Below are 72,089 nucleotides of genomic sequence, written 5' to 3'. Positions count from 1 at the left end.
TTTGGAGATGGCTTATGGTAGAAAAATGAACATTCAATTCACGGGCAACAGCTCTGGTGAACATTCCTGCAGTCAGCATGCCAATTGTACGCTCCCTCAAAACTTGCGACATCTGTGGCATTGTGCTGTGAGATAAAACAGTGGCCTTTATTGTGGCCAGTCTAAGGCACACCTATGCAATAATCATGCTGTCTAATCAGCATCTTGATATGCCACACCTGTGAGGTGGATGAATTATCTCGGCATAGGAGAAGTGCTCACTAACACCGATTTAGACAGATTTATGAACAATATTTAAGAGAAATAGCCCTTTTGTGTACATAGAAAAAGTCGTAGATCTTTGATCTCAGCTCATAAAAAATGGGGGCAAAAACAAAAGTGTTGCATTTATAGTTTTGTTCAGTGTATTTTGTTTTACAGAATACAAGCTGGGACTCAGTCATATGGTTATGATATTTTAGCTATACATGCACAGCTATATAAAGCCACGAGAGATTAGTAGAGAAAGGATCAGTTATAAATGGTTGGAATGTGACTCTAAACATAATTCATTCACTGGGATAGGTAATTCCAGAAAGACATCAGAGGTCACATATAAAGGGCAAAGAAACTGAATTCCACATAATTGCTTCATTGCCCTTAGTTTATCAGTCTTCTTTGTACCAATGTGAATATATAGTTTATAATAAAACTTTCAAAATGGAAAGTATAATTATGTTAATCTGAGCCCCTCCCAACTGTAAAAATCACTTGTTAAAAGCATGTGCAAAAAGAACCTCTAAAGAAAAAAGTTGGATTATATACTTACCCTTCCCCAATGCTAAATCCCATAGAACCAGTTGATAAATTTGTATCTTGAATTTAATTCAGGCCAGAATAGAAATAACCCAATCAGAAAAAAATATGTTAAACATGTGTGAACACACATGAGTGCACAAAATCCCTTACATATTAACAAAGTTCTCATCAAATGGGAAGTGTGGAGAGCAAAGGTACCTCTGCTTGTCGATGGGGCTTAAGCAAAATGTGGGGACAAGTAGAATTGCAGTCACTAATGCCTGAACCTCAGGCTGGGAGCTGTGGTTGTGTAACAGTCAACATCCCAGATAGCAGGGATAACTTGCCACAAATTTGTGGAAGTGTTGAATTGTAAGTCTGTTAAATTGCTGTACACTTGCAGAGCACTTGAAGCACAAGTTCTAGCTGACACTTTTCCAGTTGGTAGCACATTTGTGTGGCAAGTCTCTAGCAAGAGAAAAGTTGCATTGGTGAGTCTACAGCAAGAGCTCTGCAAGTCTACAGCATGAAAATGTAGCCACAGTGACCCCTGTGCCCTGTGGTGGGATGACTATTGTACAACATAACTGAACCAGAACTTACAGCAGACTTTCAGAATGTTTGCCACGAAAGTTGATCTGGAGTCATGCAATGCAGACTTGCTGCAATTGTGCAACAAACTTGTGAAGCCTGGTAAGTCTAGCAATAGCTTAGCAAATCATTTTCAAACTTGAAGCTCAATTGCTTGCTATCTGGGATTAAGGCAGATCTCCTAGGCTTTAAAGTGAGCTGCAATGATTCTGTTAATTCCTTGCTTTCTGTGCTGACTCTTTTACACCAATGACACTTGTACCTTCAAACACTCTCATGCATAGAGGACACCACCCTAAGGTGTGCTGCATTTTGAAGCCAGTATGGCTGAGCCCTCTACCGGGCTCCACCAATCCAGCAGTTCATGTCACCTCCCTCCCAGTGACACATCCCATAGTTGCTATGGGATACAGGTCTCTGCGCTGTGCATCTGGTGCCAAAAGCTCCTCACGTGAATGTGATTCTTCTGCAATTAAGAGAAAGAGCTTTGACTGCCTCTAAAATCTGCTTCTAGTAAACTCCTCTAAAAGCCTATGTGTGCATGGACATATAGGCTTTTATTGGGGTGCGTTCAAGTGTGCATGAGGCCTAACAATCCATAGAGTGTGTATACCTTATACAGAAGACAAGTCCATACAGTAAACCTTTTAAGGCAATAGTCCATTACCCACCTAAAGTGTTACTAAACCCACAACAGTAAAATAAGTGTGTATATGGAGTAAAGCATGCTTGTTATACTCACTGTGAAACCTAAGGAGTTAATCCTCTGTATTGTGTAAAAAGACTGTTGGATCCTGTCTTCTCTGATCCTCCCCTTCTTCCCCTGTCCATAATGCATGCTAGAGAGTTTTTTTTTTTCTGGGAGGGTGCATGTGATCAGAACAGGGCCAATCAGCACTGTGCAGACAAAGGGGTCAGGTGTCCTGCAGCCTCAAATGGTAGCCAGGGAAGACTGAAAACACCCCCTACAAGCTTTAACCAGACACTGATAGAAGTCACAAGACTGCTATATACTGCTGATGAGAAAAGGTGTTTAGCAGTTTATACTGTATTTACTAAAATAATTGCATTTCCATGTTTGTACTGTGGGAGACCAGACATAGTGAATGCAGACTCCTGGGTTTAGTAACACTTTAAGCTCCAAAAGATTTTACCCCCTTCATGACCAGGCCTTTTTTGCTTTTCGGCACTGCAGTACCGGCAATTGCTCAGTCATGCAACACTGTACCCAAATTAAATATATATCATTTTTTTACACAAATAGAGCTTTCTTTTGGTGGTATATGATCACCACTGTTTTTTTTTTTTTGTGCTATAAACAGAAAAATACCAAAAATTTTGGTAAAAAAACCCAATATTTTTTACTCTCTGCGCACTCTACATGTACATGGTCTACATGTACAGTGGGGCCACTCTTCTGTAGCATATCTGCGATAGGTGGTCCCCAAGTGGTTAAGGCAATAATCCACAGGAGGTAGTGCAAGTCCTTAGAGTCCATGATTGGCAGTAATTCACAAAGGCAACAAGTCCATAATTAACAGCTACAAGCCCGTTATTCCTCAGACATGAGACATAAGTTGTCTGCTGATCACTGAATGGCCAAACAAAATGGATTTGGCCAGTAGTGATGGACCAAACACCCCCCTGTTCAGTTTGCACCAGAACATCTTGAGTATGGAAAACATTCTGGTGAACTCTATTAACCACTTCTGGATCTGAAGATTTTCCCCCTTAATGACCAAGCAGGCCATTTTTTGCTCTTCGGCACTGCGTTACTTTAACAGACTATTGCGCTGTCGTGGAACGCTGTACCCAAATAAAACTAATGTCCTTTTTTTCCCCCAAAAAATAGAGCTTTCTTCTGTGTGATTTTTATTTTTTGCGCTATAAACAAAAAAAGACCGACAATTCTAAAAAAAAAAAAAAAAAAAAAAAACAATATTTTTCACTTTCTGCTTGTGACAGAACCCACTGTCACTGTGTGTTTTGGAGGGGACTGTGTGCAAGCCTCCTACCGACAGACTATGGGCCAGAAGCTACTGGAGTTTGGCGCTGCAGCCTTTTGACTTTACCATCCACTACTGCCCTGGGAAGCAAAACGGCAACGCCGACGAATTATCCAGGCAAACAGACATTGACTCTTTGGGATTTGTTACCCGACTAATTCAGGCACAGACCAGTTGGAGGTCTAGTACCTGGATTAGTCTACCTTTGGGGGGAAGAGATGTGACGGTACTAGCCGTCCCTATGGGTGACGGATCACCCTGTCCCTGGATTGTAAACCCCTTTGTGTCATTTTCTTATGACTTTGGGACATTGCATTTTATTTTCCCTTTATTCATCCTCTGAACAACTGACTCATGGCATTGAGTTAATGTAATGTAATGTTACAACCCATACCCCCCCCCCCTCCTGTTTCTGTGTCTAAGTGTGTGGATTCATGATACAGACAATAGCCTGAGCTGGGCTGGAGACATCTCTCCGCAGGGGGTGTGTATTAAGACTTGCAGTTTCAAATGTACAAATGTTCAGTTCTCATTGGTTGTTGGTTGGTCCTTGTCTTATCCCCCCCCCCCCCTTGCAGGGCTAAGGGGAGTGCCCCTTAGCTGTGTGTAACTGTTGTCTTGGAATGTAATAAACAGTTTTAAGCTCTGCATGGTTAACCCTCAACACCTGTGTGGATTGTCTCGTGATTGAGGGGTTAAGGGCTGGGTATGGCTTCTCCGCAGGCTGTGGGTGCGTTTGGAGGACAGGAGACACAGTTTCGGCAGATGTGCCCAGCTGGGGTACAAAGATCCGTTACATTGGTTGGCAGCGGTGGGATGTCTCCTGCAGTCCAGGACATCCAAACCACCACCAGGATTCAAGATCTGGGCAGCTGCCGAGGAGTGATACGGGGACCAGCCAGCATGAGAGCGGAGTTCGAGAGGAGGCTGCAAGGCATGCGGAAGCACCATCGGGGACCAGCGACAGAGCACACCAGGCTCGGCTGGGAGGATGTGATCCGCCGGCAACTCTGGCATGAGGCGCTAAGCCACGAGCGGCACCATCAGGGGAAGATCCTTCCCTCCTCCACAGAGATGTACCGGAAGCAGTACCGTGCGCGAGAGGTGTTACTGAGGGAACGACCGCGAGAGGAGGGGAAGACGGAGCTCGGAAGATTGGTCCAGGAGGAAATTAGGCTGGACGCCAGCTACAGAGCCCTCCGGTGGTTCGCGGCTCAACTGTGGCCAGGTACAGCAGATGGCAGCCCGACAGAAGGCGTTGGCTATGGCGGCGTGGGGCTGCTCCATCAAAAAATGTACGGAGACCCAGACTTTGGGAGCGATGAGGAGTGGCGGCTGGAACACATTCTAGATTTCCGAGATGAGGTGCTGGACCTCCCCGACGAGGCATGTGACCTGGAGGAATTGGAGTTCCTGGTTGAGCAGGAATGGGAGCTCGAGATTGCCTACAAGCGGCTGTTTGACGGTGATCAGCAGCCTGGCATGGCTCCCGTTGCCTGGGACTGTCCGAGAGAAATAGCAGACAGTCACGAAGATGAGAAGCAAATGGGGCCAGGGGTGACCCTGCGTTTTCCCGTACTAACTGCAATGGAAGAAGCAGCGATGATACAGAGGGCCCTGCGAGCGATAGAATGCCGGAACGCACCGGAGGTCCCCCAGGCAGCGAGACAAGCTAATAGCATGAAGGTCTTAGAAGGGGGAGTTGAGACAGGCGCTGGAAGGCTGGGAAATGGTGATCAGCAGCATGTCCAGAGTATCTCATCTGGTGCCCCAGCAGAAGCGCTGGCTACAGGGCAGAGTGCCCCTGGCATCTGCCCAGCATCAGAAAAAGAGTTGGATCCGGAGAGTCTGAGAGAGGATCTGCGTGAGCTGTTTTCCCAACAGCAGATATCCCCACCAGGAGTAGAGGAAGCAATTCTCCCTCCCCAACAATTGGACACTACCCCAATGTTCATCCCCCCAGCAGAAGCGCTGGCTACGGGGCAGAGTGCCGCTGGCCTCTGCCCACCCTCAGAGTCAGATCCAGGGAGTCCGAGGGATGACCTTAGTGAGCCGTTTCCCCAGCACTTGGACACTACCCCAGTGGTTATCCCCCCAGCAGAAGCGCTGGCTACGGGGCAGAGTGCCGCTGGCCTCTGCCCACCCACAGAGTCAGATCCAGGGAGTCCGAGGGATGACCTCAGTGAGCCGTTTCCCCAGCACTTGGACACTACCCAAATGTTTATCCCCCCAGCAGAAGCGCTGGCTACGGGGCAGAGTGCCGCTGGCCTCTGCCCACCCTCAGAGGTAGATCCAGGGAATCCGAGGGATGACCTCAGTGAGCCGTTTCCCCAGCACTTGGACACTACCCCAGTGTTTATCCCCCCGGCAGAAGTGCTGGCTACAGGAGAGAGCACTGATGGTCTCTGCCCAGCATCAGAACCAGAGATGAAGAATCCGGGAGACAGTCTCTGCAAGATACCTTCTCAACGGCTGGTAACTACACCAGGAGAAAAGCAAGTATCTTTTTCTCCCCAAATTCATAGCCCTGCCAGCCTACATTCCCTACCAGCGGAAGCGCTGGCATCAGGGCAGAGGATTATTCAGCTCCCCCCAATATCTGCAACCCAGCCCCGGATCAGAGGAGTGCAGACAGTTGTTCCCACTCTGCAGCGGCTGTTTTTATTCATGGGACACCCTATGTGCAATTTTGCTCCCCAGCGCCAGAGTCGTTCTTTTAGTTTTCCTGGTTGCCTGGGGTGGAAGTTTGTGACTAACGCAGGTTCAGACCAGTTGAGGGTCAGGAACCTCATTAGTCTGTTTTTAAAAGGGGAGAAATGTGACAGAACCCACTGTCACTGTGTGTTTTGGAGGGGACTGTGCGCAAGCCTCCTACCGACAGACTATGGGCCAGAAGCTACTGGAGTTTGGCGCTGCAGCCTTTTGACTTTACCATCCACTACTGCCCTGGGAAGCAAAACGGCAACGCCGACGAATTATCCAGGCAAACAGACATTGACTCTTTGGGATTTGTTACCCGACTAATTCAGGCACAGACCAGTTGGAGGTCTAGTACCTGGATTAGTCTACCTTTGGGGGGAAGAGATGTGACGGTACTAGCCGTCCCTATGGGTGACGGATCACCCTGTCCCTGGATTGTAAACCCCTTTGTGTCATTTTCTTATGACTTTGGGACATTGCATTTTATTTTCCCTTTATTCATCCTCTGAACAACTGACTCATGGCATTGAGTTAATGTAATGTAATGTTACAACCCATCCCCCCCCCCCCCTCCTGTTTCTGTGTCTAAGTGTGTGGATTCATGATACAGACAATAGCCTGAGCTGGGCTGGAGACATCTCTCCGCAGGGGGTGTGTATTAAGACTTGCAGTTTCAAATGTACAAATGTTCAGTTCTCATTGGTTGTTGGTTGGTCCTTGTCTTATCCCCCCCCCTTGCAGGGCTAAGGGGAGTGCCCCTTAGCTGTGTGTAACTGTTGTCTTGGAATGTAATAAACAGTTTTAAGCTCTGCATGGTTAACCCTCAACACCTGTGTGGATTGTCTCGTGATTGAGGGGTTAAGGGCTGGGTATGGCTTCTCCGCAGGCTGTGGGTGCGTTTGGAGGACAGGAGACACAGTTTCGGCGGATATGCCCAGTTGGGGTACAAAGATCCGTTACACTGCTATACTGTATAACATCCCCCCCCCCCCAAAAAAAAAAATCTAATTTATTCATAATTTTAGGCCAATTTGTATCCTGCTACATATTTTTGGTAAATAAAAAAATCATAATAAGTGTATTTCGATTGGTTTGCGCAAAAAGTTATCGCATCTACAAACTAGGGGAAATATTTATCTAATTTTTATTTATTTTTTTATTATTATTTATATTATTTTATTCTATTTTATTTTCACAGACTTTTCTGGCCTCCTCAGAAGATCTTGTAAGCCCAGGTAGCTGTTCAATGAAAGCTGCATCACCAAATTCAGGAGATGTGCCAAGCATTGAACATATGTCAAGTGTCCCTGTCAGAGGGCGGAGAGAAGGTTGGTGCCATTGTCGCATACAACCATTCCTGGCTCAAGCTACCGTGGCGTCAACCACCTCTGAGCCTGCCCCTGCACAGCTGACAAAATCTCTGCCCCTAGACAGACCAACTGAAGCACTGCATGGCATCTTTTAGACTGACTGCTTACGTAGTCCCCTTGAATGCTTAGGGAGCACTGCTGGTTCAGAGGAAAATTCAGCAGAAGAGACTATAGAGGAGGAAAAAGAGGAGGGGGGGAAGCAGACAGATGTAGCAGAATCACCACCAGCTTTTTGGAGGCATGGTGGCGGAACAAGCTCCAGCACTGAACCCTATCCTGCATCTTGCCTGTCAGCAGAGTTGCCCAGTGCGCCGTGTTTGACCACAAGTCAGTAGTAATGTGAACCTTCCTGCTGACAGCTCTGTCCAAGAAGCCAAAACATTGCCTTCCACATGATGGTACAGAGATGGAATGGCCTTACATGAAAATAAATTTCTTTTTGGAATTTGCCACTGTGGTACAGCACGTTCCACAAATCTACCAGATGAAAATGCTACAAGATCAAAAGGCAGCAGTTATAGTGCTAGCAATTTGGCCAAGCTAGCATTTAGAAGCTGAGTATGTGGATGGCTGGGACAATATATTTATTACGGTTTAGTTACTTGGGAAGCGAAATTTTCTTGATGGTGAAATCAATAGGTGGTATATTGCCAGATTGGGTGCAAGTACCCATGACACCCATTGCTATACCATCATCCCTCTCAGTGCAGTTTTTTTAGAAGACTTGAGGTATAGTAGGGGTGGAAATCCCAGATGAAGAGCAAGGCGAAGTCTACATTTTTTTATGATGTGGGTCTTTCAGGCGCTGTTGCCAATGGACTGCATGGCAGATTGTCATCTGTCTTGTCAAGCATGCGGCTGATGTTCTGGCTATGCTTGATCCGCTTCAGACAGACATTGTAAACAGCAATGCTATGGTTTTTTGCACAAGTTGAAAAGCCCACACCAATGAACTTTTGGAAGTCAGCGGGGAGTTAGCAGTGCCCTGCACCTGTGGAGCAAATGTATACAGTATCTCACAAAAATGAGTACACCCCTCACATTTTTGTAAATATTTTATTATACCTTTTTATGTGACAACACTGAAGAAATTACATATTGCTACAATGTAAAGTAGTGAGTGTACAGCTTGTCTAACAGTGTAAATTTGCTGTCCCCTCAAAATAACTCAACACGCAGCCATTAATGTCTAAACCACTGGCAACAAAAGTAAGTACATCCCTAAGTAATGTCCAAAATGGGCCCAGCTAGCCATTTTCCCTCCCCAGTGTCATGTGACTTGTTAGTGTTACAAGGTCTCAGGTGTAAATGGGGAGCAGGTGTGTTAATTTTGGTGTTATTGCTCTCCCTCACTCATACTGGTCACTGGAAGTTCAACATGGTACTTCATGGCAAAGAACTCTCTGAGGATCTGTAAAAAAGAATTGTTGCTCTACATCAAGATGGCCTAGGCTATAAGAAGATTGCCAAGAAACTGAGCTGTTGCATGGTGGCCAAGACCATACAGCAGTTTAACAGGACAGGTTCCACTCAGAACAGGCCTCGCCATGGTCGACCAAAGAGGTTGAGTGCAGGTGCTCCGCCTCATATCCAGAGGTTGTCTTTGGGAAATAGACATGTGAGTGCTGCCAGCATTGCTGCAGAGGTTGAATGGTGGGGGATCAGCCTGTCAGTGCTCAGACCACATGCTGCACACTGCATCAAATTGGTCTGCATGGCTGTCATCCCAGGAGGAAGCCTTTTCTAAAGATGATGCACGAAAAAGCCTGCAACCATTTTCATGAAGACAAGCAGACTAAGGACATGGATTACTGGAACCATGTCCTGTGGTCTGATGAGATCAAGATAAACCTATTTAGTTCTGATGGTGTTAAGCGTGTGTCACAGCCACCAGGTGAGGAGTACAAAGACAAGTGTGTCTTGCCTACAGTCAAGCATGGTGGTGGGAGTGTTATGGTCTGGGGTTGCATGAGTGCTGCCAGCACTGGGGAGCAACAGTTTATTGAGGGAACCATGAATGCCAACATGTACTGTGACATACTGAAGCAGAGCATGATCCCCCCCAAAACACACCTCCAAGACGCCCAATGATTTGCTAATGATTTTAAATTAGGGGTGTACTCACTTTTGTTGCCAGTGGTTTAGACATTAATGGCTGTGTGTTGAGTTATTTAAGTGGACAGCAAATTTACACTGTTATATAAGCTGTACGCTCACTACTTTATATTGTAGCAACATGTCATTCCTTCAGAGTTGTCACATGAAAAGATATAAAAAATATTTGCAAAAATGTGAGGGGTGTACTCACTGTACTCACTTTAGTGAAAACCTGCAGATATGTTGTAGTCCTGGGTTCCCTCTTGGTGCTCCCCAAGTTTTGTGTCCCTGTCACTTATAGTTTGTGAACAGTGCCATGCCAAGCTGACCAAGATTTCCCTAAGACGCCAATGTTAAAGACAGGGAGCAGTGCCATGTCAAGCCATCCAATATTTCCCATAGATGCTAATGTTAAAGAAGGGGAGCAGTGCCATGCCAAGCTGACCAATATTTACCATAGACACCAATCTTAAAGACAGGGAGCAGTAACATGCCAAGCTGACCAATAATTACCATAAATGCCAATGAAAGTTTAAAATTGGCCTAGGCAGGAAGGGGGTGAAAGTGCCCTGTATTTAGGTGGTTAAGGGGAACCCTATGACAGAATAAAAAAAACGGCATGGGGCCCTTTAGGTCTGGTACAGATTTTAAGAGGAACTCCATGTCAAATTAAAAAAAAAAAAAAATAAACAACGTGGGGTCCCCCCAAAATCCTTACCAGACCCTTATCCGAGCATGCAGCCTGGCAGGCCAGGAAAGGCCCTCCTGAACCATACCAGGCCGCTTGCCTTCAACATGGGGAGGGTGCTTTGGGGTGCATAAGGAATAGGACCTGCTGTGCAGAAGGGGGGACAGCAATTATGCCCTAAATATTATTAGTGCTGCTGTGTCACAAAAAAAAAAAAAACCACTGCTGACGAAGAAGGAATAGCACCTGCTTTGCAAAAGGGGGACAGCAATTATGCCCTAAAAAGTATTAGTGCTGCTGCACCACAAAAAAAAAAAATCACAGCTGACGCAGAAGGAATAGCACCTGCGACACAGAAGGAGTACTAATAATGCAGCAACAGAACCTAATGCTGCAAAAAGAAAAAAAAAATGAAAAGAAAAAATATATCAATGAAAAAAAAAAATGGGATCAGTGGGGTGACACAGATGTGTTGTATACACCAACACTTAAGTGGCACAACTACACTTCTGTTACACAAGAATCAGCACAGCACTAAATTGACTGAACACACAATCCACTGACTACCCTGCCTAATCTCCACTAACACACTACACAGGGCTGCCGTGTAAGCAGCCTTATATAGTGTGGATTGTGAACTTAGCCCCTGAGCCATGATTGGCTGAAGACACCCTGCCTTTGGCCAATCATGGCTGTGACAGGACATTGTGCTGTGATTGGCCAAAGCATACAGGTCAGGTGCATGCTTTGGCCAATCACAGGCACTTAATGCACTGCCATTGCGCAGTGCATTATGGGGCGTTTGTCAGCGGGTAAACTTCCGGCCGAGAGCCCCGGATGTTCGTCTGTTCAGTGAACACACAAACACACGATGTTCGAGTTGAACGTACTTTCAATTCGAACATTAAGCCCAAAACTAATCAGCAAACATAAAAATGCAGTGGAGTAACGCAATGACACACCATTATCAAACAACAACATTTAAAGGAATACGAGCGTGCTAAACCCAACTGTAGGCGTTATGATCCTGTGCAGAATGGATGTGATTTCCCTGGATAATCCACTGTGGAATCAGGATTCTCAGACACAGCAGAGCCAGACACATTTCATCCACATGCCTGGCCTTCAATGCACAGATATTTCTGCAGTACATCATTTAGTAACTATATACCTTCTTGTCAGATGAAATAATTTGTACGTCTTGCCAGATTGTCTCTGCTGGGGTCTGACGAAAGGGTCCACAGGCATAAATTTTACATGCATTCAGCTTATATTTCTTAATTTATGGGGACATCAATTAGTAAAGAAGTTACAGCCCAAGTAAAAACTATTTTTCCAATAAAGTGGAAGGGGTTATAACTTGAGAGTGCTGTCCTTGATCCTGCTGCAAGATTTGAAATGCTGTTGGTGTTCCTATGCAGGAGAATTTCCATGCTGTTCTTTCTGACACCTTTCACCTAGGCAGTGTAAGATTCTGGTACCTCTGGTACCCTTATTTTCCATTTTCTTTCAATATGCGTCCCACCTTTCTAATTAGGTGGTACGCATACACCTTTAAGACGGATGACGTCATCGCCGAGCGCCGCAGAGCGGCTATTTCAACCGCCGGCGTTCTCTCTCACGTTGTTCGTTCAACCTGCCTGTGTGTCCACATGCTTACAAGCTTGTCTTGCTGCCGGAACCTCCAGCTATTCTCTTTTACTTGGAACAGACCGGAACCTCGCTACTGATCCCTGTATCTCGCTACTGGATCACTCCCTCACTACTGGACCCTTCTACTACTAATCTTACTAGTGATAAGTACCCCACAGGGGAATCCTCCATAACCTTACTTACACTATCTACCTCTGCACATTAAGGACTGTTACTATCTATGCATACTAATTCTATCATCTGCACTGTTACATAGATTGCTAGCTCTTGAGTCTACTACCATCTATCCTTGCACTGGGTTAGTCTATCCTGTATTTGTCATCTGCTGTCCTTACCACCTGTTACCATACTCGATTACTAACCTATCTGCATTCTACCAAATACCATCTAATACTCTCCTGAACATTTCTATCAAGTGCTTACCATCTTTGTCACTGTTCACACCTGTCCCTTCAGCACATCATCTTCATACTATCATATACATCCTATCACTCTAGGAACATCTTATTGAGTGTGTATATCTGTATGCTGAAGCTGACAGGCCCACAGTGATGAGTCTGGAGAGTTGGATCTGGCTATTCAACACATCTCTACATGACTACTGAGTGGAGATTCTGCAGCTGCAAATCCAGCCTACTACAAAAACGCAGGAGCGTTACAGATTGAACGAACCTAAAAAATGGATTCAGCAGAATTACCCACTCAAGTGACACAATTAACACAACAAGTAAATGCATTAATACTTGCTCTTACTGAAGTAAAAGAAGAAAATCAGACTCTGACACAGCAGGTAACCCGTCTTTCACGGCTTACTGCTGCTCAACCCCCTGAACCTAAAATAAACCCTCCTCTAGTGTTTACAGGTGATCGGAAAAAATTTTGTGAATTCAAAAACGCATGTCAATTGCTTTTTTTGTTAAAACCTCTTACATACCCTACTGATCAAATTAAAGTCTGTACCATTATCTCATACTTAACGGGTGATCCACGGGCCTGGGCAGACTCTCTCTTTGAGAAAAATGATCAGCTTCTCAACTCCTATTCTTTATTCCTAGCGGAACTCGCTAGTTTATATGATGACCCCAACAGGCAGAGTACTGCTGATATTCAATTGAGGGCTTTAAAACAAGGAAGGAGACCTGTAGAAGACTTTGTAGCTGAGTTCAAAAGATGGACCCTTGATTCAGGGTGGAATGATACATCTCTGCGAACTCAATTCAGACTCGGGTTGTCAGAAGCTGTTAAAGACGAGCACGCCCGAGCGGATTTACCTGGCACCTTGGATGCCTTAATACAACTCAGTAGTGATGTCGTGAACATAAAATTCGCCATTCGCGAATGGCGAATGCGAACATCGGCGAATGTTCGCGAACCGGCGAACATTGCGAACTGCGATAGACTTTAATAGGCAGGCGAATTTTAAAACCCACAGGGACTCTTTCTGGCCACAATAGTAATGGAAAAGTTGTTTCAAGGGGACAAACACCTGGACTGTGGCATGCCGGAGGGGGATCCATGGCAAAACTCCCATGGAAAATTACATAGTTGACGCAGAGTCGGGTTTTATTCCATAAAGGGCATAAATCACCTAAAATTCCTAAATTGTTTGGAATAACGTGCTTTAAAACATCCAGTGTGTGTATACGATCACACTGATCACACTGTATACGATACACATGATGTTGTATCGATCAGGTAGTGTAAGGGTTATGCCCGCTTCACAGTGACAGACCAAACTCCCCGTTTAACGCACCGCAAACAACCGCAAACAGACCAGAACCGACCAAAATGGGACAGGAACTGGGCTTTAAGGGTTAGGGTTAGGGTTAGGTTTAGTGTTAGGGGCTAGGGTTAGGGTTACGGTGAGATACTTAGGGTTAGAGTTAGTAACCCTACCCCTACGCCTCTAACCCTAACCGTCTAACCCTAAGCACTAAAAATAACCCTAGCCCTAACCCCAACCCTAGCCCTAACCCTAATTCTAATTTTTTTTCTGGTTCTGGACATGCTACAGAGCTGAAACTTCACAGGTACACCTTTTAGACCCCCAGACACTGAATCACACAAAAAAAAGTTCTTAAAAATTTAAATTTTTTGATAGAGAGCCAATTATTTGAAAAATTAAAAAAAAATAAAAATAAAAAATTTCTTTGGATTTAGCATCTGGGGGGTCTAAAAGGTGTACCTGTGAAGTTTTAGCTCTGTAGCATGTCCGGAACCAGAAAAAAATTATGAATTAGGGTTAGGGCTAGGGTTAGGCTTAGGGCTAGGGTTAGGTCTAGGGTTAGGGTTAGGGCTAGGGTTAGGGTTAGGGTTATTTTTATGGCTAGGCTTAGAGGGTTAGGGTTAAGGTTAGAGGGTTAGGGTTATGGTTAGAGGGTTAGGTTTAGTGTTAGGGGCTAGGGTTAGGGTTACGGTGAGATACTTCGGGTTAGAGTTAGTAGCCCTACCCCTACCCCTCTAACTCTAACCCTCTAACCCTAAGCACTAAAAATAACCCTAACCTTAGCCCTGACCCTAACCCTAGCCCTAACACTAACCCTAGCCCTAACCCGAATTCTATTTTTTTTCTGGTTCTGGACATGCTACAGAGCTGAAACTTCACAGGTACACTTTTTAGACCCCCCCCAGACACTAAATCACACAAAAAAGTTATTAAAAATTGTCCTTTTTGATAGAGAGCCAATGATTGGAAAAATTAAAAAAAAAATAAAAATAAAACATTTCTTTGGATTTAGCATCTGGGGGGTCTAAAAAGTGTACCTGTGAAGTTTTAGCTCTGTAGCATGTCCGGAACCAGAAAAAATTATGAATTAGGGTTAGGGCTAGGGTTAGGCTTAGGGCTAGGGTTAGGGCTAGGGTTAGGGTTAGGGCTAGGGTTAGGGTTAGGGTTATTTTTATGGCTAGGCTTAGAGGGTTAGGGTTAAGGTTAGAGGGTTAGGGTTATGGTTAGAGGGTTAGGTTTAGTGTTAGGGGCTAGGGTTAGGGTTACGGTGAGATACTTCGGGTTAGAGTTAGTAGCCCTACCCCTACCCCTCTAACTCTAACCCTCTAACCCTAAGCACTAAAAATAACCCTAACCTTAGCCCTAACCCTAGCCCTAACACTAACCCTAGCCCTAACCCGAATTCTATTTTTTTTCTGGTTCTGGACATGCTACAGAGCTGAAACTTCACAGGTACACTTTTTAGACCCCCCCCCCCCCCAGACACTAAATCACACAAAAAAGTTATTAAAAATTGTCCTTTTTGATAGAGAGCCAATGATTGGAAAAATTAAAAAAAAAATAAAAATAAAACATTTCTTTGGATTTAGCATCTGGGGGGTCTAAAAAGTGTACCTGTGAAGTTTTAGCTCTGTAGCATGTCCGGAACCAGAAAAAATTATGAATTAGGGTTAGGGCTAGGGTTAGGCTTAGGGCTAGGGTTAGGCTTAGGGCTAGGGTTAGGGCTAGGGTTAGGGTTAGGGTTATTTTTATGGCTAGGCTTAGAGGGTTAGGGTTAAGGTTAGAGGGTTAGGGTTATGGTTAGAGGGTTAGGCTTAGTGTTAGGGGCTAGGGTTAGGGTTACGGTGAGATACTTAGGGTTAGTTAGTAGCCCTACCCCTACCCTTCTAACTCTAACCCTCTAACCCTAAGCACTAAAAATAACCCTAACCTTAGCCCTAACCCTAACCCTAACCCTAGCCCTAGCCCTAACCCTAACCCTAATTCTATTTTTTTTTCTGGTTCTGGACATGCTACAGAGCTGAAACTTTACAGGTACACTTTTTAGACCCCCCAGACAATAAATCCAAAGAAATGTTTTTTTTTTTTTTTTTTAAGTTTTTTTTTTAATTTTTCCAATAATTGGCTCTCTATCAAAAATGACAATTTTTAAGAACTTTTTTGTGTGATTTAGTGTCTAGGGTGGTCTAAAAAGTGTACCTGTGAAGTTTCAGCTCTGTAGCATGTCCAGAACCAGAAAAAAAGATCATTTTTCAGTAGAGCAGGGATGGTGGGAACCCCTTTTACACCTATATGATCTTTTTTTTCTGGTTCTGGACATGCTACAGAGCTGAAACTTCACAGGTACGCTTTTTAGACCCCCCCCAGACACTAATCCAAAAAAAGTCATGCCTGCCACCGTATATATCAGTGGTGGGTGGGCAGTGGCACTGCAGTGGGCACAGTACACTCTGTGGACTTGACAGTCACTGGCACCCAGGCAACTGCAATTATAAAAAAAAATATATATTTTTACTTTGCAAGCTGCTGTGCCACCGTATATATATCAGTGGTGGGTGGGCACGCAGTGGCACTACAGTGGGCACAGTACACTCTGTGGACCTGACAGTCACTGGCAGGCCAGGCAACTGCAATAATAATTTTTTTTTTTTTTCAATTTGCAACAAGATGCTGTGCCACCGTATATATATCAGTGGTGGGCAGTGCACTGCAGTGGGTACAGTGCACTCTGTGGACCTGACACAGCACTCACTGCAATTATGACAGAGGAAAAAAAAATATTTTTTAAAATGCAAGGTACTGTGCCTGTGCCACCCGAAATGAGTGTGGTGTGCACACAGTACAGTCTGTGGTGGGTCTGTGGCCTCTCACACACAGCGGTCAGGCAACTGCAGTGTACAATAGATATATATATATATATATATATATATATATATATATATATAAAGAAAAAACTCAATTACCAGCCCTTAAGAGGGCTTTTGGGGACACTAGATATATATATATATATATATATATATATATATAAAAAAAATCCTCAATTACCAGCCCTTAAAAGGGCTTTTGGGGACACTAGATATATATATATATATATATATATATATATATAAAAGAAGAAAAAACTCAATTACCAGCCCTTAAGAGGGCTTTTGGGGACACTAGATATATATATATATATATATATATATATATATATATATATATATATATATATATATATATAAATAAAAAATCCTCAATTACCAGCCCTTGAAAGGGCTTTTGGGGAAAATAGATATACATATATATATATATATATATATATATATATATATATATATATATATATATATATATAAAGAAAAACTCAATTACCAGCCCTTAAAAGGGCTTTTGGGGACACTAGATATATATATATATATATATATATATATATATATATATATATATATATATATATATATATATAAATCCTCAATTACCAGCCCTTAAAAGGGCTTTTGGGGACACTAGATATATATATATATATATATATATATATATATATATATATATATATATATATATATATATATTGTGACAGGAAGTCAGGTAAATCTGGGAATGTAGTCACTGAGAGGAGACACATTCCCACCTGCTTTGAAAGTTCACTGATACTATAGGGTGTTGGCTGCAGAGAGAGCCAGCAGGAAGTTGAAAACCATTCAGCTGTTCAGAATAAGGAGATAAAGGCCTCTATAATTTGTCCAGAGAAAATCTATTGAGTGCTGCCTCCTGTCGCCGTGTGGGCTGGGAGAGGAAGGCAGACATACGTGTACCTCCCGACGCCGTGTGGGCATGGGAGAAGGACTGCTGCCTCCTGTCGCCGTGTGGGCTGGGAGAGGGGGACAGTCGGATGTGTGCCTCCCGACAAGCTGGTGAGCATGGGAGAAGACCCCCTACAGCGATGTGAAGCTAAGGAGGGTAACCACGAGTGAAGACGTCTCAAAGGTGAGAAGACAAAGTGTTCCATGTGAAGAGTGTGAAGAGAAGTGTTCCATGTGAAGAGTGTGAAGAGTAAAGGGACCTGTTAAATGAACTGTGTTCAATGTGAAGAATCTGAAGAGTAAAGGATCCTGTTATAAATGAACATGTGCTGTGTGAAAGAAAACAAAGGGACATGTTCAATGGACAATGTTTGTGCTGTGTGAAAAGCAAACAAATGGACATTTGAGTGTCTGCTGTAGGATCAGCAGTGTCGGCCCAACAGTAGGTTGGAAAGACTTCTTAGGTAGGTTCCAGCTGTGAGAAGGTAGCCGCCCACAGAGGCAAGGATTTATTTTGTCTTTTATTTTATTTTGGCTGTTTTGATGCTTGCAATTGTGTTAAGTAAATTGCATGAATAAATCAGTCTTGTTTTCAACCTCTAATCGGCTATCTCTCTGTGAAAACGCACCCCCAAAGGGGTCATCCACGCCTACCACCGAGCTAATCCCTCACATATGGTGGAGGTATGCAGTGGGCATAAGCAGAGATCCCTGCAAGGAAGTGCAAATGTTTGATGAACTTTGTCTGGTGCATGAGATTGCACAATCTATGTGTGCAGGAGAGAAGATCCTGACAGAAAAAAAAAAGTGTTTTAAAGAGACAGCGGTCTCAAAATTATTTGATGAACTTTGTTGTGTCTGGTGCAAGTGACTGCACAAACTGTGTGCGCAGGAAAAGAGATCTTGCAAGAGAGAGAACAACTACATGTGTTAAAGAGACAGTGGTCTGAAAATTTTTTGCTGGACTGTGAAAAATTTGTTTGTGGAGTTATTGAAGATGGGGCGATCCAAACGCCTGAAAAATGCAAAGATAGATGAAATGAGAGACCGGATTCTATGGATGGAGGGGATGCTACCATTTGAACCAGCCCCATCCATGCCTAAAGAGAGTCTACTAAAGAGGAAGGTTGTTGTCCCTAGCAACACTGATGAAACTGCTATGGAGACGCAGTGTGCTCAGATGAAAAGTAAGCTCAAAATGGAGGAGATGTTGAAACAACTGATTATATCAAATACAGCTCAACAGCAGGCAAATGCAGCTCAACAGCAGGCAAATGCGGATTTTCAGCGGAGCTTTGCAGCTCAACAAAAGGCTCATCAAGAGAGCATGGCAGGCTGGAAACAGAGACGCCAGCAGCCAATGGAGGCCATCGGTTTGGAGGAAACCGAGTATGTGTGCAGGGCTGAGTTGGATGCCTTGCAACGGAAAATGGAAGAAAAGGAGATTGTGAACATAAGAGGGAAAAAGTAGAGGCACAGCTTCTGGAATCGCAAGTGAAGGTGTCAGAAGGTGACCGATTGTGTGCTAAGCTGTCAGAGAAGGCAAACCGACTGCAGGTTGAGCTGGACAATGTTACAAATCAGCTTTCTCAAGCAGACAGCAAATCTAGAGAAATTGCGGAAGATTTTTCTATCTTGGAATCGCAGCTGCAAGACACGCAGGAACTCTTACAGGAGGAGAGGTGTCAAAGGCTGAGTTTTAGCACAAAGCTCAAACAAATGGAAGATGAGAAAAATGGCTTCCTGGAACAATTAAAAGAGGAGGAGGAAGCAAAGAAAAACCTATCAGAGCAAGTCGCAACATTGCAAGCTCAGATAGCGGATATGAAAAAACGCATGGAAGAAAGCGTTGGTTCATTACAGTGTGTTGAAGATGTGAAAAAGAAGTTTGATCAGATGCTTGGTGAAGTGAAGACTGTGTCTGCAAAATATGCAGAAGAACGCGCACGTGCAGAAACGGAGGTGCGTGATAACGAGAGCAAAGCCCTGTTCTTGGCTCGCTCTTTGGAGGAAGCTCTAGAGTGTAAGGCTAAACTAGAAAGTGTTAACAAACAGCTGCGTACAGAAATGGAAGAATTGGTCAGCTCCAAGGATGATGTTGTGAAAAGAGTTCAGGAGCTAGAAAAGTCTAAGCGAGCCTTAGAACAGCAAGTAGAAGAGATGAAGATTCCGTTGCAGGAACTGGAAGAGGAATTCCAGGCAACAGAGGATCTGTCCCAAAGAGGGGATAGTGTGCCTGATGCAGTTTTTAAAAGGATCAGTGTTTTGGGGTCTGTCCTGAGTGAGCCTCAGAAATGTGATGACATGTGGCTTGAATCACCCCTTTGGAATAAACCGTTCCTTCAAAAACTTCAAGCATTGGAAAATGTATCATTAGAACTTCAGCAAACAAAGGAGCTGAGTAAGAAATGTGATGATTTCTCAGTTCAGGCTGAAAACCTAGTGGGGAAAACTAAGGCTGTTGGTGAAAACGTGAAGCAAATGAATAAGTGCCTTTCAGGGAGTGTTTCCAAAATGGAACTGGTGAAAGACGGGTGGCAGAAGTTTGATCGTGATCTTGAGATGCATTCCATGTGGAATTCAGATAGAGAAAAAGAACTAGGTGACCTTGAGCGGTCAAATAGTTCAGCAGAAAGTGCATTGAAGAAACCTGTAAAAGAATGTGTTGCAGTTCCATGCTTCTTCACTGATGCAGAGAGGAGGTCTATAATGGATACCACCCAGATCGCTGGGTTCAACTGTGTTGTTGCCTTTAACCACTATGTTGGTGGAAGGAAAGTTGATGATGTTCTGGTTGGCTACTTCTGTGAAGAGTTTGGCAAGAAATATAAACTGAATATCAAATCAAATAGTAGGCCTTTACTGCGACTCGCTCAGGAGGGCGAAAAGTTTAAGAAGTTGATGAGTGCAAATGCTTCAGATCTGCCTCTGAATATGAAATGTTTGGTGAATGATATTGATATCTCTGGGAAAAGGAACAGGGGTCACTTTGAAGAAATGTGTGACAGCCTGTTGTCTCAATTGGAAAATCCTCTGCACAGCATCTTAGAGCAAGCAAAGCTCAAGAAGGAAGATCATTCCCTTTTACAACAAAAAGTCAATGATTGTGTACAGCTGTATGGAGAGGCAACTCAAGTCACAGAGGGATGTCAAGAGTCCCTACTTGGAACAAAGCTTAGTGAAGCAAAGGTTCTCAAAGTTTTGTGGAAAACATTTATGGATTGCAGAGAGAGGCGTCTTAAGAATGTTGAAGACATTAAGACTAGCCCAATTGAGTTGCCTATGGATCACGGTCCTCCATGGTGGATTGGACAGACGGTTATGAGGGACAAGCTGTCTGACATTTATGAGAAAGCTGTCAATGAAGATGACAGAAACGAGAAGGAGCAAAATGATGCCAAAAATGCAGTTGAAGAATGTGTATATGAGATGAGAGACAAACTGTGTGGCATTTATGAGAAATCTGTCAATGAAGATGACAAAACAGTTTCATCCGGAAGCTTGAGGATAATAGGAGGCTTATCAGTGAGTCAGCAGTGCCTGACACATGCGTGCCTGGAAATATGTGTCCCAACCCTAGGGTTGAAACAAGAGGGGGGGGTATGTGACAGGAAGTCAGGTAAATCTGGGAATGTAGTCACTGAGAGGAGACACATTCCCACCTGCTTTGAAAGTTCACTGATACTATAGGGTGTTGGCTGCAGAGAGAGCCAGCAGGAAGTTGAAAACCATTCAGCTGTTCAGAATAAGGAGATAAAGGCCTCTATAATTTGTCCAGAGAAAATCTATTGAGTGCTGCCTCCTGTCGCCGTGTGGGCTGGGAGAGGAAGGCAGACATACGTGTACCTCCCGACGCCGTGTGGGCATGGGAGAAGGACTGCTGCCTCCTGTCGCCGTGTGGGCTGGGAGAGGGGGACAGTCGGATGTGTGCCTCCCGACAAGCTGGTGAGCATGGGAGAAGACCCCCTACAGCGATGTGAAGCTAAGGAGGGTAACCACGAGTGAAGACGTCTCAAAGGTGAGAAGACAAAGTGTTCCATGTGAAGAGTGTGAAGAGAAGTGTTCCATGTGAAGAGTGTGAAGAGTAAAGGGACCTGTTAAATGAACTGTGTTCAATGTGAAGAATCTGAAGAGTAAAGGATCCTGTTATAAATGAACATGTGCTGTGTGAAAGAAAACAAAGGGACATGTTCAATGGACAATGTTTGTGCTGTGTGAAAAGCAAACAAATGGACATTTGAGTGTCTGCTGTAGGATCAGCAGTGTCGGCCCAACAGTAGGTTGGAAAGACTTCTTAGGTAGGTTCCAGCTGTGAGAAGGTAGCCGCCCACAGAGGCAAGGATTTATTTTGTCTTTTATTTTATTTTGGCTGTTTTGATGCTTGCAATTGTGTTAAGTAAATTGCATGAATAAATCAGTCTTGTTTTCAACCTCTAATCGGCTATCTCTCTGTGAAAACGCACCCCCAAAGGGGTCATCCACGCCTACCACCGAGCTAATCCCTCACAATATATATAAAAGAAGAAAAAACTCAATTACCAGCCCTTAAAAGGGCTTTTGGGGATACTAGATATATATATATATATATATATATATATATATATAAATAAATAAAAAATCCTCAATTACCAGCCCTTGAAAGGGCTTTTGGGGAAAATAGATATATATATATATATATATATATAAAGAAAAAACTCAATTACCAGCCCTTAAAAGGGCTTTTGGGGACACTAGATATATATATATATATATATATATATATAAAATTACACAAATACCAGCCCTTAGAAGGGCTTTTTGGGGTGCTGTCAGGATGCTGTCCTTACAGCAGTAGTGGACCAAGAACACTGACTAGCAAGACCAGGAACACGGACTAACAACTGTCCCTAGCTTAACAGCAGCAGCAGCAGCAGCTCTCCCTGCTCTCACTAACACACACTGCTTCAGAATGATCTAAGATGGATGCTGCCCTTGCTTATTTATAGGAGGTGGGAGGGTGTGGGACGGAGGTATGCTGATTGGCTGGAAATGTGCCTGCTGACTGTGAAGTTCAGGGTCAAAGTTTGCCTCAATGATGTATTATAGGGGGCGGACCGAACATCGCATATGTTCGCCCGCAGCGGCGAACGCGAACATGCTAAGTTCGCCGGGAACTGTCCGCCGGCGAACAGTTCGGTACACCTCTACAACTCAGTATCAACATCGACAGGCGACTGCGTGAAAGAAAGGCTGAGAAAATGGGAATGCCATTGTCTAGTCCTTCTCGGATTTCGGCCGTTGACCCTACTCCCATGGAGGTAGGAACCATACACCCACCTTTATCAATTACTGAACGAGCCAGAAGAAGATCCAGAAACCTCTGCATGTACTGCGCATCCCCGGATCATTTGATAAGCGTCTGTCCCCTTGTCCGCAAAAAAGAGGGTGAGTGCTCACATGTCTAGCTAGGAGGATTAACGACTTCCTTTTCTAACCCCTATCTCTTTGTTCATTTGACATTGCAGTGGGACCAGACTAGGATTACCACCAAGGCTATGATCGACACCGGATCTTGTGGAAACTATATTGATACATGCTTTGTTACCTTAAATAAAATACCTATTATTTCAAAACCTAAACCTGTTTCTGTTAGTTTCATTAACGGTATTCCACTATCTTCCGGTCCAATCACCAACCAGACACAAGCACTCCTTGTCACTGCTAACGAGTCTCATATGGAGACCACCACTTTTGATATACTATCTTCACCCCATTTCTCTATTATTTTGGGACTCCCCTGGTTACACACACATCAACCAATCATAGATTGGAAAAGACGGACTTTGTCTTTCCCTTCTCACTATTGTGAGATTACGTGTAACCTCCCATCTCATGGAAAGATCCTGTCTGTGGTGTCAGATGAGATTGCATCACTATGCTATCAGGATCTGTCCGAAGTATTCCTTGAAAAAAATGCTCAAGTGTTGCCTCCCCATAGGGATTATGATTGCACTATCGATCTACTCCCTAACAGCAAATTGCCTTTCGGTCATGTTTATCCTCTTTCACAGGATGAACTTTCTCATCTCAAGGAATACTTGGATGAGAATTTGACAAAAGGGTTCATCAGACCCTCTACTTCTTCCACAGCTGCAGGACTTTTCTTTGTCCGCAATAAGGATTCAAGTCTTAGGCCTATTATCGATTATAGGCAATTAAATACGATTACAATAAAGGATCGCTATCCTTTACCACTCATCCCTGAACTCATTGAACAAGTGCGTTGGGCTACTTACTTCTCTAAATTAGACCTGAAAGGGGCATACAACCTAATCCGAATCCGTGACGGAGATGAGTGGAAAACAGCATTCAGAACCAGATACGGATTATTCGAATATCTTGTGATGCCATTCGGGTTGTGTAATGCTCCCGCAGCTTTCCAAAGGTTCATAAACGACATCTTTAGAGACCTACTTGATGTCTGTGTTGTAGTATATCTGGACGATATACTTATCTATTCTCGATCTCTCTCTGAACATATAAAACATGTAAGACTTGTGTTATCCAGATTACTCGCACACAATCTATACGTGAAATTAAAAAAATGCCTATTTCATAAAGAAGAAATATTATTCCTAGGATACATCATATCCAAAACCAGAATTAAGATGGATATGAGCAAGATATCCTGTATTCTGGACTGGCCTATACCAACAACTCGTAAGGCATTACAGCGATTCCTTGGATTTTCAAACTTCTATAGGTAGTTCATCAAGAACTTTTCTGCCATTGTGAGACCTCTCACACAACTGACAAGTATAAAGAAACCATTCAAATGGTCAGAAGAAGCAAATCGAGCTTTCTGCTTGTTAAAATCAAGCTTTACTTCTGCTCCCATACTACGCCATCCAGACCCATCCCTCCAATATATTCTGGAGGTAGATGCGTCAAATATGGCAGTAGGAGCAGTTCTCTCCCAACGACCAACAAATACTTCACCACTCCACCCAGTTGCTTTCTTTTCAAAATCATTAAGCAGCCCAGAGGTGAATTACCCAGTGGGTGAAAAGGAGTTGCTTGCCATAAAACTGGCACTGGAGAATTAGCGACATCTACTTGAGGGTACCCGGTTACCAATACTCATATATACAGATCATAAAAACCTTCAATACCTCCAGACTAACAAAACTCTCTCCCACCGGCAGGTACGATGGTCATTATTCTTCCTAAGATTCAACTTCTTAGTGACCTACACGCCTGCAGACAAAAATAAAAAAGCGGATGCGCTGTCACGATTAACCGAAGATAACTGCGCCGAAATCCCTTCTATTCCTATAATAGCCTATGAACGTATTATTGGGGTTGTTCGTTCCCTGAAGGAAGAGATTTTGCACAGTATAGGATTGGATTCACCTCCACCACAACTAAGTACTGATGCAGAAGGTTTCCTCTATTACAACGACAAACTCTACCTACCCCCTACTATGCGCACCAAGATCTTGGAGTTATCACATGATGTGCCCATGGCAGGACATATGGGTATGACGAAAACCCTTAATTTGTTTACTAGGCAGTTTTGGTGGCCTGATATGAAGACGTCTGTACAAAAATTTGTATCTTCATGTGACATCTGTGCAAGGTCCAAAATTGACACTACAAAACCATCTGGTCTACTCTGCAGTCTACCAATACCCCAGGTTCCATGGGAAGTTGTGTCCTTAGACTTTATAGTAGAACTACCACCTTCTAAAGGATTTAATACCATTCTAGTGTCAGTGGACCACCTGACAAAGATGGCACATTTCATCGCTATCCGTAGACTACCTTCATCTAAACAAACAGCGGAACTACTGATGAAACATGTGTTCAAGTTACTCGGAATTCCAAAGACTCTTTTATCCGATCGTGGTTCACAGTTCATCTCCAAATTTTGGCAAGCTCTTTGTCAAATATTACGGATTGAGCGAAAGCTCACTTCTCCCTACCACCCTCAGACCAACGGACAGACTGAAAGAGTCAACCAGTGTATAGAACAATATCTGCGTTGCTACACATCATACCTACAGGATGATTGGGTGGACCTTCTCCCTCTGGCGGAATTTGCTTATAACAACGCAACCCACAGTACTACTAAGCAAAGTCCGTTCTACTTGAACTATGGGTTTCATCCCACACTTCTTCCACCACGCATCCTACCATCAAGTAACCCAGTAGCCTCAGACTATCTTACCCAAATAAAGGACTCTCTGGGTTTACTTAATACCACTATCTCACACGCCCATAGCCAACAAAAAAGGTACTACGACCTACGTAGAAGACCTTCTCCTCAGTATGCTATTGGGGACCGCGTTTGGCTATCGACAAGAAATTTAAGATTAAAGATCCCTAGCAAAAAGCTTGGACCTTTATTTCTGGGACCCTTCCCAATTAAGAAACTTATTGGAAAAGCTGCAGTACAGCTCACCTTAGCAGCAGATCTCAAGATCCATCCCATCTTCCATGTGTCGCTACTGAAACCCCATGTTCCTAATCAAGGAATAAGGCCTACCATCTTGCCTCCACCTCCAGTACAAGTTGAAGGCGGAGAAGAATATGAGATTAAGGAGATTTTGGATTCTCGTATCCACAGAGGAAGACTCCAGTATCTCATAAGATGGAAGAACTATGGACCCCAAGACTACACCTGGTTGGATACCTCTGATGATAACGCACCTAGGCTTATACGAAGGTTTCACTCGAAATACCCGGAGAAACCAGTGCTATAGGCCTTCCGGAGCCGGCCTTAAGGGGGGGGTACTGTAAGATTCTGGTACCTCTGGTACCCTTATTTTCCATTTTCTTTCAATATGCGTCCCACCTTTCTAATTAGGTGGTACGCATACACCTTTAAGACGGATGACGTCATCGCCGAGCGCCGCAGAGCGGCTATTTCAACCGCCGGCGTTCTCTCTCACGTTGTTCGTTCAACCTGCCTGTGTGTCCACATGCTTACAAGCTTGTCTTGCTGCCGGAACCTCCAGCTATTCTCTTTTACTTGGAACAGACCGGAACCTCGCTACTGATCCCTGTATCTCGCTACTGGATCACTCCCTCACTACTGGACCCTTCTACTACTAATCTTACTAGTGATAAGTACCCCACAGGGGAATCCTCCATAACCTTACTTACACTATCTACCTCTGCACATTAAGGACTGTTACTATCTATGCATACTAATTCTATCATCTGCACTGTTACATAGATTGCTAGCTCTTGAGTCTACTACCATCTATCCTTGCACTGGGTTAGTCTATCCTGTATTTGTCATCTGCTGTCCTTACCACCTGTTACCATACTCGATTACTAACCTATCTGCATTCTACCTAATACCATCTAATACTCTCCTGAACATTTCTATCAAGTGCTTACCATCTCTGTCACTGTTCACACCTGTCCCTTCAGCACATCATCTTCATACTATCATATACATCCTATCACTCCAGGAACATCTTATTGAGTGTGTATATCTGTATGCTGAAGCTGACAGGCCCACAGTGATGAGTCTGGAGAGTTGGATCTGGTTATTCAACACATCTCTACATGACTACTGAGTGGAGATTCTGCAGCTGCAAATCCAGCCTACTACAAAAACGCAGGAGCGTTACAGGCAGGAAGTGAGGAGAAATCTACCCCACTGGGCAGACCTATGTATATTTTCACATTATGGTAATATGGGGTTAAACACATGTTATACATCATGTTATCATGTTAACTTACAAACCATGGTGTGGTGTGTTGCCATTAATTCTGAATGACACTCTCAACACATGGCTGCAATATTGGGCACCACAAGGCACATGCCATGTATTAACAAAAAAAAAAGAAGAAGAAAAAGTTCACGTATGGGGAATTGCTAGGATTATTAAAGACCTGGAGTATCATTGTGCATTCTTTCCACAGAATGAATTGCATGAATGTTATGAATCTCCTTTTCTCCACTCACAGAACTCTTTGCATTCCATGAAATGAATGCAAGAGGTTTTGTGAATGGAAGTGGTGTACAGCAAACAACCCACTGGGATAAGTGTAGTAGAGCTAGGGCTGTAAGATTTTGTGCTAGGGGTTTGGTGGTTACAGTGGTGTCCAGGCTAAAAAAAAGTAAGGTATTTACTAAACCCAGCAGCAGTCAGTAATTGGACATCTCTCATTACAGGTAATTTATTCTTACGTAGCAAACGGAAAAAAAAAAAAATACCCCTTGAGTTCAGCTTTAAATATTACCATTAGGGGCTTGTTATCTGCAATGGCACAAAGCTGGATTTTAGCTTAGTGCGGTCAGTCTAGTAAAAAATGAATTAATTGGTTGCTATGCTTTAATGTAAATGTCAGAAGTCTACCTACAGAAGCAAAGGTTCACGACAAACTCGTTCTTGTGAAATAAACAATATGAAGACACATTGGTTGATTGTTACATGACATGTACCTTGCACCATATCATTAAATAATTCCTTTAGTGTTTTTTTTTTTTTTGGTTACTGTTTTGTATCAATGAGGATTAAATAACTGACTACATTACATTGTATTTTGCAGCCACATAACTTTGTGCTTAATAGTCATAAAGGTTACCAAACAAAACAATGAACAGATCTCTAGGGTTTCCTTAACCACTTGACCTCCGTAAGAGTTTACCTTCATGACCAGGCTATTTTTTGCTATTCAGCGCTGTGCTAATTTAACTGGCAATTGCGTGATCATGCAACACTTGTACGCAAACAAAACTATTATCATTTTTTTTCACACAATAGAGCTTTCTTTTGGTTGTATTTGCTCACCACTGGGTTTAAATTCTTTGCTATATAAACAGAAAAGACTAAAAATTAAAAAAAAAAAAACAATATTTTCTACTTTCTGTTATAAAACATCCAATTAAAAAAAATTTAAATAATTTCTCTATAAGTTTAGGCCAAAATGTATTCTGCTACATGTCCTTGGTAAAAAAAAAACAAAATCCCAACAAGTTATAGCATCTACAAACTATGATATATACTTTATGCTGAAATGTTTGCAGCTATAGACGCTATACCGTAATGGTGGTGATAAGTCACCTATAGTGTGACTGTGATAGGGTAGCAGGCAATCTGGCACTATCTGGGAGGGTCACTTACTGACACTGATATCGCTAGTGTCACTAATACAGTGATCAGTGATAATATTGTACACTGACACTGCACTAATGTCACTGGCTAAGAGGGGGTTAACATCCAGGGGCAATCAAGGGGTTAACTGTGTGCCTAACAATGTGTAATGTGTGCTGCTTTTACTTTACTCTCCGGCTTTTTTTTTGTTCTCCTTGCTTTGCAGGGAGAAGAAACAGACAGATCGCTATTCTCTGTACATAGAGTTCTGTACTTTTGTAAACACAGAACTCTGTGAGTGATTTGCCACAGCTGATTAGCTGACTTCCGACAAATCATTGGCTGAAATCAGCTGCCAAACTCATGCTGTGTCCAATGATTGCACGGGTTGGCGGGGAACCTGCGCATCATGCGCGCCGCCGAACCCAGGAGAAGTTGCAGGCAAAAATTAAATTGAATTAGTGCATTGTGCATGAATTACCTTTGTAATGTAGACACTCCCAGGGAAGTAAACAGAAGAAGAGAGATGGGTCGTCACGTGCCTGTGGCTTTAGGTAAATAAAATGGGCATTTGGATAGTTTTTTTTTTGTTATACTAATATCTAGGAGTTAGGTTATAAGCGAGATGGGACTAAAAGTACCTATAGGTATGAAATCATTGGTAAAACATCCTGAAGATTTTGGTGAGATTGGAAAACAACTGGACATCTGTAGATACAATATGGTTTGTGCGAGCAGTAATCATTGAGCCATCCTGCACTTTCTTTTTTGATCACCATAGTTCCTCAAAGATCTCCCCCAATACACTCACTAGATAGATTTTTGTTGCCTACATTTAAGTGAATCCACACTGCCATGCCAAGGCTTCTCTGCAAAATGTGGTCGCTTACTCTAGTCCAGTGATGGCGAACCTTGGCACCCCAGATGCTTTGGAACTACATTTTCGATGATGCTCATGCACTCTTCAGTGCAGTTTAGCATCATAGTAAATGAAGTTCCAAAACATCTGGGGTGCCAAGGTTCGCCATCACTGCTAATCTAACAAAATTCCCATCCTCGTATATATTGTTTAACCACTTCCATACCAGGCCTATTTCGGACACTTTGTGTTTACAAGTTAAAACCAGTATTTTTTCCTAGAAAACTACTTAGAACCCCCAAACATTATATATATTTTTTTAGCAAAGACTCTTGAGAATAAAATGGCGGTCATTGCAATATTTTTTGTCACGCGGTATTTGCGCAGCGGTCTTTAAAACGCCATTTTTTTGTGAAAAAATACATTTCACTGCATTTAAAAAATACTAAACAGTAAAGTTAGCCCATTTTTTTTGTATATTGTGAAAGATGATGTCATGCCGAGTAAATAGATACCCAACATGTTACGGTTTAAAATTGCGCCCCCCTGTGGGATGGCGACAAACTACGGTCAATAGAGATCTCAATAGGCGACACTTTAAATTTATTTAACGGTTACCAGTTTAGAGTTAGAGTGTAGTTCTTTTTTTTAAATTATTGCTCACGCTCTGGCAATCGCGGCGATACCTCACATGTGTGGTTTGAACAGGCTCGACTTCCGTATACGTTTTTTTTTGTGCGCGAGCTAACGGTGATCGGGGCGGCTAATTTTTTTTATTTTTTTTTTTTCCCATTTATTTTATTTATTTTTTTAACTTTATTACAGTTTTTTTTAAAAAAAAAAAAAAATCTGATCACTTTTATTGCTGTCACAAGCAATGTAAACATCCCTTGTGACAGCAATATGCAGTGACAGGTACACTTTATGGAGGGATCGAGGGTCTAAAAGACCCTCAACCTCTCCACTACACTTCCCTGTATGCAAAACGCCGAAAACTGCGTTTTTGCATACAGCCGTTTTTCAAATTTGGCGTCATATGACGTCGTCCTAGGGGGAAGTGGTTAAGCAATGAACATTTAAGAGCAGGTATGCCTTGGGGATAGTCTATTTCCCCTTATCCACCCAAGTCTCTAGGCCTTCTTCTCCTAAAGTTGGTTACACATGCATCTAATTTGTCTCACCCAACAAAAACTGAGTTTTTCATTGACTTTTGCTGAAGGAGACGGGTGGAAAAACACCAAATTGATTCAATCTGGTCACCCTTCAGATATTCCGAAAGCATGTGGTGCCAGCTATCATTGTATATTAAATGCTATAACAGTATTAATCCATCTTTACTGTTTAGCATGGATGGAGGAATCTCTTAGGTTTCTTTTGTTTAGCCCACAGTTTAAATAAAATAAATCTATATGTACTGTATATGGCACGCTCAAATTCCTTTAAACCATACCTTTTAGTCATTGCAGGCCTACCCTGACATATCATACATTGGGCTCCATTCCCAAAGTGATATCTTAACGCATCCGAGTATATGGTAAGATACCGCACCGCATTTTTCAAATTTTTTTTTTAATTTATTTTTAAATTCACCAAAAAACATTACTAAAATACTGACAATTGGGAGGGAAACCTACACTGTTTTTTTTTCCTTAATTTTTAATTGCCCGCAATTCTTTTAACATTCAGCTGTCAGCGGGGAACCCCTAACACATTGTCATTCTTCGCCCACCCTCTTAAAGAGTTTATGTTCATCACCTAAAGAAGGGCCCCACCGAAAGCCGGCCAGCGTTAAATCTCAGGTGCCAGTGTCACGTACCTGATCCGAGGCCGAGATGCAGAGAGGGCTCCCCTTGCGGCTGAGTGCGGCACACCCCTGGGGTTGAGACAGAGGGTGTAGCGCCCACAGAAACACTGGTTGCAAGCAGGGTCCTGATGGTAGACAGGCGGTCTCTAGCAGAGTGCTGGGCAGGAATACACCGGACAGTCCAAGGAGGAACCATGAACAACCAGGCAGTAGGTGTAAGACCGGCCGGGGGTCAAACACAGGGCTCGGCAGGAAGCTGCAACAGGTGCAAGCCAAAGGTATAGCAGGAAGACCAGAAGCAGACAAGTCCGTGGGAAAGCCAAGATCAGGTACTGGAGGGCAGGTAGACAGGAAGCAAGTCCGTGAGCCAAGCCGAGATCAGATAATGGGAGAGCCAAACTGGAGCAGGGATGGTCAGACAAAGCCGAGGGTCAAAGCCAGGAGAGAGAGCAGACAGGTCAGGAACAAGACGGGTCAAACTGGAATCCAGAAAGTAGCAATGCTCAGGAAACAGGAAGAGCTGAAGTGTGGCTCAGAGGTAGGATAACAGGACAGAATGTCAAAGTACACAGGTTCAAATCCCATGTCAGGCACTTAACGGCGACCATGCCTGGCTGTCTGTAAGCCATGGCGAGAACCGTGATAGTACCCCCCCTTTAAAGACACCCTCCGGACAGGAACAAGTTCTTTGCAGAGGTCTTTTACAGGATAGGCATTCACAGCTTTTAATACTTCCTCAAACAACTTCAGGTCCTCCTTACGTACCACAGTGCCATTAGAAGCATATGTGCAGTCAGGTGAAAGGACTTCGTTGTCAGGGCAGGAAGTAATGAAGGTGCTTGCTAGAACAGGAGTTTCTTTGGAAAGAGGTACAGACGTTACTGGAGCTGCAGGAGGGACTTCCACAGGGGTATTGGTTTCAATGATTGCCATAGTCTGGGTGCCCTTTTCAGACACAGAACGGGGACAGGGCTGGCAGCAACCTTGGCAGTTTCCAGGCTGTGTTTCTGGGAAGACAGGACGGATCTGCATGGTATCCACTGGGAGATCCTTAGACCTGGATGGACGAGTTGGGCAAAATGTAATAAAATGTCCCCTCTCTCCACAATAGAAACAAAGGCCACTGTTTCTCCTTTGGTCTCTTTCTTTGGAAGAGAGCCTGGTGCACACGGCGCCGATCTCCGTGGGCTCCTCTTTAACCTCTGGAGAATCAAGGCATATTGGAGTAGTGTCAGGGTGACAAGGCCGGCTGGTGCAGGCAGGCTTGTACTGTGACCAGGCAGAGTCATATTCGTATGGGTTTGCTTTTTCTCTAGATACCCGAGGTCTGCGGGAACCAGGAGCAGGCTTGGAAGCAGCTTTCTGGGAGGTAAGACACTGAGAGTCCATGGCATTTATAAATTACTCCCAATTGTCCAAGATAGGACTTTTCTCCTGCAGCATCTGGTATGCCCATATCTTCATCCTTCCGGAAAGTAGATTAATAGCGGAATGAACCTTGATAAAGTCACTGTAATAGGTCCTGGGCTTAAGGACAAACAGGAGCTCACAATCCATCCGGAAGTTTGTAAATGAGGAACGGGAACCATCAAATCTGTCAGGTAACAGGACATAGGGTTCTGGATGTGCAGGTTCCAGGGCTGGGCGTACTCAGCCTTTAAGTATCAGCACTTCTTGCTGCAATTCAGCCACAGTCTGGGCCAGGCTGGACACCTGCTGGGTGAGCTGCTTGCACATCTCTGCGGACTCCATATGGTCAGTTCATTATGTCACGGAGCTTACCTTTGTTGGAGTCTGTAACGCAGAGATGTACGCTCACCCTTGCACAAATTCACAGCCCATGTGGCTTTCCTACCTGGTCACCTTGGACTGTGGATATCTGCAAGGGTGAGCGTACATCTCTGCGTTACAGACTTCAACAAAGGTAAGCTCTGTGACAGCCAGGTACTTTTAGCCACCTTCAGGGGTACCCCACACACTAGAAATGCAAACAACCACCTGCTTTTGGGGTTGTATGCATAGTATGCACAAAATACCCCTTTTGTCTACTAAAGTAGTTGATGCTATTCTAGAGATTTTAGTTGCTTCTGTTATAGTTCAGTTTAACACTGCTATAGTTTTTATAGGTGCAAGCTAGTGGTTCATTGACCATTAATTTAATATAGTCCTTAACTCTGGGCATTTAATTGTTTAATTGATTTAAACTTTGTTAAATTGCATTTGCGATAATACATTCAATTAATTTACCACTAAGTTGCTTGTGGCTTAATCCCTGTGTAGTATTATAGAGTGGTAGCTTACTAACTCTTAAGTCACACAGGTGTAAACAGCTTTAGGTCTATGACCAAGTGTGTCAGTGGGGACGGAGCAGTTAAGAGAGTCTTGGCAGAACAGAGGACCCACCTTCACCAGCGGCTCCTGCGGGGGTAAACGCTACAAAAGGGAAAATATATGGGTCCGTTCACTTCTACATACATGTGTGTATTACCATATGCATAGCAACAGTTTGGATCCTACAGGTAACTGTTTGGGTGAACAATCTTTATACAATCTCCTTTAAGTTTACCAAACTACGGTATGTAATATTAGGAGCTACCTAAACTATCCAATCAAGTTTGTATCCAATCGGATAGGCCCTTGTATTGCATACTTGTTAGAAAGTCTGAAAGTAATGTGTATAGCAAACTTAACATATCTGGTTTCTTTGGACAGTCCATGCTTTCATGATGCTGTCCTTGGATAAAAAGCATCCTTGATTGTTTCCTCAGTAAAAAAAATGGAGTCCTCGGGAGCTGTGTGGTCATGTGTGTACCTGGGAACCTCCCAGCAATGCTGGCTTTTATGTCCCATAGCCAGCTCTCCTATTTCATGGGTAAAATGTCATGTTCTGGTGTGGCCTGCATGTTTGTAAACAAAGTGATGTTGGTGCATCAAATGACTTGAGTCTTGGTGTTGCCTGTTTGTAAACAAAGTAATGTGATGTTGGTGCTTAGAATAACTTTGAGTAATACATGCTGTGCAGGTGCAGCCTGCCTGTCTGTTATACTGGCTGCCTGGAGGGGTACTGTGTGCATTAGCTCTTCCTACAATCCGAGGTGCAGGAACAAAATTGGACCTGGCAGCTGGGATTCAGTGCTTAGCCAGAGGGATCGTGGAGTAGGTTGGAGGGATAGGGACTATGCTGCTGTGTGTAAATGTGTCTCTCAGACTCAGTGGCAATTGCAGAGCAACTTGTTGTGCAACACTGGCACTACTACTGATCAGGGGCAGTATCACTGTCACCATCTCATTGCCGATCCCTGTTTCCATCTCAGTTTTGAGGAGACAGTGTGTCACTGTTCTCTGCTGATCACTGTCAGTATGAAGAAGATAGGTGCCACTGCTCACCCCTGATCACTGTCAGTATGGAGAAGATAGGTGCCACTGCTCACCCCTGATCACTGCCAGTATGAAGAAGATAGGTGTCACTACTCACCCCTGATCACCGTCAGTATGGAGAAGATAGGTGTCACTGTTCACCCCTGATCACTGTCAGTATGAAGAAGATAGGTGCCACTGCTCACCCCTGATCACTGTCAGTATGGAGAAGATAGGTGCCACTGCTCACCCCTGATCACTGTCAGTATGGAGAAGATAGGTGCCACTGCTCACCCCTGATCACTGTCAGTATGGAGAAGATAGGTGCCACTGCTCACCCCTGATCACTGTCAGTATGGAGAAGATAGGTGCCACTGCTCACCCCTGATCACTGTCAGTATGGAGAAGATAGGTGTCACTGCTCACCCCTGATCACTGTCAGTATGGAGAAGATAGGTGTCACTGCTCACCCCTGATCACTGTCAGTATGGAGAAGATAGGTGTCACTGTTCACCCCCTGATCACTGTCAGTATGAAGAAGATAGGTGCCACTGTTCACCCCTGATCACTGTCAGTATGGAGAAGATAGGTGTCACTGCTCACCCCTGATCACTGTCAGTATGTAGGGGAGAGGTGTATCTGTTTGCCACTGATCACCGTCAGTATGGAGAGGTGTCACTGCTCACTGTCAGTATGTAGAAGATAGGTGTCACTGTTCACCCCTGATCCCCATCAGTATGGAGAAGATAGGTGTCACTGCTCACCCCTGATGACCGTCAGTATGGAGAAGATAGGTGTCACTGCTCACCCCTGATCACTGTCAGTATGTAGGGGAGAGGTGTATCTGTTTGCCACTGATCACCGTCAGTATGGAGAAGATAGGTGTCACTGCTCACTGTCAGTATGTAGAAGATAGGTGTCACTGTTCACCCCTGATCCCCATCAGTATGGAGAAGATAGGTGTCACTGCTCACCCCTGATGACCGTCAGTATGGAGAAGATAGGTGTCACTGCTCACCCCTGATCCCTATCAGTATGGAGAAGATAGGTGTCACTGCTCACCCCTGATGACCGTCAGTATGGAGAAGATAGGTGTCACTGCTCACCCCTGATCACCGTCAGTATGGAGAAGATAGGTGTCACTGCTCACCCCTGATCACTGTCAGTATGGAGAAGATAGGTGTCACTGCTCACCCCTGATCACTGTCAGTATGTAGGGGAGAGGTGTATCTGTTTGCCACTGATCACCGTCAGTATGGAGAAGATAGGTGTCACTGCTCACCCCTGATCACTGTCAGTATGGAGAAGATAGGTGTCACTGCTCACCCCTGATCACTGTCAGTATGTAGGGGAGAGGTGTATCTGTTTGCCACTGATCACCGTCAGTATGGAGAAGATAGGTGTCACTGCTCACCCCTGATCACTGTCAGTATGGAGAAAATAGGTGTCACTGCTCACCCCTGATCACTGTCAGTATGAAGAAGATAGGTGTCCATGCTCACCCCTGATGACCGTCAGTATGGAGAAGATAGGTGCCACTGTTCACCCCAGATCACTGTCAGTATGAAGAAGATAGGTGTCACTGCTCACCCCTGATCACTGTCAGTATGTAGGGGAGAGGTGTATCTGTTTGCCACTGATCACCGTCAGTATGGAGAAGATAGGTGTCACTGCTCACTGTCAGTATGTAGAAGATAGGTGTCACTGTTCACCCCTCATCCCCATCAGTATGGAGAAGATAGGTGTCACTGCTCACCCCTGATCACCATCAGCATGGAGAAGATAGGTGTCACTTCTCACCCCTGATCACTGTCAGTATGGAGAAGATAGGTGTCACTGTTCACCCCCTGATCACCGTCAGTATGGAGAAGATAGGTGTCACTGTTCACCCCCTGATCACCGTCAGTATGGAGAAGATAGGTGTCACTGCTCACCCCTGATCACTGTCAGTATGGAGAAGATAGGTGTCACTGCTCACCCCTGATCACTGTCAGTATGAAGAAGATAGGTGTCACTGCTCACCCCTGATCACTGTCAGTATGTAGGGGAGAGGTGTCACTGTTTGCCACTGATCACCATCAGTATGGAGAAGATAGGTGTCACTGCTCACCCCTGATCACTGTCAGTATGGAGAAGATAGGTGTCACTGCTCACCCCTGATCACTGTCAGTATGGAGAAGATAGGTGTCACTGCTCACCCCTGATGACCGTCAGTATGGAGAAGATAGGTGCCACTGCTCACCCCTGATCACTGTCAGTATGGAGAAGATAGGTGTCACTGCTCACCCCTGATCACTGTCAGTATGAAGAAGAAAGGTGTCACTGCTCACCCCTGATCACTGTCAGTATGTAGGGGAGAGGTGTATCTGTTTGCCACTGATCACCGTCAGTATGGAGAAGATAGGTGCCACTGCTCACCCCTGATCACTGTCAGTATGGAGAAGATAGGTGTCACTGCTCACCCCTGATCACTGTCAGTATGGAGAAGATAGGTGTCACTGCTCACCCCTGATCACTGTCAGTATGAAGAAGATAGGTGTCACTGCTCACCCCTGATCACTGTCAGTATGTAGGGGAGAGGTGTCACTGCTCACCCCTGATGACCGTCAGTATGGAGAAGATAGGTGCCACTGTTCACCCCAGATCACTGTCAGTATGAAGAAGATAGGTGTCACTGCTCACCCCTGATCACTGTCAGTATGTAGGGGAGAGGTGTATCTGTTTGCCACTGATCACCGTCAGTATGGAGAAGATAGGTGTCACTGCTCACTGTCAGTATGTAGAAGATAGGTGTCACTGTTCACCCCTCATCCCCATCAGTATGGAGAAGATAGGTGTCACTGCTCACCCCTGATCCCTATCAGTATGGAGAAGATAGGTGTCACTGCTCACCCCTGATCACCATCAGCATGGAGAAGATAGGTGTCACTTCTCACCCCTGATCACTGTCAGTATGGAGAAGATAGGTGTCACTGTTCACCCCCTGATCACCGTCAGTATGGAGAAGATAGGTGTCACTGCTCACCCCTGATCACTGTCAGTATGGAGAAGATAGGTGTCACTGCTCACCCCTGATCACTGTCAGTATGGAGAAGATAGGTGTCACTGCTCACCCCTGATCACTGTCAGTATGAAGAAGATAGGTGTCACTGCTCACCCCTGATCACTGTCAGTATGTAGGGGAGAGGTGTCACTGCTCACCCCTGATCACTGTCAGTATGTAGGGGAGAGGTGTCACTGCTCACCCCTGATCACTGTCAGTATGTAGGGGAGAGGTGTCACTGTTTGCCACTGATCACCGTCAGTATGGAGAAGATAGGTGTCACTGCTCACCCCTGATCACTGTCAGTATGGAGAAGATAGGTGTCACTGCTCACCCCTGATCACTGTCAGTATGGAGAAGATAGGTGTCACTGCTCACCCCTGATCACTGTCAGTATGGAGAAGATAGGTGTCACTGTTCACCCCCTGATCACTGTCAGTATGAAGAAGATAGGTGCCACTGCTCACCCCTGATCACTGTTAGTATGGAGAAGATAGGTGCCGCTGCTCACCCCTGATCACTGTCAGTATGGAGAAGATAGGTGCCACTGCTCACCCCTGATCACTGTCAGTATGGAGAAGATAGGTGTCACTGCTCACCCCTGATCACTGTCAGTATGAAGAAGATAGGTGCCACTGTTCACCCCTGATCACTGTCAGTATGGAGAAGATAGGTGTCACTGCTCACCCCTGATCACTGTCAGTATGTAGGGGAGAGGTGTATCTGTTTGCCACTGATCACCGTCAGTATGGAGAAGATAGGTGTCACTGCTCACTGTCAGTATGTAGAAGATAGGTGTCACTGTTCACCCCTGATCCCTATCAGTATGGAGAAGATAGGTGTCACTGCTCACCCCTGATGACCGTCAGTATGGAGAAGATAGGTGTCACTGCTCACCCCTGATCACCGTCAGTATGGAGAAGATAGGTGTCACTGTTCACCCCTGATCCCTATCAGTATGGAGAAGATAGGTGTCACTGCTCACCCCTGATGACCGTCAGTATGGAGAAGATAGGTGTCACTGCTCACCCCTGATCACCGTCAGTATGGAGAAGATAGGTGCCACTGCTCACCCCTGATCACTGTCAGTATGGAGAAGATAGGTGTCACTGCTCACCCCTGATCACTGTCAGTATGTAGGGGAGAGGTGTATCTGTTTGCCACTGATCACCGTCAGTATGGAGAAGATAGGTGTCACTGCTCACCCCTGATCACTGTCAGTATGGAGAAGATAGGTGTCACTGCTCACCCCTGATCACTGTCAGTATGTAGGGGAGAGGTGTATCTGTTTGCCACTGATCACCGTCAGTATGGAGAAGATAGGTGTCACTGCTCACTGTCAGTATGGAGAAGATAGGTGTCACTGTTCACCCCTCATCCCCATCAGTATGGAGAAGATAGGTGTCACTGCTCACCCCTGATCCCTATCAGTATGGAGAAGATAGGTGTCACTGTTCACCCCCTGATCACCGTCAGTATGGAGAAGATAGGTGTCACTGTTCACCCCCTGATCACCGTCAGTATGGAGAAGATAGGTGTCACTGCTCACCCCTGATCACTGTCAGTATGGAGAAGATAGGTGTCACTGCTCACCCCTGATCACTGTCAGTATGAAGAAGATAGGTGTCACTGCTCACCCCTGATCACTGTCAGTATGTAGGGGAGAGGTGTCACTGTTTGCCACTGATCACCGTCAGTATGGAGAAGATAGGTGTCACTGCTCACCCCTGATCACTGTCAGTATGTAGAAGATAGGTGTCACTGCTCACCCCTGATCACTGTCAGTATGGAGAAGATAGGTGTCACTGCTCACCCCTGATGATCGTCAGTATGGAGAAGATAGGTGCCACTGCTCACCCCAGATCACTGTCAGTATGAAGAAGAAAGGTGTCACTGCTCACCCCTGATCACTGTCAGTATGGAGAAGATAGGTGTCACTGCTCACCCCTGATCACTGTCAGTATGAAGAAGATAGGTGTCACTGCTCACCCCTGATCACTGTCAGTATGGAGAAGATAGGTGTCACTGCTCACCCCTGATCACTGTCAGTATGGAGAAGATAGGTGTCACTGCTCACTGTCAGTATGTAGAAGATAGGTGTCACTGTTCACCCCTGATCCCTATCAGTATGGAGAAGATAGGTGTCACTGCTCACCCCTGATCCCTATCAGTATGGAGAAGATAGGTGTCACTGCTCACCCCTGATCACCATCAGCATGGAGAAGATAGGTGTCACTTCTCACCCCTGATCACTGTCAGTATGGAGAAGATAGGTGTCACTGTTCACCCCCTGATCACCGTCAGTATGGAGAAGATAGGTGTCACTGTTCACCCCCTGATCACTGTCAGTATGAAGAAGATAGGTGCCACTGCTCACCCCTGATCACTGTTAGTATGGAGAAGATAGGTGCCGCTGCTCACCCCTGATCACTGTCAGTATGGAGAAGATAGGTGTCACTGCTCACCCCTGATCACTGTCAGTATGAAGAAGATAGGTGCCACTGCTCACCCCTGATGACCGTCAGTATGAAGAAGATAGGTGCCACTGTTCACCCCTGATCACTGTCAGTATGGAGAAGATAGGTGTCACTGCTCACCCCTGATCACTGTCAGTATGTAGGGGAGAGGTGTATCTGTTTGCCACTGATCACCGTCAGTATGGAGAAGATAGGTGTCACTGCTCACTGTCAGTATGTAGAAGATAGGTGTCACTGTTCACCCCTGATCCCTATCAGTATGGAGAAGATAGGTGTCACTGCTCACCCCTGATCACTGTCAGTATGGAGAAGATAGGTGTCACTGCTCACCCCTGATCACCGTCAGTATGGAGAAGATAGGTGCCACTGCTCACCCCTGATCACTGTCAGTATGGAGAAGATAGGTGTCACTGCTCACCCCTGATCACTGTCAGTATGTAGGGGAGAGGTGTATCTGTTTGCCACTGATCACCGTCAGTATGGAGAAGATAGGTGTCACTGCTCACTGTCAGTATGGAGAAGATAGGTGTCACTGTTCACCCCTCATCCCCATCAGTATGGAGAAGATAGGTGTCACTGCTCACCCCTGATCCCTATCAGTATGGAGAAGATAGGTGTCACTGTTCACCCCCTGATCACCGTCACTATGGAGAAGATAGGTGTCACTGTTCACCCCCTGATCACCGTCAGTATGGAGAAGATAGGTGTCACTGCTCACCCCTGATCACTGTCAGTATGGAGAAGATAGGTGTCACTGCTCACCCCTGATCACTGTCAGTATGAAGAAGATAGGTGTCACTGCTCACCCCTGATCACTGTCAGTATGTAGGGGAGAGGTGTCACTGTTTGCCACTGATCACCGTCAGTATGGAGAAGATAGGTGTCACTGCTCACCCCTGATCACTGTCAGTATGGAGAAGATAGGTGTCACTGCTCACCCCTGATGATCGTCAGTATGGAGAAGATAGGTGCCACTGCTCACCCCAGATCACTGTCAGTATGAAGAAGAAAGGTGTCACTGCTCACCCCTGATCACTGTCAGTATGGAGAAGATAGGTGTCACTGCTCACCCCTGATCACTGTCAGTATGAAGAAGATAGGTGTCACTGCTCACCCCTGATCACTGTCAGTATGGAGAAGATAGGTGTCACTGCTCACCCCTGATCACTGTCAGTATGGAGAAGATAGGTGTCACTGCTCACTGTCAGTATGTAGAAGATAGGTGTCACTGTTCACCCCTGATCCCTATCAGTATGGAGAAGATAGGTGTCACTGCTCACCCCTGATCCCTATCAGTATGGAGAAGATAGGTGTCACTGCTCACCCCTGATCACCATCAGCATGGAGAAGATAGGTGTCACTTCTCACCCCTGATCACTGTCAGTATGGAGAAGATAGGTGTCACTGTTCACCCCCTGATCACCGTCAGTATGGAGAAGATAGGTGTCACTGTTCACCCCCTGATCACCGTCAGTATGGAGAAGATAGGTGTCACTGCTCACCCCTGATCACTGTCAGTATGGAGAAGATAGGTGTCACTGCTCACCCCTGATCACTGTCAGTATGGAGAAGATAGGTGTCACTGTTCACCCCTGATCACTGTCAGTATGGAGAAGATAGGTGTCACTGCTCACCCCTGATCACTGTCAGTATGGAGACGATAGGTGTCACTGCTCACCCCTGATCACTGTCAGTATGGAGAAGATAGGTGTCACTGCTCACCCCTGATCACTGTCAGTATGGAGAAGATAGGTGTTACTGCTCACCCCTGATCACTGTCAGTATGAAGAAGATAGGTGTCACTGCTCACCCCTGATCACTGTCAGTATGTAGGGGAGAGGTGTCACTATTTGCCACTGATCACTGTCATTATGGAGGGGATAGGTAGGTATCACTCTCAGTATGGAGGAGAGAGATGTCAGTGTTTACTGCTTACCACTGTAAGTATGGAGGAGATAGATGTTACTGTCAGTATGGAGGAGCTAAGGTGTCACTGCTTACTGCGGACCCCTGTCAGTATAGAGCACATACTGTCATTAGTCTCTGCTGATTATTTTCAGTATAGGGAAGCATGATTTAGCACCCTCCTAGGTAGGTGCTAGAGAAAGAGTATAGTTTTGGAACTTTTCTGCTTACCAGAAAGATTGCCAGGTAAATCTATATTGTTCTCTGCCTACCAGAGAGCAGGATCTGCTAGTGAGGTCTGCTCATTGTGCTCAGGTGCAGCTCAGCTTGTTTGAAGTGTTTCACACTGGTCCAATAGGGAGGCATATTGGACAGTGGGAGGAAACCTGACAAATAAGTGCACAGGCATTTTGTACAGCCCTGGTGAATGGCAGAGGAAAGTGCCTCGGTGCATGCTGGGATACTGTATAGATACCAGGGGCACATGTGCTGGGGGTCTTTCAGCTGGAGAGCTGGTCCTCCTCTGTAGAAGTTGCCATGCGGCCTCAAACGGTTGACCTGAGGGCCTAAGAGATAGAGAGGAACTTAACCCAGAGGTCCTGCAAAGCTGACTGGAAGGGAGACACTGGAAGGATCTGATTCTGCATGCAGTGAGTAAAGATCAGTGTCAAGGGGCCTGACCTGAGGGGGGCCGTCCCTGCAGCTAGAAGAGTCAGTGGATGGTTGTCAGTGAAAGGGATGCCAGAGAGTTTCCTGAAGATAATGTAGTGCATCAAGTCTGTTGCTGGAGAGAGAGCAAGAAGACTTAAAGTGGTTGTAAACCCCCAGGGAGTGTTTGTACCTGTAGGTAAGCTTATGATAATGCTTACATATAGGTGCTGTAAATATCTCCTTAACTTGCACCGTTAAGGAGATAGCTACATTGCATGCAGCCTGATGATATCATCGGCGCATGTGCTCTGAAGGGACAGCCGCCTGTGCCATTTCTTCAGAGTTCTGTGCCGTGTACTGCGGCTCCTGCGCGCATGCGCTGAAGTGACGTCATTACAGCTCCGGCCAAGCAGATGGCCAGATGATGTGAACCTGGAAGCAAGACGGCTGAACATGTCGGTCATGTTACCGGTGAGCGTGCGGCACTGGGGGGGGGCTTCATTCTAAGTCAAGTATTTTATAATGAGCTAGTATGCAATGCATACTAGCTCATTATGCCTTTCTCTTTCAGTTTTTTTTTTCTGAGGTTTACAACCTCTTTAACCCCTTCCATACAAGTGACAGTATGGTCAAAGCAGTGTGACTGCTTCCACAAGTAACCTGGTGAGAGTTGTCCTTATCAACTATAAATAGTTCCATTTGGAGTATCCCGCTATTCTCATCTCCCATCCAAGTTCCACAATAAATACCAAAAACCAACACCCCTGGACAGTTTATTAAGTAACGAGCCATTGGGAGTAAGGATGGATGTGTGAACTGCACCCTAAGTGACTGTCTGCAGGTAATCAGAGGAGGCCCAACAAGTCATCATACAGCAAGCCCTACAAGGACAGTGCTACAATGACAAGAATCATCGGGGATCACTGTCAGTATACAGTAGATGACATACTGACACCATTTTTTTTCTTCTACCAACATAGCTGCATTTTTTCTCCCACTGACATCAATACGGGAGCATTTTTTACTTCTAGTGACACCACACACGCACAGACAATTTTTCCACACACTGATGTTGTGGCATTTCTTTCTTTTCCACCGCTGTTAAACTTGTTTCACTATTTTGCCACATGCTGCAACCATTACATACGTTTCAGCGTGGGGGGCTACTGGACTCACCCCCTACTCTGTCTTACACTCATGCCTAGTGATTTTCAAATGTATGACCATTATACTATTATACCAAAACATTCCTTGATTTTATTTAAAAAATCTGGTCACCTTAGTCTGCTTTCCACTTGTACATTCAGGTAATTTTAACGGCTTTTTTTGGCATATTTTTTGGAACAATGCGCTGTACAGGAGTTTTTTCGGGGGCAGGATTGCACGTTTTGAGTCCCATAGACTGTTGTGGGGGTGCTTAAAAAAACATGTATAGCACAAGCTTTCATAATATATATTTTTTTTTTTCTTAGGCCCATCATTTGAAGTCTTTAAGGCCAGAAACCTCACGATTTGCCTGAAATTATGTCCCGGTGCTTTTGTCGAGTGACAGATTTTCTGTTAAAAGGGTTAGAGAAAAAACAGAGACTGCATAAAACACTGCCATCTATTGGATAAATCCAGAACAGATTTGTTTAAGAATTGTAAAACTTGTTAGAAACTACGGATTCTTTCACCCTGGCAGGCTGGCAATAGAGCTTATCACCCTCTGAAAAGTGATCTGCAATGGATCGCTTTAAAGGGCAGTAAAGCAGCAGTTGGAAGGCGTTCAGAAGGTGCTACTGCCTCATAATGCCTTTTTTTTAATACTTATATTAATTGCTGAGTGGCAGTTTTACATTGGGGGCAGGGTAGCTATCAGAAATTTTGGGGCCCTTTACACAACTTTAAGCCTGGGCTCCCTCCAGGCATGACCACCAAATTTCCCCAGGACCCACCCACTGGCCATCTCACCGAGTCCTTCAGTACATCCACATTTTATTTTAACACTCTTACAATATAATTTAAAAAATGAAAAGTGTATTCCAAATCATCAGTGCATTCAAGATTTAACAGCGGGGAATTATATTTTGGCCAAAAAATATGTAGCCAGCCACCACAACAAAGTCGACTGTTTTGAGCAGAACCCTAGACTAAAACTTAAGGCCCGTACACACGTACCGATTGTCGGCCGAAAAGATTCGGCCGACGACCGATCGGCCGATTGTAGGCTTGTTAGTATGATGCTTCCGACAGCCGACAGCGCACTTTCGGCCGAACAGAATCTGTCGTGCAAGCATTAAAATTTTTGTATGCCGACACCAGAACGGCCGATTGTTCGCTTGTCAGTACAGAATTCGGCTGACAGACAGCAGATTGGCAAGACTGGGCATGCTCAGAAAAGAAAAAACACAGGGAAAGTTAACCATCACATGACATCACTTCTGCAGTCGGCGAACAAAATTCGTGTGCAGTCTTTTGCACTTTTCAGCAGACAGGACAGCCCGGGGACAAAAGACGGCCGATCGGTCGGCCGACGATCGGTACGTGTGTACGGGGCTTTACTCTACTACAATACCCTTGACACCTACCGACCTCTATATAAGACTCCCCGAGACACTGACCTCTATATAAGACCCTCTGACACAATGACTTCTAAATAAATCCCCCTAAAACCTATTGACCTCTATACAAGACCTCTGAACATCTAGCAACCGCTTTATAAGACCCGTGGACACCCACCAAAGTCTATATAAGACTCCAGACAGATACTGACCTCCATATAATACCTTCAAATATCTAACAAACTTTACATAAGACCCCCTGACACTCACTTATATCTATATAACACACCTTGACACCTACCTACCTTTATTAAAAGCCCACTGACACCTACTTACCTCTATATAAGACTAAAGACACCTACCTACCAGACCCCTGACACCCTATGTACCTCTATATAAGATCCCCTCACATCCACTTACCTCTATATAAAACTCTTGACAACTACTTACCTCTATATAAGACCCCCTGACACCTACCTACCTCTATATAAGACTCCTGACACCTACTTACCTCTATATAAGCCTCCACACACCTACCTACGTATAAAAAACCCACTGATCCCCCATATCTACAGATCTCCCATCAATGAGGAGTGCAGAGAGGTAATTAGAGAGGCCCCTTTATCCCAGAGTTCAGCCCATTGTTTTTACTGTGTTCTGGGGCGTTTTGAGAAAAAAAAAAAACACCAGACACCCCCTAGGAGCAGCATTAAAAATACAGTGTTTTCTTTAAATTTACCAAAACCATATAACATAAAGTCAAACCTAAACCTTTAATTTGTATGCAATCATGCAGACCCTTCCACGATATAGTTGAAGGTAAATAAGGGAAATTGAATAAGAAAATTGTATAATGTATGGCCAGTTTAAGGCCCCTTTCACACTAGCGGACCATTCAGATCCCTCTGTCCGTTTTTCAGGCGGATCTGAATGGATGCCCCATGCATCTCTATGGGGCATCGGATGTCAGCGGAGACATGTCCGATGACATCCGATCCTATCCGGTCCGTCAAATTTGGATGGATGGAAACCCTGTTTTCCATCCATCCAGCGGATCGGATAGGATCGCATGAGAACGGACAGGCTGTCCGTTCTCATCCGATTCCCCCATAGAGAACAGCGGGGACCTGACAGCTGTGTACTGATCAGTGGGGGATCGGCGGATCAATCCCCCGCTGAGAAAAGCGGAGTCCGCTGACGGACTCCCATGTGTGAAAGGGGCCTAAATTGGCTTTCAATGCATCACAGTGCAGGTTTTATGGCACCTGCATCGTTTGACCCCTGGCTCACACCTGTATGTTGTACACATGCATTGGGGTGCAATCCATAACACATATATTAATATTTGCTGTGGCTCTTTTTACCATGTACTATTGAAATAGATATATACTGCATGTGTCCACCCTAAGTAGCGAAGCCACGATAAATCAACACGCATGGCTCCATGGAACGTAAATAAATGTCATCAAGGCAGGTAATGTGTACGTGGCCAAAATCCACCACACTACACAGAAGTCTTGTCTGTTTGCCTAATGAACATCAATCAGCATCAGCAGGTGAGGGCAGGTCAGATGACCCAGGGAGTCAGTGATTGTCAGCCCTGAGAAGTCTTATGAGGGTGCCTTTAAAAGAACTGAAGAAACAAATATTTTGGCAATGAGCAGACTTGTATGCATGCAGATGAATGTGTAATTATGAGGTTAATCAATGAGATCTTTACAGTTGTAAATTACAATGTCTAGTGGCAAATCCCAGTCTTTCAGCCTATCCAGTATCCACTCAGAGACCGCCAGACAAGCATGTGAAATATGGGGTAAGTTATTTTATTTATCTGCATGTTCCAACTTCATGGGGGGTAGTTATAAAGAAAATCACTTGGGAGACCTTCCAGAACAAGTGATTGCCTATATGGATTAGATTTGATCTCTATATTTTAAACTACATGGTCATTTAGGCCCCCATTTGCACCTGTAAATCCCTAAGTGTGGTGCATTTAAAAAAAAAAAAAAAAAAATCCTGCCTGCTGCATTTTGGATGTGCTTTTATTAGAAAATGCACATTATATCTAGTTCAATGGTAACACCCCTAAAATGCACCGCAGTGATGTGCATGGGGCCTTTGAGCCACATATTACACCTTCTGCTAATAAAACCCTGAAATTGAGCATAATATGGCCCTTTAGCTTGTAGAGTGGAAGACCACAGTGTAACGAGCGCTTCCAAAGGTTTTTGAACGACCCTACAGCTCCAGTTTAGGGTTGTTAATAAGCTGCTTGCTGGCTTCACTGAAGCTAATAAAAGCCGATCAACTTTTTTTAATGCAGAACTCCAGGATTTATCTTTTTGAAAACTTTCATTGGTCAGCTTGGCTTGGAGTAAGTATCCATAACTGATACTTGAAGGGTCACCGGGGGATGCTGAAAATCACTGTAGTAGATTTTCCTACATGCAGTGAGAGCTGTGATCTTACAGGTGCTCCAGCGACTTCCCATCTGCACACTGATCACAGGGGGGTTGCTTGTTTGGCACCTCCGCCATTTGGAGAATACTTTATTTATTTATTTATTTTTTTCAGTGAATACAAGGTGTTTATTGATTGGATACCGTGACCACATGTTCCCCCTCTTTTCCACCTTATCCAATCAGATGCATTGAAAAAAGCTTCTCTGAATGGCGGCAGTACCAAATGTGTGACCCACTGTGTTCAGTGTGCAGAGGAGAAGCTGTTGGAGCAGGACCCAGTGGGATCACAACTATCATTTTATGTAATGCAGTCTTCTACAGTGGTTTTTCAGCATCCCCAGTATCCCTCCAGATATCAGATATGGATATTTCTGATACTACTTACTAGAATATATTGTTTATTAACATCAAGAGCACTCATCACAGATGTAAAGTAAAACTAACATCAAGAGCACTCATCACAGATGTAAAGTAAAACTGTCTACATAATACAATTGGTGAAGTCTAATTTTGGTTTACCAACAAATGAATAGTACTAGAGCTTTCTAAACAATCCATCTAATCTATGCAGTCTGCAAGACCCTGACACTGCATAGCTGTTAATAGACCATACAACCAGACTGTAATGCGTGTGACCAATACTCATAGCTTACCTAGCAAATTAGTTGTGGCACTAGTCTTTGATGTCTGGATAAAATTTTTCAGTACATCTCAATCTTTCCATCTGTCTCCGCATTCAGTAATTGTTTCAAGTGTTGTTTCAATTAAAATCTTTCACATAGCATCTGGGTATTAGGAAATCCTCCTGGACTCTTATTTTCCACCCACAAGCTGTCAAGTGATTTTGACTCCTTAACCGTGACTCAAAATCAATCTGTTCCTGATCCTGATAAGGTCTCAATTTCCCTACAGTCTCCTTGAGAAATTTCTGGACCACAGCTACCTAGAGCAGTCTAATAAATTTGACCTAAATCTACCAATTCTCTGCTACAGTTAAACTAAGAACATTTAAGGGAATCCAGTGCTAAGATAAATGATTCTGCCATGGCCTCCTTCTAAAATGACTAGTTGCTTGGCACTCAGTGATATTTTTGGTCCCTGACCGGGAACATGCATACAACTAGAACTTGTCCGTCCTTTCAATATGCTTTCAATAAATTTAACACTTTCCAAGGTTGACTTTGAACCTCTCTCCTGCTAGTTTGAGGTCATGTCCCCATGTCCTTAATCTTAACATTATATTGTGTGTGTATATACTGCCCTCTTGAACCTTGTAATGGAACCATGACCCACATGGTGTTTGTGGGCTTCCATTAGTATATGGCTTCTTCAGTATTGAACATATCAAATATTCCAGCCACCCCCATACAAAGCTAGCCGACAACCTAGCTTGTACTGGAACCTTCTCCTTTATTGAACAGTCAGTTTATATACAGCATGGACATCCCCCTCCTGATCAGATTACCACACACAGGTCAGGGGTTGCCTGATTACATTATATGCAGATTAAATTGTAAACAGAAATAGAATTACCTGAACTAATTATCTAGCCATCTGGACAGAAACCATATAGGAGTTCATTAACAATGGGACAGACCGGCTTAACATAATCCTCAATACAGACAATAGGAAGCGACCGCCAGTGTCATTGTCTGTCTCTGACATTGAAGTACAACACACATTATCATAAGTGTAAACACAGAACCAATTTGAAGTAATCCAAACCATATTCTCATTGTCCATTTAAGTGTCTGTCTTTCACTCCCAGTGTCTGTACATATTAGGTAACTGCAGTCTATCCTGATATTTTTATCTCTTCCATTGTTGCATAGTTTTTTTGTTTTTCATCTCTTGACTTCCTCTTATCAATTTATTTTTGTAAGTAGAGCTTCAAAAACTGGACAGAGTATTCTAAATGAGGTCTAACAATCTATTTAGGGGGGGATCAAGACTTCTTTCTGAAACATCTGTGAGGTCCATGCACATAGGCAAACATCACAAGGTCATTCCCAGAAATTATACTGGTTTTCCTACTTATCTTCCTTATTCCCAGTAGTCCTTATCTTCCATAGAACCCCCAAATTGAAGTCTTGCCATTCTAAAAGAATGCAATAACCCCTAAAGAAGAACTTTCCTCATTGCCTATACATAGCTGTACTCTTGATACATTAAGAATACTAGAGCCTCTCAGTAAAACATTCTGTTAATTTTGTTTAACAGTCCTACCAAACTAGAAGTGCATTCAAAACCTCCTTCACCTGTTGGTTTTGCATGGCAATCAATATGGCCTAGGCTTTTGTGTTTTGGAGATTACAACACACTCTTAATAGAGCAGTGTTGGCATCTTGGGGTGAGAGACTGATGCCTCTGCAGGCTGGCTGTTGACAAAACACTAAAAGGTAAAGAAGCAAGCACTGGGGGGGGGGGGGGGGGGTTCAGAGCAACATGGAAAGTCGGCAGGAGAGCCGGTTAGCAGCTGAGGGCAGGAAGCACCTGGACAATAAAGAAGTGGAGAGGGGCACTAGAGGGGGAATCAATCAGAAAGGGGTGCAAGACAAAGTCGGCAGGAGGAGAGAATATGACAACTGCAGGACAGCCACAGAGGGATCAGAGTTTGCGAGGGGGGGAATCAGTGCTGAGGAGATCAGAGCAGGAAGGGTAAGGGAGAGTTAGAGTGGGGGACACTTTAGTTGTCAGCATAGGTGAGTAAGAGGGGCGGGAGACAGTGGCAGAGCAGTGGGGGAGGCGGTTATCACATTTTGGGTAAATTGCTCTGATCAGTGGCTTACCAGTGACCATGAGCTTGTAGCAGAAGAAGAAATGAGGTCCATACGGCGTACAGACCTGGCCATCTGTAAGCAGTGCTGTAGGTCCATACGCACCTGGCAGCGAAGGGGTTAATCCCTCTCACCCACATTAATCTGGACTGCCCTCCCTCTCACCTGTAGCTTAAGTCAGAAGACTAATGGAGATCGAGAATTAAGCTAGGGATCTTGCATTATCAGAGAAAAGAACACCGCTCACCTCAGCCAATGCCGCTCCAGCCATGCCCTCTGACATGTTTCACCCCGCTCACCAGGGCTTTGTCATGGAGGTTAGAGTCAGATTGCAAGTTATACCTGGATCACTAGGGATCGTGCACTGCTGCAGAATGTCGAAGGCTAGCAACAGATGAGAAACCTTTCTGCCAGGGAGTAACCTAGGCTACATATGCCCATACATCCTTTTTGTGAAAGATGACCACATTCTTCATGTGCTCTTATTATTTTAGATCTATCTTTAACTGTCATTTTAAAGTTTGTCCTGTTAAAAATAGGTCCCGTATTAAACCTATAATGGGTAACTGATTAGTTCTAAATTTGCAGGCGGTGAACTGAGTGCATCAAGGAAGATATGTAGGTTTGAGTCTGAAGAGGACAACATGATACACTTACTAAGCCTGTGGACGGTAATATGATCTTGTTTTAACCTTATTAAATTGTAATAAGTCTGTCTGTTTATTGCAAACAAGGGTCTTTCCCAAAACTTCCATATACCAAGAAGGCCTGAAAACAGTGACAGTGTGAGTGGGTTCGCTCATTTTTTTGGGTATTGTGTTCTAAAAGAATAGACCAATTATAGTGGGCTTCAACATTTGCATGTATGGGTGCTTTAGTCAGCTAAAGGCTAGTAAGGATTCAGATGTACTAATGGTGTAAATGATGAATAGTTAGTATAAGCCAAGGAACCACAAAATAACTTGTGTGTCTAAACCTAAAAATAAAAACTTAATATGTTTGTAGTTCATTGGTCTTTACATGTGATGGCTGGCTGTATTTTCCCGCCAGGCTTTTTTTTTTTTTTTTTTTCCTTCACTCCCACCCATCAGTAGTTAAAATGGCTTAATCTTGCCCCTGGATAATGCTGAACTTCTGAGCGAGTTAAAGCATAATCAGGACTGGAGCCTTTTTACTTTCAATAATTTTTATTAGTTTTAAAGCACATAACACAAAATGTACAGAAACATTGTCGTAAGATGATTCAAGCGACATGACATAAACGTATGCAAAGTACGAACAGGGTTTGTTGCAACATTTTCAGAAGGAATTAGCTACACACAATAACAGTGTAGAACAGTGTAAAACATCCAGAAACATTTGAAGTGGCAAAATATCAACAGGACAAAGTTTGTGGTGGTCCTAGAATAGATAGACTACAGTACTTGTGCAGACCGAATCTCTAAGTAGTGGGGGCAAAGTATGGGCTCTGGGTCCACAGGAGCCAGTGTTTGTGAAACCTCGTGCCCCTGAAAACTGAGTAAGCGTAGGCTTTTTCCATTGAGTACTGGAGATTGACCTGTTTCACCACCTCCAGATGAGACGGTGCCACCGGTTGTCTCCAATGTCTCGCTATCAACGTTCTGGCGGCTATCAACACATGACAGTAGACCGTTCTCATGTCAGGGGGAATGGCATCCAGCCCCAATGAGAGAAGGGCCATGGCCGGATTGGGCTTGAGCAGGATACCAGTGAGGTTGGACAGAATCTCAAACACCCTTCTCCAATAACTAGTTAACCCTATACAAGACCAGAAAACGTCTAAGATCGTGCCGGGCTGGTCACAGTTGCGCCAACAGTGTGGATCGTGTGTGGAATAAATTTTGGATAGGCGGTAGGGCGTAAGGTACCATCGAGTGATCATTTTTTTGCATTTGTTCCCAGTGGTTGACACACTGGGTAGTGGTATGAGAGGAACGAATTGCCAATATCCACTGAGGGTCGGAGAAGAATGCCTGAAGTTCCCCCTCCCATTTGACCATGTGTGTGGTTTTTATAAACTGTTTTTTGTCCGAAAAGGTTGTAGAACAGAGAGATTCCCTTAATTGAGGACAAAGGGTTGGTTAGGAATTTCCACATTGATTTTGGGAGGTACATGTCAGGTGGGGGGAACTTGTGTAGGAAACTAGATATACTATTATAGGCATAGACCACTCGTGCAGGAAGTGTAAACTCTAGTTGGAGGTCTGTAAATAGTTTGAGCGAGCCATTACGGTAAAGTTGTGAAATCTCCATTATACCTGCAGATGTAAGGTGGGAAGTGGGGGTGTATGGGAGCAAGATATTTAGTACGGATAACGGAAGGGGGATGCGAACAGAAGGTTTAACCAGTGAGGGATGTGTACGGAGAAGTCTCCAAGACCTAATGGAGGCTTGTGTCGTGATTGGTAGGGTGGGTATGTTAAGGGGTTTCCAGAAATCTGCCAAAAGTAACAAGCTAAGGTCGGGTGAGCGTGATAGAGAGGCTTCTATAGGGAGCCAGGGCAGGGAATGTGAAGGGGCAAACCAATGCTGGAGGGGTGCCAACCTAGAGGCATGATGGTATTCAGAAATGTCTGGAAATCCTAGACCTCCTACCCATTTATGACGGATCATATGGGAGTACGCACATCTCGCGCTTTTTTTTTTTTTTTTTGCCACACAAATGTTCGTAGTAATTTAGAGAGGGGGTCTTTTCTTCGTAATGGGTATGGGTAGTGTACGAAATACATAAGTATTTTGGGGAGGCACACCATTTTGAAGGAAGCTATTCTACCAGCCCAGGAGAGTTCAGAAGATTTGAGTTTGGCTAGGTCAGCAGAGATGGAGGATATGAGTGGTTTTAGGTTGGAGGCTAGAGGTCGGGAACGAAAGTTGAATGCCAAGGTACTGCAAGGACTGCAAGGTCCACGTATAGGGCATTCGCGCTTGAAGATGTCCAAGCGTAGAGGGGTGGATATTCATATTGAGAATTAGATTTACCAAAGTTAACCTTGTAGTATGAGATACAGCTAAAATCTTGGAGCAACTGTTGCGCTGCCGGGAGGGACACAACGGGGTTCGTCAGGTTGAGAATGACATCAGCAAACCGAAATCAGAGGGCTAGTTCGAAGTGCTTCGGCCAGAGGTTCCATCAGTAGATTGAAAATGAGGGGCGATAGTGGGCACCCCTGGCGCATGCCGTTGGAAATGGAGAAGGACTTGGACAACGTCCCGGCTGACAACACCTTGGCCGATGGCGCGGAATATAAGGCTAGAATGGCTAAAAATATCTGTCCCGAAAACCCGAATTTCCGCAGAACCGCCTTCATATAACCCCAGTGTATGCGGTCAAACGCCTTCTCTGCATCTATGGAGAGAAGCGGAGAAGGCGTTTTTTGTTTTTTTTCGGCATGGTGTAGAAGGTTTATAACACGTCTAGTGGCATCAGGCGCCTGGCGCCCTCTGACGAACCCCATCTGGTCACATCCAAGCAGAGACTGCAATATCTGTGCTAACCTATTTGCTATGAGTTTGGCATAGAGCTTCACATCATTATTCAGGAGAGAAATTGGCTGGTGTATTGGGTGGTTTACCAGGTTTAGGGAGTGTGGTTATATTAGCTTGAAGCATTTCACGTGGGAGATGACCCTCCAAGGCGGCTGCTGAGAAAACCTTTAACAGTGTGGCGAGAGTATGTCTTGGAGTGAACGATAATACTCATTCATCATACCGTCTGGACCTGGCGATTTATTCAGAGGGAGGGCGTGAGACATTATAGCCAGCTCTAGAGGTGTGAAGGGGCTATTCAGAGGGCACAGGGCATCTTCGGAGAGAGTAGGCAGTTTAAGGTGTTGCAAGAACATTTGAATATCCGTATCTGTAGGTTGGGGAGTGGCAGGGTCAGAGTTTAGGTTATAGAGGGAACCATAATAATCCGCAAAAGCGTCTGCTATTTTCTGCGGGTGCGTCAATTTCTGGTTGGTATGGGGATGAAAAACATGGTCAATTTTTGGTTTTTGTTCTTCTAGCTTTAAGTCTGGAGGCTAAAAATGTTCCCGCCTTGTTATGGGACAAATGGTAACACATGCGCCATCATGTGATCATGTTTATCCATGAGAAGTCTGCGAAGGTCCATTCTCAGGGCGGATAATTGGGTCAAATTTGTGGGGGAGGGGGCCATTTTATTGGTGTCATCTAACTCTTTAATTTTTGTAGTGAGTTCCGTAAATTTAAGCTGGAATTTCTTCTTTAATCTGGAGCCTAGTTGAATAAGTATACCTCTAGCAAATGCTTTATGAGCATTCCAGAGCATGAAGGGGTGTATGTCGGGTGTGTCATTAATGTGGAAATACTTGCGCAGTTGAGACTGAAGGGATTTAAGGGAGTCCGGGTCCGAGAGGATGGATATGTCCATATAAATGTAGAGGGAGAATCCGGCTTTACCGACAAAGACATGTGGATGGTGGCATGGTCGGAACAGGTAATGGGGGATATAGAGGTGTGCACAACATGGGGGACGGTGGAGGCATCCACCAGGAACATGTCTATCCTGGTGTACGTGTGATGACAAGTCGAGTAGAAGGAATAATCCCTCTCCTCCGCATGGTGGTAGCGCCACACGTCATGGAGCCCCTCCAAGTGGATAAGGGGTGCCAAAGTAGGAGCAGAGGATTTCCCTCTGGATGAGGCGTCCATGGCGTGATCCGCAACCATGTTAAAGTCCCCACACATGATCAATTTACCTGTTTTGAGCTTATTAACCTTACGGCAGAGCATATGGAGAAACTGCAATTGGTGCGTATTTGGAGCATAAACATTAACTATAGTGTATAGACAATCATCAATGGTACAATTTATGAATCGGGTTTCGCCCCTCAGCATCCTGCACCACCCTAGAGTAGGCGAAGGATACCAAGTCGTGGATAGCAATTAACACCCCTCTCTTTTTTGCAGAAGCTTGGAAGATGTGAGGATAATTGTGATGCGAGCATTTGGGAGCCTGCCCTAATTTAAAGTGTGTTTCCTGTATGGCCAGAACATCCGCCTTATGCGAATTAGCCTCTGTCCACATGGAAAAGCGCTTTACCGGGTGGTTTAAGCCCTTGACATTGAGAGATAACCAATTCAGAGACATCTCATAAATAAAGCAGGTACGATATCAGGGAAATAGCCAGCAGGTAAGTTACATAATTGCTCGCAAGCGAGCAGGTGTGAGCAAAGAGGGGGCAATCAAGTGGTACCTGACTGATACACAGGGTGAGAATGCCCGAAGGCATTGGAATGTCCGCAGGCAGTCCATCTAGGAAAGGAAGGAGACGTGCAGCTGGATACAGGTCGGATAATGTGGTGGAGAGAGTCAACAAACGATGTCTGGACGTATCGGTAATACGATGTTCTGGGGTCTGACGGGAGAGTCCTGTTCTGAAACAAGGAGGTCATGGTGGAGAGAAAAAAGAGACAAACAGAAGATAAAAAGACATGGGCCAGGTGAGCAGCAGCAACTGCGAGGTCAGAGGGGTAAGGAGCACGATGGTGGGTGCTACCTAAGGCAGGAGGTCAGGTGCGTCCGACAAGGGTCAACTTGGCAACCTTCACTTGTTGCGGTGGGTAGACCTGGACGATCTGGAGATGATTTGCCAATCCTGTTGAAGATGGCGGGGTCTTGGTTCCATGTTTGGCTGTTGCTGGTCCGCTGAGTCAGGGAGAATGTTCCATTGACGGAGCAGGCGGATGCCTTGGTCCACGGAGGTAATTTGAGAAGAGGATCCTTAATAGGTCACGCATAATTTAGCGGGATATTTCCATTTATGCAATATTTTGTTGTTCCTTAAGGCCTTCGTGATGGAATTGAGGTTCCGACGGAGCTGAAGGGTGTACTGGGAATAGTCTGGTAGGACTTGGGAGAGACATGGCCTGATCAGGAAGACTATCTTTACGTCTAAAAGCGTCCAGAATCCATTCTTTGGCCTGAAAAAAATGGATTCTCAATAACACGTCTTGAGGGACCTCTTGCGGTAGAAACGAGGGCTTGGGGATCCTGTGTATATGATCAATGGTGAGGTCCGCGTTGGAGAGGTCAGGCACAGCTTTCTGAAACGGGTCTTTTCCAAAAAGAGGCAGTTGGGCTGGTAGGACAGACTCGGGGTATGCCACGAATTTTAAGGTTGTTGCGTCTCGATCTGTCTTCGAGATCCGCTAATTTGGCTTGTATATGATGAATGTCATCCTGCTGGGAAGTGTGGGTGTCCACTAGGGTATTATAGGATACAGTGAATTCTTCCATCCTGTGCTCTACAGCGTTAACTCTGTCCCCCATGCCATTCAATTCCTTGTGACAATAGGATATTGAAGCTAGTAAGTTGGCCTGCATGGAGGAGTGAAGCATTGATGGCATTTCTTTCAGACTAGTGTCCGATATAGGTTGTCCCGTTGTGTCTATGTTGGCAAAAGGGTCCGGTGGGGGTGAGTAGGCCCAAGCAGTAATGGAAGGGTTACCGGAGTTGCTCACCTCCATGGAAGACATCGCGGGCAGTTGAGGACTGTTCTCTCTCCTAGGGTGCGACTTAGCCGGGCTCTGAGTGGATGGCATGGAGGGAGAAGAGTCGTTGGAACGTTCCGACCTCATCGGCGTGGAATCCCCTGTCCGTGCGGCGGGACACGGCGCTGTGACGTCATCCGCCGGCGACTACGCTCCTAGAGGTCGAGGTGAAGGATGCGCAGGATGGGCTTCGGTGCCATTTTGCCGAAGTCCGAGAGTCACCGGGCGGAAAAAGTCCGACAGTTTGCGGACCGTGGGTGCCGCCGTCCGCTTCTTTGTCATTGCGGCGGGTTGTGTACCAGGTGTTTCCCGAACGGAATCCGGACAAGTGGTGGAGCCTAAGGCGCTGTGATGGGCCGTAGATATCAAGTAAGTTGGACGCAGCCTGGAGCTCTCTCCTTAAGCGGCCATCTTGCTCAGCGGTCGCCACGCCCCCCCCCGCACTGGAGCCTTTTTGAGTGCTGAAGAAAACCTCCACAGTTGTCGTGAAGCCAGGACATCTTGGGAACTTTGAGGACCTGGTGAACTAGGGTCTTTTGTTAAGGCCGCTTAGCATGGCCAAAAACAGGAGGAGATTGCGTTGGCTGGGAATCGAACCCGGGTAAACTGCTTGGAAGGCAGCTATGCTCACCACTATACCATCAACGCAAGGCTGCGCATTGATGGTGCTGCTATCTCCATCCAATTATTGGCACTGACTGGAGTGAGCACCCAAATGCAAAGTCTACTTGCTGCCATATGATTTGACCACTAGGGAGATAAGCTATAAACATTTTCCCATTTGTGGAGAGCATGGAAGAGAAACCAGTAGGTATCGTATTCCTGTAAGTAACGCACTTCCTGTCCCTAAATGGCTATGCTCACTACCCAGCTGCAGCTACTAATGGAACATGGTCAGCACGCAGGCTGCATGTAGGCAGGTACAGTCTACTTTCTCCACTTCCGGTGGCGCTATCTGTAGCGGCACTTAAGTTGGAGAGGCAGTCAGGAGGAACATGGTTCCTCTATGGTTTCCTGGGGAAGTGATCCAAATGGATGCTGCCGCCCCATGTGACTCTGGTAACCATCTTGGGCCAGGCAGAGCCTTATAGGCCCTAGATACCAGATTTGCGTAGGGAAAGGTTCCTGACAAGGAGGGAAAGCATAGGGTCACATCTTTTCTGGACACTTCCCTGTTTGGAGTCAGCCAGGCCGCATTCTGCCCCTCTCTACAAATACTGTCAGTCCGGCAGGAAACTGAGTGCACCCTGCTGGGTAGCCATCCCATCAGCTTGTTGTGAACTGTTAATTCATTACTTCAATACAAGTTTTACATTGCACGAGAGTGTGATTATTGCTGTCAAATGCTGCATTCCAGCCAGTGCTGGGACAAGTCATTCAGCACCCAGGGCAAAAGATGCCAAGCTGCGCACCCCCCCCCCCCTAAAGAGGAAGGGTTGATGGGTGGGGTGCATGAGGTGGAGGGTAGGTGACCTGGGGGTAACCTTAGGGTGAGCGATGCATGGCACAAAGGCAATGTAATGAAACTGGGTGTGGGGAAATGGATAGAAGGGAAGTTCTGGAAGTTGTAAAAGAAGTAGAATGGAGGTGACATAAGGGGGAGGAAAGGTTTGCATTCAGTGCTGTGATCTGGAAAGTAAGGTAGTTGGCAGAGAGACCCAGTGATCAGAAATTGAGTTGGATGGGAGATGCTGCAACTGGTGTAGCACCCTACAGGTAGGTGCTAGGTAAACGTATAGTGTGCCTTGCCTGCCTAACAGCAGGGCTGTGATTTGTTTAGTCAGGGTGTCATGGTTTCCAGGTGTGCCTGCTGAAGGGGGGTGTCTCCCCACTGGCTCCTGTGAGAGGCTTCTCATAGGGCAGTGGAGTAAACCTAATCAGGGGACACATCCAGGCTTGTAACTACCCCGGCAGGCAGATTATGCTGCAAAGGACTCTAGAAGTGGGTATAAGTTTGGGGGTGGCGCATGACACGATGTCTTAGGCGGGAGCAGAGTCCCAGGAGGGAGAGAACGGCTGTCTCTCCTGTCTGAGGAAGAGGATCTCGGGGTGTTGCCTGCAGATTCAGAGAGAGTGCTGAACTAAGCTGAGTGGATCCGGTGTGCCGAGAATCTGTGGAGAGTCAGAGGGGTCCAGTCCCAAAGAAAGCCTACACAGGTCGTGAGTACTGAGGATTGCCCCTGGGGGTCTGTCTAAAGTTAGAGGAGACCACTCCGGTGGCGGTTCGGGGATCCAGTGCCAGCTAGTGGTGAGAGGGGGTACATAGTCAGTGGACCCTGAAGAGTTCAAGGTTAAAGGGGGAGCCTACAACTGGGCCCTGAATTGGACAGAGTGTGCCAGTTGGAAGTTACAGCTTTACAGAATTCTATCACATACTACCTCAAGCCAATGCAAGGCTGGAGGGAAGTATTCAGTGACTTGCAGTACAACAGTGTCAGTAGTTCTACAATTGTGAAAAAAAGTGTAGTGCGTTCAACACAATCTGGGATGACCCAAATATTATGGTGATCTTCATACAGTGTGAAAAACCATATGTGAAAATTGTTTATGCAAAAACATCATTTATAACAATCGTGAAAAATATATAAAGTCCTCCAATTGATCCAGATAATCTCGAATAGCCAAAGATCAAGCTTGTATCAATAGTGGATCTTCAATCTTGCTAATCTTAGACCGATAAGTGAGGGTGAAATAGAAGAAATAGCCTCTTACCAGATAACGCTAAACAGTGAGCCTTATTGGTGAATAGGCACTTTCCACACGTGAACAAATGAAATCAAGTGAGGTGACACCTCGGTGGTAGTGCGAACTCCTTACCAGAAGTATCAGATCCTATACAGTCCCACCCACTTTATGGCCATGACTGGGTTCTAGGACCAGCAGGCCAGACACTTGTTTTTCAATAATTCCATACCAAGTATGTAGAGGGTAGGCTCGCCCCCCCCCCCCCTAGCTCCTCCCAGGAAAGTGACGTACCGATACGTGACTCTGCCTGGGAGAGCCACTCTGCCGACGTGTATATATAATGTATACGGTTGCCAAGTGGTTAAAGGGAGTTGTAAAGTAAAAAAAATAAATAAATAAACTTCTATCTTAATGCACTCTTTGCATTAAGATAAAAAGCCTTGTGTAGCAGCCTCCCCAGCACCCCCTAATACTTACCTGAGCTCCATCTCTTTTGAGCGATGCCCGAGTCCCTTGTCTGTCCAGGACTCTCCCTCCTTATTGGCTGAGACACAGCAGCAGTGCCATTGGCTCCTGCGGCAGTCAGTCAGCCAATCGGGAGAGAGAGGGGCAGGGTTGAATGGACAGACGGAGCTGCAGCTTGGGTGCCCCAAAGCAAGCTGTTTGCTGTGGGGACACTCGACTGAAGGGAGGGGCCAGGAGCTGCAAAGAGGGACCCGGGAAGAAGAGGATCAGGGCTGCTCTGCAAATCCACTGCAACAGATCAGTTAAGTATAACCGGTTTGTTTTTAAATTTAACCGAGCCTTTACAATCACTTTAACGCACACTGAAATCAGGCGTGATTTTTTTTTTTTTCCATTTGGGGCTGGTTCACACCAAATGCAAACCATTACATTATTAATCTGCATCAAAAACACACGCAGAGTGTTTTCCATGTATTTTAATGGCCCTATTTCACACAGAGTGCAGTATGTTCTAGTGCAGACAGAACCGCATTTTCCTTTTTTGTATTGAACGCTTCTGGAATGTTGCAAAATCAAAATGCACTGGCATGTCCTGAATGTGGTGATTGGGGGAGGGGGGGGGGGTGTAATGCACATGCAGAAATTGTAGTGTAAACCGGCCCTTATATAGTGATTCTCTGACTCCGCCCGCCTGTTAAATGTCTCTTATTTTCATCCTGCCATTCCTCTTTCACACCGGTTTTCCCCTCCATAAATATCTGATGCCCAGCATCCTTATCTTTTTTTTTTTTTTTTTTGGTCCTCCATCTGGGCCTATCAACATAGGATAAGACTTTATTGGCTCAGGCACCACTCACAGCACCCTGTAACTTCACTCACACCCAAAAGTAGCTATACGCCATTGAATAAGAAAAGAAGCTGGGGTTCTATAGATATAATCTGTCAGCTATGTTTCAGGATTGGCTTATTTATATTTTACACTTTATATTTTATGTATTCAGTAGATTTGCCTTGGAGGTACAACGAAGGATGAAATGCATGTTGTTGCAGTGGAGTCCGAACAAACCCAAGGAAAACAAGTTGTCATTGCTTCTCTACAGCCTTCACTGCAGCCAATGGTAACTCTCTATGAACAATTATTAGAGATCTGAATTTAACACACAAGCTAATGGTAAACCTACAAACAATCATTGAGAAGAGATAGGAATGTAACAAATGGCTGTGTAGAAAGGAGTTGAGACTAGGCCTTTGTTCCTGGTGGAATATACAACCATTTCATTACACATAACAAGATATTTGGTTACAATTGGAGGGTTAGTGTATGACAGTGGCGGAGCCAGAGGGCTAGCTGGGGTGGCAATTGCCACCCCAGACGAAGTCCTTGCCACCCCGCTGAAAACATTCTGCCATGGCCGCCGCCGCTGTGTCTACTGCTCTCTGCCCCTGGCTGCTCGGCTCCCGAACCCAATCCTGTCGGCGCCGCCCACTGTAGACTGGTGGGGGAGGCGTGCGGTGCGGAGACTGAGAGGGACTGTCTGGGGGAGCGACTAGCCTGTGCCGCGGCCGCCCAGCGCAGGAGAGATCCAGGCAGTAAGCAATCGAAGAAGCTGGCGCGGCGAGGAGCGGAGGAGGAGTCAGACAACAGGAGTCCAGGTCTAATAAACCAACTTTAATTTAATCTATATACATTTTGTGGAAAATAACTTATTTTTAGTGTAATTGAACACTTTGTATATTGACCCCCCAAAATAATACCTTGCCACCCCTGTTTTAAAAAATCTAGCTCCGCCACTGGTGTATGAGTGGGAATGGCACAGTTCTGGTGTCCAGTAGTAGAATTGACATGGACCCATTCTGTGCTGAGGCATGTGGAAGGAAGTGGGTTAGGTTTCCTCCTGTAATTCCACCAGTAACCCCTATCCAACATGTCCACATATTTATTGCAGCAAATAAGGCGTAGTGTCATAGCACACGTTCGGAAGGGGAAAAAATTAGTGTTTTTTTTGTCAAAATAAAAATAAGATTATAATATAGTATCCTAATAAATGTGGAGAGGGAAAATAGAATGCAGAAGTATGTTAGCTGTGTATGGGTAATTGAATGTGAAGGCGTGATGCAGGGGTGATGGGTATGCATCAGGTGTGTGTATAGGGTGATGAGAGGGGAGTATTTTTGGGTGTGGGGGGTCATAGTAGATATGTTGAGAAAAGGAGCTTTTTGGACTCACGATTTTAATGTAGTATATTAAATGTAGAGAGATAATGTGTGGTTTTTTTTTTTTTTTTTTTTATTTATTTTTTTATTGAGGTAGTGGGGTGGGAAGACTTGGAAGTGATGGGTATATATCTGGTATGAACAGTAGAGTTATAAAAGAGTAGGTTACATTGTGGAGGTTAATGTTGGGAAGCATGCTGCAGACAGATAGGACTTATAGGGGATTTTCTTTGTAGTTTTTTTGTAGTTTCTTTGTAGATTTTCTTTGTAGTTGGCTTTGTAGTTGGCCCAAATGACACTAGCTCTTTTTTGGACTAGGAACCTCTGTATTTCAAGGCAATTGCAGGTACTGGCACCATCGGAAGTGATGATATGTGTCTGTAAGGAACTGTTGGACAAATATAATCATTTTGCTGTATATGCAGGTTAATCTACATGATATAGAAATCACTCCTCCTGTTACATTCATTCTTGTGTCTGGAAGTGGACCGGTGTACATATCGGGACAGGATATAATAGGTCAGTGAGACGTATGGACTTTCATAGCTTCAACTACTGCAAATATTAAGGTTATTTACAAATGTGTAAAATTCTAGTTATTGATTCTCTAGTATCAGGGGTTTCTAATTAAAAGTAAAGATGTCCTTGCATGCCTCTGCTTTGTAGATGTCAGTCGTCCATCCATGTCCGTGATGAAAATTTGTATATATTTTGAAAGCGTTTTATTGCAGGTCCTTGCATGTCTCTTTTGTACATAGAGAGGTAATCCATTATGATGCCCTTGCTAAACTTTTTTTTTTATTTAAAAGGTTCCATATTTAATGTAATCAGGAGTTTTGATGTTTGTAATGAGAAGCATTGCAGTCTGAACATACCTAAGTATACACGCACAATTAGCCTACCAGTGACTTAATTCAATTGTAATAAAGATAAGGCTATTGAATATTTCCAATGCATCTGACTTGTTATAATTTGATCTTTATAGGCAACTCCATGCAAATACACAGTTGAAATGCATCATTACTTGCTGTTTTATTTTACAAAAGTATTTGTTGTATAACTAGTACTGTGATTCACACACCTCTGCACAGCCTGGAAGATCACTTGGTTTCTTCCTAGTTCAACTTCACGACCTCTTGAATCATCCCTGCTTCCTGGATTATGTGCCTTTAATTGACAGAAATGATGATGCCGTTGTCCAACGAATCTAAATGAATGGGGAGAAATGGCCACTTGAGCCATGTTTTTTGATCTAGGAGATAACTGACAACTGCCTAGCTGTATAGTGTGCGAGATGTATGTAAATCGCAGAAAAAGCTCAACAGAACTAAAAGTACTGTGGCAGGTTAAACTGTACATTAACCTCCCTGGCGGTATGATTCTATTGGATTTTAGGTGCTGAAAGCGGTACCATTATTTTGCAGGTAATTCTTGTGAATGAGCAGCCCAAACCAAGTATGTATATGTGTGTGTGTGTGTGTGTGTGTGTGTGTGTGTGTGTGTGTATATATATATATATATATATATATATATATATATATAATTATTGTACAGGAAAGGGCACTGGGGGCAAACTAATGTGGTTTTTTTTTTTTTTTTTTTTTTAATTTTGATTGGTATCAGTGTGTTTTTACATTTGAATTTGCTGCTGGTTCCACCCCCCTGCGAACATCACGTCGCAGGAGACGGAAGCCGGGGCACGGGAGACGATCGGGAGGAAGATCACCGCAGAGACACATCGCTGGATCCCGGTGACAAGGTAAGTAACCTCTCTTACAGGATCCAGCAATGCTTCTGGCGGTACCCCGAGTGTGGCTCGGCGTTACCGCTTTTGGCTCTGAAATTTAACCCCGAGTCATGCTCTGGAATACCGCTAAGCAGGTTAAGCAGTTTTCCTAGAGCTGTTCTTTAACCGCTTGCCGACTGCGCACAGTATATTTACTGCGGCAGTCGGCCCCGGCCAGGCAGAGTGACGTAGGTCTACGTCGCTCGCCTGTCACTCCTTCCAGAGCCAATAGCGGGCGGGCGCGCGCCCGCTGAGGCGCGCGCCCGCCTCGGCTCGTTCACGGAGGAGTGCGGGAGTGTGACTGGCGGACCCGATGTCCGCCGGTCACACTACGATCGTCGGTACAGCGGGAGAAAGACAGAGCGGCTTGTGTAAACAAGCCACCTGTCAGTTCTCCCTGTGTAAAAGTGAAGATCAAACAGTTCTACTATGTAGAACTGTTGATCTTTGTTTTTACACTAGTAGACCTGTCCCTGCACAGTTAGAATCATGCCCCTAGGACACACTTAACCCCTCCCTGTCCAATACTGTTAACCCCTTCCCTGCCAGTGTCATTTTTGCAGTAACAGTGCATATATATAGCACTGATTACTGCAGTAATGTCACTGGTACCCCCAAAAGTGTCACAAATGTCAGTCAAGGGTCCGATCTGTCCGCCGCAATGTCGCAGTACCGCAAAAAAAATCGCAGATCGCCGCCATTACTCGTTAAAAAAAAAAACACCAAAAATGACAAAAATCTTTCCCTTTGTTAGTAAACGCGATAACTTTTGCGCAAACCAATCAAAATACGCTTTTTGCGATTTTTTTTTTTACCAAACATAGGTAGCGTAAAACAAATTGGCCGAAAATTTTAAAAAATTTTGATTTTTACATTTTTTTTTTGGGGGAATTTCATATAAAAAAAAGTGAAAAATATTGTTGTTTTTGCAAAAATTACGCTCTTTTTTTGTTTATAGCGCGTGATCAAAAAATCGCACAGGTGATCAAATACCACCAAAAGAAAGCTCTGTTTGTGGGAAAAAAAGGACGTGAAATTCGTTTAGGTACAGCGTCGCACGACCGCGCGATTGTCCGTTAAAGTCACGCAGTAAAAAATCGCAAAATAACCCCTGGTCTTTTAGCAGGAAAATCCTCCGGTGGTAAAGTGGTTAAGCTCCGTGCAAATTTTACAACCATACACTTGTAGACAATGTATTACAGATTACTTGCTTAGCAGGTACCGTTAGAACTGCTTAGAGGCTGATTAGGTTTTTTTTTTTGGAAGTTGCCTTACTCTGATCTGCATTCTACTGGTCAGGGAGCCAGCTGGACATGCTCATGTAAACACCAAAAATATCTCTGGGGGGGAGGGAGTCCTGCTGTTAAGTGATAAATGTCTAATAAATCCAGAGGATTCCTATACTGATATCTCCTTTAATAAAAGGATTAACACTGTACATGATGATTAATATCTTTAATTGGTAATGACAGCAGGATTGGAGTCCCTGTCGTTTCTTGCTGTGTGTCTGCACAAGGTTGGTTAAACCTCATTTTGTCCTGGTGACTAGGAATGATCGAACGGTTTGGGTCGACCATCGGTTCGACCCGAACATTGGGTGTTCGAAATTCGGCCGAATTCCGAACTTTTTGCGGTAAAAGTTTGGAATTCGGTCACCAGATCCGCCCAAAATGCAATGGGACAGGAAGTGGGCTTTAAAAGCCTGTGATTGGCCCAGAAATGTCAGTAAAAGCCAATGAGGGGGCAGGAGTCTGCTAGGAACGTGATTGGAGTGACTACGGGGACCAGAGGCCAATCAGGAGTGAATACGCCCCCCAATATATAACATAGCCCCGCCTAACCTCTAGCACTGTAATAGAGGCTTTGGAAGAGAGTGGAAGCATTTGTGTTTCTCCTGCTGTGTTAAACAACGTTTGCTGCATAGCCGATTGCTTGTAAAGCTCCATATCAGCAGAAGAGCAGTCGGCTTACAGAAAGATTGTCAGTGTAGTTAGAAATACAGCGATTGTGCTGTTTGAGTTCGAAAAAAAAAAAAAAATTTAAAGGGACAGTGTCAGTTAGAAATTATCTTCTGCTGTATGGAGCTGTTCTGTTAGTGTGAGGAAAGGGATATGCAGTGTAGTTTGGGTACTATATACCACTATAGTTTCAATAATCTAGTTTTTGTAGGGATACTTTTAAGTGTCAGGGTTCCGTCTAGTGAGCACGTTGCACTGCTGATATATCTACAGCAGGTATACGTGCTTGCTAGTCAGCTATTGTGCAAAATACATTTCAGCCATACACACATCTGCTGTATTTAGCGACAACTTTGGGTCGCATAGCAGTGTATGCAGAGTAGCAAAGCCTTTTGCAGTGGACTTAACGCTTACAACAAGAACAGCCATTAAGTTGTCACTGAGGCTTTGGCAACTCTGCGTGGTGAAATTCACCTGCAAAACGCACACTGCTATGCGACGCAAAGTTGTCTAAATAAAGCAGATGTGTGTGACGCAGAGTAGCAAAGCCTTTTGCAGTGGACTTAAAGCCTCAGTGACAAGTTAACGCCTGTTCTTGTTGTAAGTGTTAAGTCCACTGCAAAAGGCGTCGCACACATCTGCTTTATTGGGAGCAAAAGAAAGGCGCGGTTAAGCAAAAAAGTCATTTTTTTTTTTTTTTTTGAAGGTTTGGCATGCTATAATTCTGATTCTGGACATGCTACAGAGCTGAAACTTCACAGGTACACTTTTTAGACCCCCCCCCCCCCGACACTAAATCTTAAAGAATCTTTTTTTTTTTTTTTCAATTATTTTATAAATAATTGGATCTCTATCAAAAACGACAATTTTTAAGAACTTTTTTTTGCCTGATTCATAGTCCCTGTGGCATGACCCTGAACCCTAGGCACTTTTTAGGGGCATTTAATAGGTTTTAGGGCTTCAAAATTGTGTTTTTTGATTCCCGAAGTTTGGGTCCCATTGATCTCAATGGGGTTTGGGAATCCGAACCGAACTTTCGGGAAATTCGGGTGTTCTGGTTGAACCGAACTTTTCAAAAGTTTGATCATCCCTACTGGTGACCCTTATCGAGACAAAGTAATGGGAAAACCCACATTTTAGTCACCTGAACAAAACAAGAGGGCAAATCTTTTAATGGGGGCACCTATTCAGTTGCCAGAAAGGAATTGCCTTCAATTTTTGTAGGGGTGTGTGTTTGGGGTTTTTTTTTTTTTTTTTTTTCTAGGGCAGGAAGTGGAAATCTCCCCAACAGGACACCAATATAATAAACATACAGGGGTATTTAATCCCCCACTACTCATTCTACTTTAGTGTATTTAAGTGTATTTATAACAAGCTTATATATTCTTTTTAATTTTGGATGGAGTAGGAAAAGGTTGGAACTCTTGCTTTTATGGTCTGTGTGCCTGCTTAAGGGATTCATCCTCTATTTGTAATGATGCCCATTTTAACCACTTACACCTGCAATGTACTGTGGGTGATTGGCCACTGTAAGCAAAGTGACCTACCCAAACTTTGCTGCCTACTTCTGGGTTTAGGTGCAATTTCGGACCTAATTCGCACTAGAATTGGTGAACAGGGACGCACCTGATCACCAAAATAGTGTCCCCAACACAGTGTAAACACCGGTCACATCTGTCCCAGTAAAATAATCGGTTAGTGATCATCTGGTGCACATTGTCTGCCACATCTGTCCCAGTGAACAATGTCTGTCACAGGGTCTTCAAAAATGTGATGGGTTGAAATGTATAATTTATGCCTGAAGGTGCTACTTGGGCATCCGCATATGGCCATTGGCCAGGCTGTGAAAGTCTCCCACGTGGTGGTATCGCCATACTCAGGAGTAGCAAAATATATTTTGGGGTGTAAATATGACAATGAGTCTTCATTACCCAAACTATTGTGGGCAAAAAAACTGTGCTTCTTAATAAATCCCTTGGACTGTCATATTTTTTCGCATAGATCACAAAAAATAAAAAAACTTAGTGATAATAAATGCCACCAAAAGAGAGCTCTATTTGTGGTAACATCAAAATGTAATTTGGGTACAGTGTAGCATGACTGAGTAATTTGCCATTCAAAGTGCGGGAGCACTGAAAGCCTAAAAATGGTCTGGGAAGGAAGGGGGTGAATGTGCCCTGTATTGAGGTGGTTAATTCATCAGACCAATTTCATTGATCTGTGGTCCAGTTCGGACACTCACATTCCCATTGTAGGTTATTTTGGCTGTGCACATGGATCTGCATAGGAACACTGACTGGTCTGCAGCAACCCCATATGCAAAAAAAAAAAATTCTGACACAAATGTAATGTTGGTCCCAATAGAAATATGACCTACAGCAGCTTTCTATTGAAAGGGACTACACAGGCCAGCCTTCACTTCCCATGTTGATCAATGAGCCTTGGTCATGTCCTCTGTTTGCTGGTCTTCCTTTCTTGGACAACTTGTGGTAGGTCCAGAACACTGCAGAAATTCCACAAGAGCTGCAGTTAGAGATGCTGTGACCCAGATGTCTAGCTGTTATAATTTGCCTCTTGTTAGTTGCTCTAATTCTTACTCACCTGTTGTACAATGTTTTTTTTTTTTCTTTCAGCTTTCACATGTTCATTTCAGTGACATGTTCACTTGCTGCCCAATATGACACCCACTGTCCGATGCCATTGTAACAAGATAATGTTGTTGTTCACTTTACCTGTCAGTGGTCATAATGTTATGGCTTACCAGTATACACCTTAATGGTTATATCCTAATAATGCACAGTACTGAAAAGTGCTACTGAATGTAATAGTGCTTTAGAAATAAAATGGGTTTCTTTATTTTATTTATTTTTTTTCACAAGATCATGTATGGGGTGTGGTGGGGTGTTTTTTTATTTATTTTATTAATTGCACCATTGCTTTAAAAGGTGTGACTTTCTTTGTTTGTTTAGTGGACGAGCATTTGGACAATTCAGAACAGGAAGAAGAAAACCTAAGGTGAGAATATTTTATAGTAAAATATAACCATTCCCAATGTACCTTGTCTGGCAGTGGTGACCCCAGAAGAACTATGTAGCACTTCCTTACCACTGGGACGCAGTTAAGGACCTCAGAAATAAACTTGATAAAAGGGGGTTAGGGCACAGAATATCCTCCCAAAAAATGCTCCAGGTGTCTTGCATTGGTCAATACAAGTTTTTAAAAATAACAAACCTGTCATACCGACTCTGTGGTGGTTTTGCACAGAGCAGGCCAGATCCTCCTCTTCTCGGGTCCCTTTTCAGTGCTCCTGGCCCCTCCCTCTTGTTCTCAAAAGCTCTTGGAGGAGCCCTTGCTCGCATGAACGACGTCCTTTCCGGTCCCGGTGGTTGGAACGCACACGGCAAGAGCGGCGTCCACCACCTGGAAAAAAGACGATTGTTGAACATTGGTTTGTAAGGTCATTACAATTTTTTTTATTTAAAAAGTTACATTACCTACTACACTATGAAGATTCTTTCTTGATAGGGCTACACCCGTGGGGGGAGCTAAATGGGTAAATCCAGGAGCCACGCTACTGCTACCATCATAGTTTATGTGTATATTTACACCACCCTCTTTCTATCTACCTTATCTGAGGAAGGGAGTGATACTACGGGCTTATTTACCCCATCTGTCCGGTGAGTGGGGGACAGAGGGGAGCACGCAGCGGAGGCATCCAGCACAGTGCACTTTTGTGTGGAATTGTCAGCAATATGTCTTCAGAGCACAGAGCACTTTTTGATTTGTGTGGAACTGACATCAATATATATTGGAGCACTTTGCATTAATTGAAGGAGACTTTTTATCAATTTATGATTATTTGTTTACTTTCACTTTAGAGTATACTATTTGGCACTTTATGAGAATATTATGTATTTAATATTGATATTGGCATTATACACAGGATTTATTGGAGTATGCACATAACAATATTACTGTGAATATTTATTTGCACTGTGATTTTATAGCACTTTAGGCACAAGTTTTCACATTATATTTACCTTTTGATTTGTTGGAATTTAGGCACAAGTTCTCTAGCAGCACTGATAGATATAGATATATAATCTTTAAAAAGGTTTCCCCTTTTTTGATCCGCAGCAGCTTATTTTCATACATAGATTTAGTGTGCCATTTATCCTAAACGCAGGTACCCACGCTTATTTTAGAAATAGAAACTAACTATCTGAGCTCAGACTATAGCCTAGCTACAATACCTCACTGAGATGAGGTAATGGCACAGTCCCTACAATTTGTGAATGTAGCTAGTATGTTGGCATTTACAAAACTGCAGAACTGAGTCTCTAAATTTTTTCTAGTATTCTTAGGTAAAGTGAGCTGTGTTAGGTTAGTGTCACTATAGTACTTTACAATAGTTAAACTCATCAGTGCATTTTAGTGTCATTCATTTTTTTAAATGGCGTCCCAACACACTAAGTGAACTAAATGTGTTGTAGTGCACCACCATGTTGTATAGCAAAAATTGTGTACTGTATTACCAAAAGTTTTGGGACGCCTGCCTTTACACACACATGAACTTTGATGGCATCCCAGTCTTAGTCCGTAGGGTTCAATATTGAGTTGGCCCACCCTTTACAGCTATAACCGCTTCAACTTTTCTGGGAAATCTGTCTACAAGGTTTAAAAATGCTGTCTATTTGACCTTTCTTCTAGAAGCGCATTTGTGAGGTGAGGCACTGGTAATGAACAATAAGGCCTGGCTGGCATTCTCTGCTATAATTCATCCCAAAGGTGTTCTACCGGGTGGAGGGCAGGAATCTGTGAAGGCCAGTCAAGTTCCTCCATCCCAAACTCGCTCATTCATGTCATTATGGACCGTCCTGTTGGTTTAAAAATGCTGTCTATTTGACCTTTCTTCTAGAAGCGCATTTGTGAGGTGAGGCACTGGTAATGAACAATAAGGCCTGGCTGGCATTCTCTGCTATAATTCATCCCAAAGGTGTTCTACCGGGTGGAGGGCAGGAATCTGTGAAGGCCAGTCAAGTTCCTCCATCCCAAACTCGCTCATTCATGTCATTATGGACCGTCCTGTTGGAACAGGAAGGGGCCATCTCCAAAATGTTCCTATTAAGTTGGGAACAGGAAATTGTCCAAAATATCTTTGGTATGCTGACTCAAGAGTTCCCTTCATTGGAACGAAGGGGCCAAGCCCAACCCCCCTGAACAACCCCACACCATAATCCCCCCTCCCCTCCCTTCCTTGCTTCCTTTTTTAAATGACTGTTTACCAGTGCACAAAGCAAGGTATATAAAGACATGGATGAGTGAGTTTAGGGTGGAGGAACTTGACTGGCCTGCATAGTCCTGGCCTCAACCTGATAGATATTGGGATGAATTGGAGAGGAGGCTGCAAGCCAAGGCTTCTCATCCAACATCAGTGCTTGCCCTCAAACGCGCTTCTAGAAGAATGGATAACTAGATGCACTCCTAAACCTTGTGGACAGCCTTCCCATTATGTGGCTGCAAAGGGTGTGGACAGCCTTCCCATTATGTGGCTGCAAAGGGTGTGCCAACTCCATAATGAACACTGTATTGAATTAATATTTTTTATTGATCTTGTGATACATTAGCCCATCGGCAGCTAAGTCTGGCTTTTTTAAATTATACATTAGCCCATTTGTTCCAGCTGGCCCCCTAATACTATGTATTAATACAACAGGTGGCCATGGTGTGAATGGGCCCTATTTTCACATTGATGGTTAGGTTGTGGGTAATGAGAAGTGAAAATCCACTGTTCTGTAATCATGGGAAGCTGCTACTGTCTGCATAAGAGGTTACCTATGTGTTGCAGTACAGTGTGCTTTACCACAAATTGTTGCAACCCTTGGTACAGCAAGAAAAGGGTAAAGCAATTCAGTGGATAACTAAAGGTAATCTTATTTATATTTTTCCTGGAATTGGAACACCACCTATCGGGTTTTCATTGCTATATATGTGAAAAAAGGGCGCTCCCACTATGAAAACCTAATGTGTAAACAGTAGCATTAGAAATCAGTCCATCATATAGGTGAACATTTTGCAG

The 72,089-nt window shown here is 44.4% G+C and overlaps 1 pseudogene across 1 annotated transcript; it reads left to right on the top strand.

Moving 5' to 3' along the window:
* Window positions 1–46,803: 46,803 nt before the first annotated feature.
* On the top strand, window positions 46,804–62,793 carry LOC309552779 (nucleoplasmin-like; annotated as a pseudogene). The gene is made up of 5 exons: window positions 46,804–46,938; window positions 50,953–51,035; window positions 61,057–61,170; window positions 62,364–62,401; window positions 62,692–62,793. The product of its transcript is annotated as a nucleoplasmin-like (transcript).
* The last annotated feature ends 9,296 nt before the right edge of the window (window positions 62,794–72,089 follow it).

The sequence above is a fragment of the Pelophylax lessonae genome (assembly GCF_965119305.1).
Source record: "Pelophylax lessonae genome assembly, chromosome: 4".
Classification (NCBI taxonomy): Eukaryota; Metazoa; Chordata; class Amphibia; order Anura; family Ranidae; genus Pelophylax; species Pelophylax lessonae.
Note: the sequence above shows the minus strand (reverse complement) of the source record. Positions and strands in the feature narration are given on the sequence as shown.